Source organism: Triticum urartu, chromosome 7 (assembly GCF_003073215.2).
Source record: "Triticum urartu cultivar G1812 chromosome 7, Tu2.1, whole genome shotgun sequence".
Lineage (NCBI taxonomy): Eukaryota > Viridiplantae > Streptophyta > Magnoliopsida > Poales > Poaceae > Triticum > Triticum urartu.
In genome coordinates, this window is record NC_053028.1 from 30,772,650 (window position 1) to 30,844,738 (window position 72,089).

Sequence of the window (72,089 nt, forward strand, 5' to 3'; positions counted from 1 at the left end):
ACTTGTCAAAGCCCGTCCGTGGAAAGTCAAAAGACTAGATCTCGTGGTCAACCGCTCCATGATTAGGAAGGACGATGGCCCTGGGGGGGTAGCAATGCCACCGGAGCGTCGCACCGGCCCCTCATACACGCGCGGTGGTGTTATGGCATGTCTGCAGAGGCGGCACGTGTCTCGAGGACATGGCCCCCTCATGGACGGCGCCGCCGCCAGCACCTGGAGGGGGGAAACGAAAGCGTTGGGTCTACACGGAGGGGATGTAGATGTGGGTTTGGCCCGGATGTTGCTCCCAGGTGTCCCTCTGTGCTGACCTGACACAACCGGGTGGAGAGGTCCATTGGTCAAAGCCCGTCCACGAAAAGTCAAAGTGCTAGATCTCGTGGTCAACCGCTCCACGGAAAACCAAGCTAAATTTTTGCACTTTCATTCCTTCCGACCTTCTAGTTTGCTTGTTTAACTAACATCCAGGCTATGTTGGCGTCTTGGAGTAACCGCACGGATCCACCACAAATGGGACCCCCACCACCACCTGCGGGAGAACCCCCACACGTGCCCACGTTCGATGAATGGGTGGCACTAGGCAGTGATAGTCTGGTTAGTACATTTGCCTAACTACTGACAAACTAGTTCTCGTTCATTCAACACTATCATATCATATTTACCGTTAGAATCTTCTCTCAAACATGTAGGGGACCGGTGGCTCGACTCCTGCTTCGTCGACCCCAGTCACTCCGATCTTCCAGAGTGATGGTGGTCGCGGTGGCGGTTTTGGCGGAGGTGGTCTTAGCGGTGGTGCTTTTGGCGGAGGTGGTCTTGGTGGTGGTGGTTTTGGCGGAGGTGGTCTTGGTGGTGGTGGTTTTGGCGGAGGTGGTCTTGTTTGATGTCATGATGATTCCGTGCATGTGGCCGTCGTGCCATGCCTTTCATGCTGCTACTTTTATTATGTTCCATGTCTTGCACTAGTTTTATGTTCATGAACTTTCGCCGGTGATGATCTTTAGATGATGATGATGAACTTGAGTATGTTTAGATGATGATGATGAACTTGAGTATGTTTAGATGATAAATTGTCATATTTCTGCATAATTCTATATTATTCTGCTTTGAAATGCTGTCAAATGAATTGAAAAGAGAAAACAGAGAAAAAAAACTATGCCTTCGGCAAAGCCGTCGGCATATATAAGCCCAGGACATACCAGGACGCGCCACGTGGCAGAGATATGCCGACGGCAAAGCTGTTGGCATAGTTTTCTGTCCATGCCGATGGCTTTGCCGTAGGCATATCTCTGCCGCCAGGAGAAACCAGGGGCCGACACGTGGCAGAACTATGCCTACGGCAAAGCCGTCAGCATAGATTCTGTCTATGCCTACGGCTTTGCCGTAGGCATAGACCTGCCACCAGGATGCACCACGGGATGCCACGTGGCACTGATATGCCGATGGCATAGATTTCTATCTATGCCGACGGCCAAGCCATCGGTATACCTCTGCCACGTGGCATTCCACGATTCGCCCGCGCTTTTGACGGCGCCGTCCGTTGACGTCAAACGAAAAACAGTGCCGACGGCTATACTATGCCGACGGCTGACGCCGGGCCGTCGGCATAGGCCCCTATGCAGACGGCTATACTACGCCGACGGTCTGACAAGACTACGCTGACGTGATCTACGCTGACGGGTCTATGCCGACGGCAGCCATAGGCATAGATCTATGCCGACTGCATAGGACCTTTGCCGACGGCCCTGGACCGTAGGCATAGTCCGCGAGTCTGGTAGTGAGTGGAGGGCGGACCTGAAATTTCACGTAGTAATTCTCCATCCGCAGTTGTTCATTTGCCGTCGCCATTGCCAGCCGGCACTATCATCGCTCGTCGCCTCCGTCCAGCCCGCCACGTGCCAGCGCCCCCGTACTGGCCTAGCTAGCTATCGGCAGCGGCGAGATGCCATGCCTTTCATGTTATTGTCAAGCCTACATAATTTGGAGCGGGTCGCCGACGGAGACGAGGGCGTCACCCCGGCCGCATGCCCGGCCCCGTCCTGGCCTTGCCTGCCATGGTCCGTGGCTAGATCACCGGGTTTATGGTATTCCCATCGAGCCTCTGGAATCTGGAGCAGAGTCGCTGACATGGAGACAACGCCGTCGCTCCGGCCGCATAAGCATGACCCCGACCTTGTCCAGTCGGTCCCATGAATGAACTTGCAGACACTAGAATACGAGGCCATATCATGGCAAGTACTCTACTCCGTTGAACTCTCCACCAACTAGCTAATTACATTGCTATATGCTACAATTGCTAGTTCATGCCGCCGTCGGAGGAATTTCTGGCAGTGTTGAGTATTTGAGTTGACGGTGCGTTGGGAGAAGTGCAGGCGGTGTCGGGATGCCAGAGCTCCTGAGAGCGCCAGCCTGCAGGCAGCTTCGGGATGGCCAAGAACATGGGGCGGGACCTGGCCGTCATTGGGGACGGAGGGCTACAGCGGCGTCTATCGTCTGCGATTTGTCTAATACTGTAATTAATTAGAGGAAACATAATTACCAATATGTCCTTAAGCCAAAATCTGGCCGCCTCATACTGGACCATTGGATTAATTTAATACTACCTGTTATGTTGAGTAGTATAACTAGCAGAAATGCCCGTATGTTGCAACCAAAAAAAAAACCATACTTCCTGAACCCAATAGCTCAAGACCCTTCTTCCTCCTCCTCCTCCCACGACTGAAAAGATGTGTTGTGCGAAAGCATAACCGCGGAAGGTATTCGTAAGTGTACTGTAGGTGTGTGCAATTTAAATCACAGAAATATCTACATGGTCGCGAGTATCTCTTCATGTATTTGTTGACATTGTTTAGTGATCCCCAAAATATCGCACTATAATAAAAATAGTAAAGTCTTATAGTACAACATTCTAGCTTCACTATGGAGGCAACAAAGATTTCCATGAACCAGTGTTGGCTAGGTTTAGGACTGGGTAGCATAGCACTATTTGTGTCCAATGATATTAGAAGTATTTTTTGCGGGGCAATGATATTAGAAGCATTTTTTGCGGAGCAATGATATTAGAAGCACTGTACAAAGATCCTCCATGTGTCACACACAACAGGGAGTCCGATTGCTTGTGCTTTGGTGACCAAAATTATTTTTATTAGGAGCATTGGAATAGTTTGTGACGGGCACTAGCGTGTCAAGCAGAAAAATAAGAGCAAAGATTTGTTTTGTTCTCAGAAAAATATTGTACATGACCAATATAAAATGAGTCCTGTTTATTGTAATTTAGACATAGTATTTCTTGTGCGCATGTTAAACAATTCCAACATAATTTGCTTTTGAGTATAATTTGACGTCAACAATTTAGATATAAAAAAGTAGTTCAACTTGCCTGATGTCGTTGCTACTATTAGTATTCCATGCACGGAGACGTTTGTGCCATTATATCCCATTTGGAGACCCTCTCTTTCCTTTTTTAGTTTTCTGTTTCCTTCCTTACCTTATTATGGGGGACAGCTTCCACTTTCCATTTTTTTCTCTGTCTAGAGATGAAATCCCCGCCCTCTTTCGTTCCTTATTCTGCCATACGACATGAAATCTCCCTTCTCTTTCCACATGAAATCCCCCGCCATATTTCCTTCTTTATTTTTGTCCTGTCAAGAGACATGAAATCCCTCATCTTTCCTTCTTTATTTTTCTCTCTTTCCTTCCTTGTTATGGAAGGACTTATTTCCTTCTTTAATGGTTCCTGAGATGGCTCCTTGGTACCGAGAAAACTCTTAGATGTATATCTCTACTCCTAACTAGTAAAATGCCCGTGCGTTGCCACGGGCCTTCTAATTGCACGTAATATACAGAAAAGACAACCTGCAACAATCGAAAAATAATCAAAAATCACTTCACTTGCTATATAACTCGATGATGTACATAGAGAGCAAATCTAAATAATTAGCTTCGGCATTGGGGAGGCTTACCCCCTATCAAATTCGAAGTAAAAAATGGGAGGCTTGCCCACTTTTGGCTCCATCACTGCATAGGGGAGGGGTCCCTTAGATACAGATTCCCATGACTCTGTCATTTGGCATACTTCAAGAATAATGGAGGTCAGGGCGGACGACAGATGGACTCCGTTGTTCTAGCAATCATTTGGGCCCTTGGAAGTGGTGGATTGGGACCTCCTCGAGTATGAGCTAGCCGGAGTGAGGTTAACTTACAAAATTTCTTGGAAGTTGGAACCATCTGGCCAATTCTCCATTGCATTCCTATACAAACTAATTTTCAAGACGGATAGACAAAGTGAGGTGATGGATATCTAGAAGATGAAGATTCCTTCCGAAAACAGTTCTTTGGCAAGTTGCCAGATCCGAAGTCTTAGTGATAATCAAGTGATCAAACGGGAAGGCCCAGAAGATAGCAAGTGTACTTGGTGCAACCAATATGAAACTTGAGACCATGTCCTATTTAGATGCATCATTGCAAAGTTTATTTAGAGTGTCATTAGGGAGACCACGGGTTGTACCTGAAACCCACGGGTTTTCCTGATTTACACCATCTCTTATGAGCAGGGTCGGCTCTATGTCTCGGAAGGCTCTAGAGAGAACTCGGCGACACGGCCCTCTAAATCGTAAGACCATATATATGTGTATGTGTGTGCATGATACATAACCAAATATAGAACTTTATTTCCATAATATTAAGAGTAAATTTTCAACAATACATCTTTAGTTTGAGATGACTATAATAATTTCTGGACACTTGAACAATGCCATATTACGACTGAAAGACTAAGAAGATAGCAAAATGAAACTGACACGATTACCTCAAATAAGAACCTTTATCTGATTGAATTTTCAGATCGCTTATTTTTCTCCTTTTTAAGCACCCGACAAATGCTCCTTGGAAAACATTGTAAGGCAGGCTAATGCCTTAAAATTATGACGAAAAGAGGAGCCAAAAAATAGAAACTTATACATCAAACCCTAATCATGTACAATAAAAACTGGGATGGATGAATACGTACTCGCGGTCTCGCGTATGCCGGATGGAGGATGGCCGAGTCACCGACACGGTGGCATAGGAACGGCAGATGGCCCACAGGAACGTCAACGACAATGAACAAGAATACCGAGCGTCCGACCCGAGCGACGGTTGAGTGTTGCAAACAGACAAAGACGAAAAGAAGGGATCAATATTGAATTTATTGGTTCGGGCGTGTTCACGTGCGGCCGTGCCTGGCATGCTTCACTTTTTTTAGTCATTGGTGTGCTTCACGTATTGCTAGAAATCAGGTCGGGCCCATATCGTTCTTTTTCTCCTATAGTTTGGATTGGTTTTGAAGCGATTGCTTGGGCCTCATGAACAACCCGCAACAAAGCTTTAATAGAGGGACGATCTATAAAATACTTGGCTGACCTAGTGTACAAAATTATGATTTTGTTTCAACTCTGGAAACTGCTTGGAACGACGGCTGGACCGACCTCATCTTGGTCGCCTGATCAACATCCTCGTGAATAAGTGTTGGAGCCTTCACGACACATCACGATGAAATGACATTGGCTAGTGGAGCCATCCTCGTGGTGAAGTGGCGTCAGAGCCACCTTCGATTCTTATATCATGCTTGCTTAGCTATGCTCTATGACCGCTTAGTAGTTATTGTTCGAGAAATGCTTCTTAGTAGTTGTTAGCCTCCATATCCTGCGCTCTGTCGCTATGATGGTCCTATGGGCCACGTAATAATTTAGACTTTTTTGTAGAAAATGTAATAATTTTAGACTTAGTGTTGGCTATCTCTTTGTGTAATAACTGTAAGGCCTCTGTCTAAGATCAGGCAAGCGTCTTTTACGTGAAAATTAGCTTTAATTTGTACTTTGTAGGTCTATTCGTTAAAAACCATTTTTAGACCCACATAACATCCCTTATCAAATAAGCTGCTCATTTCTCATTTTCTTAAAGAAAAAAAAAGCCTAAGATGATAAGGTCGTGTGCTTGTTAGTTGTTTTTTTCATCTACATAGAAAAAGGCCTTGTGCCCTTGTTCTCACCGCACTGTAGCCAGCGGCTTGTTCCTCACTCCCTCAGCAGCTTGTTCATCTGGCTCTTTCACCACAGCACAGCCGCCGCTTCCCCTCCTCTCCGCGGTGATGGCGTCGCTCGCCCCCTCCTATCCCCCCACCATCTCTCCTCCACGGCACAGCGAAGATCGTCCCCTCCTCTACCCGATACCTCCCCTTCCCTCTAAGGCGTCGCCGTCCACCCTCTCCCGCCACGGCATCGCCAGCATCCTTCTCTCCCCGACAACCGCTCACGTGGCTGCGTCGGGACCGAGCCCGCGCGCACGCCCGTCTGGCATTCTGGGCAGCCAGATCCGCCCGGGAGGTGCAGAAGGGGTCTACAGTCTCCGTACGGGCTGACTGCGCTGACCACATAGCTAATCCGTCCAGATGTAGTTTTTTTTAAAAAAGGGATCCGTCCAGATGTAAGTGGGACGACCTCGGGCACATCGGTGTGACGCGGCGAGGAGGAGGGACGACACCCCTCGTCGTCGGGCCCGGACTTCTACCCCAGCCGAGCCGCGCCGTCGATCCGCACCCATGACGAGGCCATCCGAGGCCAATTCCTCGTGCCAAGGAGTTCACACCGTCACGCCGAGGGCGACCACCACAGAGACGCGACCTGCTGCTCATTATAGAGCCGCCACCTTCTCTGAGTAGTGAGTACAGCAGCCACCGGAGGATTAACGCCACTGATTCGAAGGCTTGCCCTGCCTGTTCCACCCACCGTACTCGTCTGCTGCTGCTGGCCTGCTGCTAGCACAACTGCCCTTCGTCTCGATTAGTTTTATGGATAATATTTCAGTCCTAGTGAAGCAATGGATACAATATGCTTATGCTCTCCAAGGATTGATATATTAGAAACTGGAGCTAATTATTTTGTGTGGCTCAACATGTCTAACATTAGTATTCTTTTGTCACATTGTGTACCCGGTATATCAAATGTTGATCACACGAGCAGTTGACTGAAAGTGTTTCTACAAAGGATATAATCGAGTGATTTAGTGCTCAGATGTGATGTAAACTACACCTAAAACAACCTTATCAGGGTCCCTATAGTATTTGATTGTTTGTTTTCAAAGGAATTGATTTTTTTTCCAATGTCTTGCAAAATTGCGCTCCAACATACTCTTCAGAGCTAACAAAATGCTTCTTTTTTGGTTAAAATCAGCAGCCCCTGTGTGTACAGTACTCTTGCAAAGCATAGGGATGGGCGATTGCCCCTGGTGTCTCTCCACCCAGATGTCACATGCAGTTGTAAGTTGCCAATTTTCCCCTGATTTAATATCACATTATTGTTGATGCAGTGCAATATTGATATTTCATTCATAGCTGAATGGTCGTGGGAAAAAAATAGCATCGTACTGTTTGTTCTATTTTCGACCGTGTATTGACAAATAAAATGTCCATTTAGTTTTCATCTTTAGTAGCCAAAAATAACCCATTGGCAGCCAGTGTCCACCAATTAGTCCGCACAGGTGTTTTCCATTACAAAAATAACTCGGAATGAAAGCCAAAAGGAACACAAATAAGCTCAACCTTTTGTAACCCTTGCTGTTTACAAGATTGTAATAAAGCCAATCATCAAGAGTGCTTTTTTGGTCATCTGTGTCACAGAAATAATTTGCAACCTCTATTGTACAAGAGAAGACAAGCTTGACAAGTTTAGCTTGCAGTATCCAACCTGATTAGTGCAATGAAAGCTCCTCCTTTCCCAATCCGTATATTCTTGTCAGACACCTCAATCAGATCAGTTAGTGAAGTCCTGACCTAGCCTACATAAATGAATGGCGGTGCCACCACAACATCTACAACATATAGCATCCAAGTTAGTAAAAACAAGTAGGAAACGAAATCTGAAATCGACTACATAATCATGTGTACAGGGTGGAACCCATTAGCCTTGCAAGTGCTTCCTAGGGTAATTTGAAATTCTCCTTTCTTGACAGTAGTCTTAAACTCAGGTAAAGAGTTACAAATTAGTGCGTGCACCCTACTTATACTCGTGTCTTCCATACTGAAAATTTACTGCCTAATATACATAGTTGTCACCGGTGGATTTCCTCTTTGAAAGAAATGCCGAATTCTATTAAATAAAAAAATTCAGTATACCGAGCTTTGTTGGAAACCACATCTCAGAGCATTAGCCAAACCTAAACAGTCTTTATCCAAACTCACTTAAGACACCTTGGTGACTGTAAACTGTGTATCTCCAAGTCCAGAGATAAAGTAAACTTTTCATCCAAGACACGAAATTCTGCTGTGTCGATGCTGACAAAGGATTAACCTACATAACTTAGAGGAAGTTCTTTTCTATAAAACAAATCTACTTCATCTACCATCCCTCTCCTGATAGTAGCAAAGTCAACAGCAGTATATCTGCAATAATGTGCCATGTGAAAAAAAGTTGGTTTAGAAGAATTCTTATCTAAACATATCCTAACCATACCCATGTGGTCATGTACAAATGTTAGTTTCAAAAAAGAAATGCTTCGAATGGTAGTTTTCTGAACACACACACATGCTCAAGAATAAAAGAGTTCTTCAATTTCTTGACACACAGACTGCTGTGAAATGGAAAGGGAAATAACAGCAGTTGGAAAAAAGTTGCTCCATCTGTTCCAAAATACTTGAAGTTATAGGTTTGTCCTATGTCAAACTGATGTAAGTTTGACCAACACTATAGAAAAATATACGAACATCTACGGCGTCAAATATATACAGAGGGCGTACAATAGTTGAATAGTGCAAGGATGGAGGTTGTACAACAATAGCTAAGTCAGTCTAGAAGATTGCGAAAGAACATTGTTTCAAAACGATATTCAGAGACAAACACACGTGCTGCCAACAAAAAATTGGCCACAAAATAAGTTAGGTTGCCTAAGATATAGAAGGATAGACCCATATCTTGTTAGGGACACAAATATCTTCTTAGGGACACGACCACCTTACACACACCTAAGGCAGTAGGTAGATGCCACGCAAAAAACAAGGCAGTAGGTAGATCACAGTGAGCACACATATTCAGAACTTAAGTATATCTCTAGGTTTGAAACGCAAGATCTCAAAGAAGAGCTAAGCTGATGTTCAAGTATCCAGCACCAGTAATAACACAGAAAAGTAATCATGATATGCTTATGTGCCGTCCTGCTCTCTGAGCCAATCCGAGTTGATGGGGTGGAAAGGGAACTTGAAGATCACAACCTGAACGAAATAACCAAAAAAAAGAACAGGTGAATAAACCCAACATATAACAGGATTGAACACATGAATTACTTACACTGTTTGTGGCAAGTTACAACTGAATTCTACAAAGCATGATTAACAAGTAACTGACAAATATAGACTGGACACATGAGAACTTCAGTAACATAACATGGTTATTCATTAGAGATATGCATCTGGGCGAGGCATTGCGATGCATTCAGCGCATGGGGTCTTCCGCTTAGTTGCGAGGTTTGCGTTTCGCTGAGCCCGCAATGCCTTCCTCTCATCCGGTGGTATGCTCTACCTGTGTGCTCTTCGACGGGCGTTCATCTCTTGCCTCTGCTCAACTGGTATATTTTTACTCGTTGCCCTTCTATGGGCGTTCATCTCTTGCCTCTCCTTAGTAGTCAGATTTTGTCTGGCAGCCCTTTGGCTCGCATTCCTATCTTATTAGTTTTATTTTGTCTAGATGCTCTTCGACGTGCATTCATTTATTCTCTTTGCTCAGGTGTTAGGCTATCTTGCCTTGCTTTATCACGGTTCCGTCATTGTTGATTTTTGTCTTCTTTAACGCTTGCATTGGAAGCAATATCTCTAGCACCACTCGGTGTTCCTTGAGGTGTTGTAGGCTTTTCTGCATGGCCAGTGTGTAATTTGTTAAATCCAAGGCCCACATTTGAAGCAGTATACCCAGCACATGGTTAGACTTAATATATCTAGATCTACAGATGACCATACTTCAATGGTAAAAACACCATGTGAAAGGGTAAATACCATTTGATGTTCCCACATGCTCCCCTGGCTCCAATGCTACCATGGTACTGGCTGTGGGAAGCATCATAGCTAATTGGATGGTTGGTTCACATATGAACATTCCACATGACTGTTCCACATTACCAGATGGTCAGCTTCAATCATCAATTAAGGCATTATGTCTACACAACTTATTAGGGAATAAACATCTCTATTTCCCTTATCCTTCGACATCTTATAAGCAAATGTTGCATGGAAAATGATTAAGTTCAGCACCGTGGTTCATAAACAAAGTACAAAATGGTGTGAAGATGTTATGAGGAAGAATTCAGACAAAAAGGGCAAAATAAAATATTTTAGTAGTAAATGGTGTGAACCTACTTCAACACCATGGTTCATAAACAAAGACAAATAAATAATAAGTACCTACATACGCAGTTTCTCCTCCATGCACACATTATTGTCTTCTCTAGACATGAATGGCTAAATTTTGATGAATTTCTACAAGTTTGCTTGGTAAGCATTGTACATGCAGTTTCTCCTCCATGCACACATTATTGCCTTATTGCTCAAGTTGAATGTTCCTGGAGACCACCAGTGGTCGCTATGCATGTGATTATTGTGTTTCATTCTTGAAGTTGATTCAAATTAAGACGTGGCATAGTATTACTTCATAAAGCAATTTTGTGTAATTACAACCTATCTAGACTATAAATTGCAGAAACTATGAAAATCATTTTTAATAGTAGTTTGCCATGCATCGTCTTTTGCGAACTAATGCATATATCAGGACATTGAAGATCCACAAGAAAGACAGCGTGACATCGGAGAAACAGATGGTTTGTCAAAAGATGAACTCACCTCCGGTTGATGAAGCCAGGCTGACTGGTTGATGATAAACTCATGTGACATCGATGCGAGGATAGACCGTGATGGGCGTGGTTGATAATATGCTCGTGATTGCTACTACAGGTGACCTCGTGTGATCTCCAGCGTGATTTCCCAGCGATCTGTTGTCTGTGTTTACGGTGAGTACTTGAGGCAGGGGTGTTCGTGAATGACCAAACCCGTATCAGAATCGTACGACTTAAATAGGCACTCCTACCAAATATGGTAGAGATGTTTGAAGGCGTTATCAATCTTGTCGGGCTTTCCATATCTTGTGCCTGATGTTTAGTATGTAATAATTAGGCTAATTATTGTTAGGATTCTATGTTTTTTTCCATGTATATCACGACCGCAGACTGCTCCTTGGAGTATAGATGCGCGGATTTTTCCTTAAATTCTGTTATTTGTTTCCTTCAAATTCGTTATTTTATTTCCTATTAAATCAAATTGCATTGCTGGGAGGAATCAATTGATTTAGGTAAATTAGGAAAGTTAGATTTGTGATCTTTTATACGTTAGGAAAATGTTGGTTTACATGAAAAGAGTGTAGAGGAAAATAAACCCGTAGAAAAGGGGTCGGAGGGGAGACGAAAAAAAACCAGACGAAAGTGGTGGGACAAAAATAAACCGTACTATTCAACCAACTCGTCCATTAGGAATAGAGATATCTCAGTTGGTAGGTCGCGTTCCGGGTTTAATTTTCGTCCCACCTCACCCGGTCTTTTTTGGTACCTGCTCCCACCTCCTGCTCAGCCGCTATGAACCAAGAAAAACCCTCAGGGCCGAGTCCCACATCCGCCCCCACGCGCCTAACCTCCCTTCGCACCCATCTGACACAAACAAACCGGTGAAAATTAACCAGCGAAGAAAACCCGGCGAAAATTAACCAGCGAAAAAAATTCGCAAACCAATCCCCCGCACGTACGAGCGAGGTCTCGTGCCCTCTACCGATGGCTTTGCCGTAGGCATATATCTGCCGCCAGGAGAAACCAGGGGCCGACACGTGGCAGAACTATGCCTACGGCAAAGCCGTCGGCATAGATTCCGTGCCGTAGGCATAGACCTGCCACCAGGAGGCACCACGGGATGCCACGTGGCACTGATATGCCGACGGCTAGGCCGTCGGCATAGATTTCTATATATGCGGACGGCCAAGCCGTCGGCATACCTCAGCCACGTGGCATTCCATGATTCGCCCGCGCTTTTGACGGCGCCGTCCGTTGGCGTCAGACGAAAAACAGTGCCGACGGCTATACTATGCCGACGGCTGACGCCGGGCCGTCGGCATAGGCCCCTATGCCGACGGCTATACTACGCCGACGGTCTGACAAGACTACGCTGACGTGATCTACGCCGACGGGTCTATGCCGACGGCAGCCGTAGGCATAGTCCGCGAGTCCGGTAGTGAGTGGAGGGCGGACCTGAAATTTCACGTAGTAATTCTCCATCCGCAGTTGTTCATTTGCCGTCGCCATTGCCAGCCGGCACTATCATCGCTCGTCGCCTCCGTCCAGCCCGCCACGTGCCAGCGCCCCCATACTGGCCTAGCTAGCTATCGGCAGCAGCGAGATGCCATGCCTTTCGTGCTATTGTTGAGCCTACAGAATTTGGAGCGGGTCACCGACGGAGACGACGAAGGCGAGGGCGTCACCCCAGCCGCATGCCCGGCCCCGTCCTGGCCTTGCCTGCCATGGCCCGTGGCTAGATCACCGGGTTTATGGTGTTCCCATCGAGCCTCTGGAATCTGGAGCAGAGTCGCTGACATGGAGACAACGCCGTCGCTCCGGCCGTATAAGCATGACCCCGACCTTGTCCAGTCGGTCCCATGAATGAACTTGCAGACACTAGAATACGAGGCCATATCATGGCAAGTACTCTACTCGGTTGAACTCTCCACCAACTAGCTAATTACGTTGCTATATGCTACAATTGCTAGTTCATGCCGCTGTCGGAGGAATTTCTGGCAGCGTTGAGTATTTGAGTTGACGGTGCGTTGGGAGAAGTGCAGGCGGTGTCGGGATGGCAGAGCTCCTGAGAGCGCCAGCCTGCAGGCAGCTTCGGGATGGCCAAGAACATGGGGCGGGACCTGGCCGTCATTGGGGACAGAGGGCTACAGCGGCGTCTATCGTCTGCGATTTGTCTAATACTGTAGTTAATTAGAGGAAACATAATTACCAATATGTCCTTAAGCCAAAATCTGGCCGCCTCATACTGACCATTGGATTAATTTAATACTACCTGTTATGTTGAGTAGTATAACTAGCAGAAATGCCCGTATGTTGCAACGGAAAAAAAACCATACTTCCTGAACCAAATAGCTCAAGACCCTTCTTCATCCTCCTCCTCCCACGACTGAAAAGATGTGTTGTGCAAAAACATAACCGTGAAAGGTATTCGTAAGTGTACTGTAGGTGTGTGCAATTTAAATCACAGAAATATCTACATGGTCGCGAGTATCTCTTCATGTATTTGTTGACGTTGCTTAGTGATCCCCAAAATATCGCACTATAATAAAAATAGTAAAGTCTTATAGTACAACATTCTAGCTTCACTATGGAGGCAACAAAGATTTCCGTGAACCAGCTGTGTTGGCTATTTTTAGGACTGGGTAGCATAGCACTATTTGTGTCCAATGATATTAGAAGTATTTTTTGCGGGGCAATGATATTAAAAGCATTTTTTACGGGGCAATGATATTAGAAGCACTATACAAAGATCCTCCATCAGTGGCTAATATATATAACAAAGTAAAGTGTGAAGTTTGTGTCGCACACAACAGGGAGTCCGATTGCTTGTGCTTTGGTGACCAAAATTACTTTTATTAGGAGCATTGGAATAGTTTGTGACGGGCGCTAACGTGTCAAGCAGAAAAATAAGAGCAAAGATTTGTTTTGTTCTCAGAAAAATATTGTGCATGACCAATATAAAATGAGTCCTGTTTATTGTAATTTAGACATAGCATTTTTTGTGCGCATGTTAAACAATTCCAACATAATTTGCTTTTGAGTATAATTTGACGTCAACAATTTAGATATAAAAAAGTAGTTCAACTTTCCTGATGCCGTTGCTACTATTGGTATTCCATGCACCGAGACGTTTGTGCCATTATATCCCATTTGGAGACCCTCTCTTTCCTTTTTTAGTTTTCTGTATTTTCTTTCCTTACCTTATTATGGGGGACAGCTTCCACTTTCCATTTTTTTTCTCTGTCTAGAGATGAAATCCCCGCCCTCTTTCTTTCCTTATTCTGCCATACGACATGAAATCTCCCTTCTCTTTCCACATGAAATCCCCCGCCATCTTTCCTTCTTTATTTTTGTCCTGTCAAGAGACATGAAATCCCTCATCTTTCCTTCTTTATTTTTCTCTCTTTCCTTCCTTATTATGGAAGGACTTATTTCCTTCTTTAATGGTTCCAGAGAAGGCTCCTTGGTACCGAGAAAACTCTTAGATGTATATCTCTACTCCTAATATCTCAGTTGGTAGGTCGCGTTCCGGGTTTAATTTTCGTTCCACCTCACCCGGTCTTTTTTGGTACCTGTTCCCACCTCCTGCTCAGCCGCGATGAACCAAGAAAAACCCTCAGGGCCGAGTCCAACATCCGCCCCCACGCGCCTAACCTCCCTTCGCACCCATCTGACACGAACAAACCGGCAAAAATTAACCAGCGTAGAAAACCCGGTGAAAATTAACCAGCGAAAAAGTCGCAAACCAATCCCCCGCACGTACGAGCGAGGTCTCGTGCCCTCTACCGATGGCTTTGCCGTAGGCATATATCTGCCGCCAGGAGAAACCAGGGGCCGACACGTGGCAGAACTATGCCTACGGCAAAGCCGTCGGCATAGATTCCGTCTATGCTTACGGCTTTGCCGTAGGCATAGACCTACCACCAGGAGGCACCACGGGATGCCACGTAGCACTGATATGCCGACGGCTAGGCCGTCGGCATAGATTTCTATCTAGCCGTCGGCATACCTCTGCCACGTGGCATTCCACGATTCGCCCGCGCTTTTGACGGCGCCGTCCGTTGATGTCAGACGAAAAACAGTGCCGACGGCTATACTATGCCGACGGCTGACGCCGGGCCGTCGGCATAGGCCTCTATGCCGACGGCTATACTACACCGACGGTCTGACAAGACTACGCTGACGTGATCTACGCCGACGGGTCTATGCCGACGGCAGCCGTAGGCATAGTCCGCGAGTCCGGTAGTGAGTGGAGAGCGGACCTGAAATTTCACGTAGTAATTCTCCATCCGCAGTTGTTCATTTGCCGTCGCCATTGCCAGCCGGCACTATCATCGCTCGTCGCCTCCGTCCAGCCCGCCATGTGCCAGCGCCCCCGTACTGGCCTAGCTAGCTATCGGCAGCGGCGAGATGCCATGCCTTTCGTGTTACTGTCGAGCCTACAGAATTTGGAGCGGGTCGCCGACGGAGACGACGAAGGCGAGGGCGTCACCCCGGCCGCATGCCCGGCCCCGTCCTAGCCTTGCCTGCCATGGTCCGTGGCTAGATCACCGGGTTTATGGTGTTCCCATCGAGTCTCTGGAATCTGGAGCAGAGTCGCTGACATGGAGACAACGCCGTCACTCCGGCCGCATAAGCATCACCCCGACCTTGTCCAGTCGGTCCCATGAATGAACTTGCAGACACTAGAATACGAGGCCATTTCATGGCAAGTACTCTACTCCGTTGAACTCTCCACCAACTAGCTAATTACGTTGCTATATGCTACAATTGCTAGTTCATGCCACCGTCGGAGGAATTTCTGGCAGCGTTGAGTATTTGAGTTGATGGTGCGTTGGGAGAAGTGCAAGCGGTGTCGGGATGGCAGAGCTCCTGAGAGCGCCAGCCTGCAGGCAGATTTGGGATGGCCAAGAACATGGGGCGGGACTGTGACGCCCGGATAGTTACACTACAGTAACCCTCTGCTAGTGATGCCACGTCACCTCGATTACTGTTGCTAATCTCGTGTTAGTTCAAAAACGATTCAAATTCAAATTTAAAATAAAGACAAACAACAAAAGTTTTCGAACTTTAAAACAAAAATGTTCGAGTTGTGCCAAATAATGCAAAGGTAATTGTGGTGAAGAAACCCCACTTTTATAAAATCTTTAAAATACTCTAAAATGAATAAAACTGTAGCAAAACAAATAATAAAATGCCTTTATAATTAATAATATGATAAACTATTCTATTTAGGGACTAAACTCTTTATGGTAGTGGGTTTAGTGGTATTACTAATTTAGGGGTCATTTTTGTACTTTACAAAACTAAAATAAAGGAGGAACAAAATAAAACAGAAAAGAAATAAAATACATATAAAAAAGAAAACTAAAATACAAAAAAATGGGCCTCGTGGCCAACTGGACCTCGGCCCAGCTAGCCCAGCTGGGCCTCGAGCCAGCCAGTCGGCCCACCCCGCGCCTCTGGCCTATATGGCCCTATTCCCCCCACCCACCGAGGGAAACCCTATCCACTCCCACTCCTCCCCCCACGACGCCACACCCGCTCCCCTCCCGATCCAATCGGGGCGAGCCCCCCCTCACTCCCCTCGCTCCCGCACGGCGCCCCAACCCCGTCGCCGACGCTCACCGTCCAGGACGCCGCCCGGGACCCACGCCACCTCGTCCGCGTCGTGCTCGCCGCCCGGAGCCACCCCGCCGTCGCTGCCGTCCTCTTCATCACCGCACCCCGCCACCGCCCGTCGCCTCGTCCTCCTCGTCTCCTCCTCGCCGACGCGTCCTCGTCCTCCTCCCCAAAGGCTCCACCGAGCCTCGCCGCCCCCCTGCTCAGCAACGCTGGTGAGGACCCCGGTCCTCCTCCCCGTGCCCTCACTCCGGCGCTCGCCCGCGCCACCACACCATCTGCTCCGCGCGTCGCTATGCCCGGCCATGACCGCGCCCCGCGCCTCCCACTCGCACCGCCGCTTGCTGCCGGGAGCCGCTGAACTACGCGTCGCGCTCGCCGCCCTTGCTCCCGCTCCGCCGCAGCGCTGCCTGCCGCTGCTCCGGCCGGCGAGCCTCGCTGTGGCTGGCCTGGGACAGTGCCCAGTCGGGCTAGCGCCCGCGCCTGGGGCCAGCACCGTGCACCCGCATCGTTCGGGCGATGCCCGAAACCCGCATGCCCAACACCCGCAAGCCTCCCCCAGAGCCAATGACAGGTGGGCCTAGTCCCAGAACGTTATTTACAAAAAAAAGAGGTTTAAATAATAAATAAATATAATAAATAAATAAATAAATAGATTAGTAATTAATTAATTAATTAATAAGTTAATTAATCCTGCTTAACTAATCTAACTAAAATGAATTAACCTAATCACTTAGTCTAACCAACAGGTTTAGTTAGTCTGAGACGATGACAAATGGGGCCCACGCGCCAGTTTGACCAAGTCAACTGACTGTTGACTGCTGACATCACCCTGATGTCATGCTGACATCATAATGGCATTTCCTAATTAAATTAATTCTGATAATTCTAAAAATGAATTAAAACTTTGAAAATTAATATAAAATAAACCGTAGCTCGGATGAAAAAACTTTGTACATGAAGTTGCTCAGAACGACGAGACGAATCGGATACGCAACCCGTTCGTCCGCACACATCCCTAGCATAGCGAACACACAACTTTCCCCCTCCGCTTCATCTGTCCGAAAACGCGAAACACCGGGGATACTTTTCCGGATGTTTCCCCTTCACCGGTACCACTCATACCGCGTTAGGGCACACCTAGCATCACGCTTTGTCATGTCATGCATCGTCATGCATTTTGCATTATATTTATTGTTTCTTCCCCCTCTTCTCTCGCTAGACACCGAGACCGACGCCGCTGCTACCCAGTACGACTACGGTGTTGACGACCCCTCTCTCTTGCCAGAGCAACCAGGCAAGCCCCCCCTTGATCACCAGATATCGCCTACTCTTCTCTATACTGCTTGCATTAGAGTAGTGTAGCATGTTACTGCTTTCCGTTAATCCTATCTGATGCATAGCCTGTCCTTGCTACTACTGTTGTTACCTTTACCTGCAATCCTAATGCTTAGTATAGGATGCTAGTGTTCCATCAGTGGCCCTACACTCTTGTCCGTCTGCCATGCTATACTACTGGGCCGTGATCACTTCGGCAGGTGATCACGGGCATATACTATATACTTTACACTGTTACATTACCTGTGGTACTGTTCGGAGTTGGGGGCTGAAGGGGCAGGTGGCTCCATCCCGGTAGAGGTGGGCCTGGGTTCCCGACGGCCCCCGACTGTTACTTTGAGGCGGAGCGACAGCAGGTTGAGACCACCTAGGAGAAGAGGTGGGCCTGGCCCTGGTCGGCGTTCGCATACTTAACACGTTTAACGAGATCTTGGTATTTGATCTGAGTGCTACTGCTATACGCACTAACCACTACGGGGACAGTTATGGGACTCGAGTACGTCGTATAGCCGAAGCCTTCGTGACTCAACGCGTTGGCGCTGGATTGGACTGCAACGCCTACTAGCAGGCTGCTCACCGCCGCGTACGCACGTGCAGGTGGCTAAGGGCGATGGGCACCCCTGGCGCTAGGATTTAGACGGCGTGCTGACCTCTCTGTTGTGCCTAGGTGCTGCACGTGTTGATCTTCCGAGGCCGGGCATGACCCAGGAAAGTGTGTCTCCAAAGGGGATCGAGTGTGTTGGGATGTGGTGCACCCCTACAGGGAAGTTAATCTATTCGAATAGCGTGATCTTCGGTAACAGGACGACTTGGAGTTGTACCTTGACCTTATGACAACTAGAACCGGATACTTAATAAAACACACCCTTCCAAGTGCCAGATACAACCGGTGATCGCTCTCTCACAGGGCGACGAGGGGAGGATCATCGGTTAGGATTATGCTATGCGATGGACTTGGAGGACTTCAGTCTACTCTCTTCTACATGCTGCAAGACGGAGGCTGCCAGAAGCGTAGTCTTCGAAAGGACTAGCTATCCCCCTCTTATTCCGGCTTTCTGCAGTTCAGTCCACATATGATAGCCTTATTCCATTGATACCAATGCATACATATGTAGTGTAGCTCCTTGCTTGCGAGTACTTTGGATGAGTACTCACGGTTGCTTTCTCCTCTTTTCCCCCTATCCCTTCTACCTGGTTGTCGCAACCAGATGTTGGAGCCCAGGATCCAGACGCCACTCGTCGACGACTCCTACTACACCGGAGGTGCCTACTACTACGTGCATGCCCGCTGACGACGACCAGGAGTAGTTAGGAGGATCCCAGGCAGGAGGCCTGCGCCTCTTTCGATCTGTATCCCAGTTTGTGCTAGCCTTCTTAAGGCAAACTTGTTTAACTTATGTCTGTACTCAGATATTGTTGCTTCCGCTGACTCGTCTATGATCGAGCTCTTGTATTCGAGCCCTCGAGGCCCCTGGCTTGTAATATGATGCTTGTATGACTTATTTTATTTGTAGAGTTGTGTTGTGATATCTTCCCGTGAGTCCCTGATCTTGATCGTACATGTTTGCGTGTATGATTAGTGTATGGTCAAATCGGGGGCGTCACAAGTTGGTATCAGAGCCGACTGCCTGTAGGAATCCCCCTTCCATACTCCTTGGCCGAAGTCGAGTCTAGACATTGCAAAACTTTTACTAACATGGCTGTGTGCCTTACGGGCCCACGTCGCCATCCGGGTGGTATTAGGATCTTTTATTCCTCGTCTATACTCTGGGATTCTGACTCTCTCCTACTCGGGTTAAATGATTTTGCTAAAATCTAACTCTAGGTTCTCGTTACCACTTCCTGCCGAAGAGCCCCTTCATTACAGATGATCGACTGCTTCAACAGAAGATTCTGACAATACCCTCCGATGTTCTCCCGAAACCGTATGCCATTGCTTTTGCAATTCCCTACCACCGAAATATCCCTATGGATAAGTATTTAGACCTGACGTGCTTACTTTTATTCCCAGTCGATCTTGTTATTATAAGATACCCCAAGAATACTTTGTGCCTACTGCCTTGTAGTTCTTTGCCACATGCATACCACTACGGATAATTACTCGCATTTATCGAGTATCCGCTCATCCCCAGATATTCATGCAGTTCACAAAATTCTTCGAATTACCATTCGGTCTTCCGAAAATCCTGAGCAACCTATTGCTCCTTAAATTCTTGCTTGCTTGCATTATGGTTAATCCCATAAGTATAGTAATCTTATTGGCAACCTTTGTCAATATCATTTTGATTCCATTGACTCAATATGTTGCGAATTCTCGCAATCCTCACTCAGATCATAGAATTCATCCTTCCAGCTCAGATGTCATTTAAAACGTGAGCTGGTCCTCGGCCAATCAGATTGCCATCGATTGTACCCCTAAGTCTATTCAACTTGTCCGCCCTTGATCAGAGCGTTTGCTCCTGATCCCTTGATTTGAAAATCATAATTCCTTTGTTATTTAAACGTTGAATTATTCAGATGTTATGTAAAAAGATGCATTTGCATTCTTTCTTCCTCTGATTGGGTATCGATACTCACATCAGCTCCATTGTGGATCACCATATCCACTGTTGGATTATTATCCGACAATGTCCTTCATAATTAATCACCTTGTGAGTTCTTTCTTCGATACATAGTGCCTTTGGTAATTTGTATCCTCTCCTTTTGCCAACCATGCTCTGCTTTCGAGCTGGTAATATTTACTCTCAAAGCTTGTGGTATATGTTTCCATGATACCCTGACGGGTTGAACCTATGCCTTCCTTAATTTGTGTGACCTCGAAATTTACGCGGGTTATACCCTGCTGACGCTTCGTCAGATAACTTTTCAACACTACAACTTCGAAAAGGGGAGGTAAATGTAAGGTTATGCATTGAAGAAGTGGGAGTAGACCTTGAACTTTGTGTTCATGCCCATGGACACGATGTAGATCTTATGGTTAAAGCTTCTCTTAAATTAATTACTCACTTGGTACAAGTTCATATTATATCTAGGATCTGGCCTTTTGCAATCGTGGTTTCGACCATGTTCTCTTTTAGGTACCGTTTCTCGTGCAAGTTTAAGCACTTGTCTTCTGCAGAGCAATACCCCAGTCCAACCTCTACTTTGATCTGTCGTCGAGTATTACCCCCTGGTCTCTCGAGGATACCACGGGATACATAACTTCTTATGACTGCTTCATCAAGCAATATTCTTGCCGATTCCATTTTTCCAACGGGTTCTCAGTTGTTAGAACCCCTCAAGGACACCGACAACTGAATTGAGTCCGCACTATGATTCAACAACTCTTGGTAACCTTCATTACTTACGAGTCTGAACTCGATCACGTCATTCCGAGCCTACTCGGCTATATCATTATCGTGCCAAATTTTAACTGTGCTACCTGGTCCTTCTTTCCGGAGCACAATTTCGACGATGGGCTAAGCTTACGTCGATCTTCCTTGTCTTATTGTTTCACCTCAAACAACAAACTTGATTTCAAGTTTGTGTCGCACCCATGGTTCCAATAACCTTTCGCTTCATCATTCGTTTGACTTGATGTCATCGCCGACCGATTACATCTCCATGAAACCTCTCGACATAAATTGTCATGATCATCATCAACATTTCGAGCTCCTCAAGGATATCAATTGAATTCCTGATGAGAAATACCATCCTTGCCCTCGATGATTTGTGTTATCATCGACCACTCGATTGCCTTTCGTTCAACACAAACTTGTTCGTGTTTTGTGTTATACCTTGAGATCCTTGCTATCCAGCATTTGTTCTCCTTTACCTTGGAGTATTGCCATCTTTTATGTCAACAATGTTGTGAGAATTTCACCACCTCTTAAGAATTCTTGGTATCGTGATACTTCTCACCATCATCATTCTTTCTTGGTCCTCGTGTTGATTCCAACCGGGGTACCAACAAGTGAACGGTGTTGTTTGGATTCTGCACTTCTAGCAACCCTATTTCTTTGAAGTTAATGGTCGGCCGTTCGTTCTTAGACTATTGATTATTGAAAGCAACGCAACCCATATTTTGGGCGCACCTTTCAACCAATGTTTAATTGTGTATGTTTTCCGTGAGCATACTTCCTTATATCATTTGATCTAACAAATGTTATCTCCTTGTTCACTTAATTGTGGAAATCCATCTTTTGTTAATCTGATGAATTGTCGTTGATTCCATAAGCCACCTCCTCATTCTATCCTTGATTTAATAATGAACTCATGATTCGGAACTTGCTTCCACAGTTCAATTCCCGAGAATCTTACAATGTCGTCTTGTCAATTTGTCTTGCACCTTTTCTTCTCAGGCATCTTGAGTCTGAGGTTTCCTAACACCGATCAGATCTGAATCTCGGTCAGATATGATGGTTGGAACATACTTTCAAGAGTTATAACATTGATCCTCATATGACCTGGTAAGGTGATGTCATGCCAGCACACCTGGCCGGAGGACCTACTGTTATAGTTTTCTTATTAGCAAGGTTATCCATTCTTCCATGAGGAAATTGCAAGACTTATTCTATAAGTTGTTCCTGATGAATCCTTGGTGTATCCAAAGTACGACCTTTGCTTGAAGACTATGTCAATGCTATCTCGAAGCATGTCTATGGTACTCCGATTTTCAACAAGGACATTTAAAGCCCAATGCTAAATGTTTCCTGCTCAATTCTCCAAACACCGTTGTATGGGTAATGCCATGAAATCTCTCTCCCTTACCTAAAGAGTTTTCTACATTATATCATGTCATGGATATCATGCTCTGCTTATCCTTGGAAAGGATATACCCCTGAAATATGTGTTTTAACACATTTTCCTTTCCATTGTTTTCTTTAACCTTTCTTGCGACCAATATGATCTAAGCAGTAACAATTCCCTGCTTATGTAAACACCTCGGTGTACAATTCTGTCAGTGAGACCCTGTTTCTACTGTTGATGTCTTTCCGGTAACCGCCGATGGACGAGAACTTTGCCTACTGATCCGCCTCGTTCAACGAGCAGGAAAATGGTTCTCCTCGTCCCTCGCCCTTGGTACCGACGTTGTTGCCAACATAACTGACAGGCTAAGCTCTGACCTACTTCGCAATCATGACCGTGTAAGATGTCACCGCTCTTTCTACTTTTAACACATGGTGGGCCCATAACCCACAGTTCCACAGGATCGAAACCTGACTCTCCTATACACCCTCTGTTCCCCAAAGCTATTCCTCGCGTGTGGCCTCATATGTAATTCACGAGCCACCTTCCGATGAGATCATCAATTCCGGTATCAGACGCAATAATTATTCTCGTTGCTCTGGGCCCCCCTTTCACACTTTGTTTAGGCATCGTACCATTGTCTATCTGCTTGAAAATTCTTATGGTACCTTCTTACTTTGCTCTCGATATGTCTCATTTGTTCAACTCGGGAGATACTCATGTGTTCATTCTTGGGATACCCCCAGATGATTTTACCTTATAACATACTATCGTTGTAGAGCTGCCCCTTACCTATTCGTAAGTACGATGGAGTTCCTCGAAGAAAGGACGACAACTTCATCATGATGCATTGGAATAAAGAATTGAAGACATCAACGAAAGGGATTAACTTCTTCAAGAAGAGCAGCCAAGACCGAGAAGATCTCTTGAAATATCGTAACCAGACCTTTCTCATTACTCTACCTCTTCAATCTCGGGACGAGATTTCTTGTAGTGGAGGAGAATTGTGACGCCCGGATAGTTACACTACAGTAACCCTCTGCTAGTGATGCCACGTCACCTCGATTACAGTTGCTAATCTCGTGTTAGTTCAAAAACGATTCAAATTCAAATTTAAAATAAAGAAAAACAACAAAAGTTTTTGAACTTTAAAACAAAAATGTTCGAGTTGTGCCAAATAATGCAAAGGTAATTGTGGTGAAGAAACCCCACTTTTATAAAATCTTTAAATACTCTAAAATGAATAAAACTGTAGCAAAACAAATAATAAAATGCCTTTATAATTAATAATATGATAAACTATTCTATTTAGGGACTAAACTCTTTATGGTAGTGGGTTTAGTGGTATTACTAATGTAGGGGTCATTTTTGTACTTTACAAAACTAAATTAAAGGAGGAACAAAATAAAACAGAAAAGAAATAAAATACATATAAAAAAAGAAAACTAAAATACAAAAAAATGGGCCTCGTGGCCAACTGGACCTCGGCCCAGCTAGCCCAGCTGGGCCTCGAGCCAGCCAGTCGGCCCACCCCGCTCCTCTGGCCTATATGGCCCTACTCCCCCCCACCCACCGAGGGAAACCCTATCACTCCCAGTCCTCCCCCACAACGCCACACCCGCTCCCCTCCCGATCCAATCGGGGCGAGCACCCCCCTCACTCCCCTCGCTCCCGCACGGCGCCCCAACCCCGTCGCCGACGCTCACTGTCCAGGACGCCGCCCGGGACCGACGCCACCTCGTCCGCGTCGTGCTCGCCGCCCGGAGCCACCCCGCCGTCGCTGCCGTCCTCTTCATCACCGCACCCCGCCACCGCCCGTCGCCTCGTCCTCCTCGTCTCCTCCTCGCCGACGACGCGTCCTCGTCCTCCTCCCCAAAGGCTCCACCGAGCCTCACCGCCCCTGCTCAGCAACGCTAGTGAGGACCCCGGTCCTCCTCCCCGTGCCCTCACTCCGGCGCTCGCCCGCGCCACCACACCATCTGCTCCGCGCGTCGCTATGCCCGGCCATGACCGCGCCCCGCGCCTCCCACTCGCACCGCCGCTTGCTGCCGAGAGCCGCTGAACTACGCGTCGCGCTCGCCGCCCTTGCTCCCGCTCCGCCGCAGCGCTGCCTGCCGCTGCTCCGGCCGGCGAGCCTCGCTGTGGCTGGCCTTGGACAGTGCCCAGTCGGGCTAGCGCCCGCGCCTGGGGCCAGCACCGTGCACCCGCATCGTTCGGGCGATGCCCAAAACCCGCATGCCCAACACCCGCAAGCCTCCCCCAGAGCCAATGACAGGTGGGCCTAGCCCAGAACGTTATTTACAAAAAAAAGAGGTTTAAAATAAATAATAAATAAATATAATAAATAAATAAATAAATAGATTAGTAATTAATTAATTAATTAATAAGTTAATTAAGTTAATTAATCCTGCTTAACTAATCTAACTAAAATGAATTAACCTAATCACTTAGTCTAACCAACAGGTTTAGTTAGTCTGAGACGATGACAAATGGGGCCCACGCGCCAGTTTGACCAAGTCAACTGACTGTTGACTGCTGACATCACCCTGATGTCATGCTGACATCATAATGGCATTTCCTAATTAAATTAATTCTGATAATTCTAAAAATGAATTAAACTTTGAAATTAATATAAAATAAACCGTAGCTCGGATGAAAAAACTTTGTACATGAAAGTTGCTCAGAACGACGAGACGAATCCGGATGCGCAACCCGTTCGTCCGCCATGCATCCCTAGCATAGCGAACACGCAACTTTCCCCCTCCGGTTCATCTTTCCGAAAACGCGAAACACCGGGGATACTTTCCCGGATGTTATCCCCCTTCACCGGTATCACCTAATACCGCGTTAGGGCACACCTAGCACCACGCTTTGTCATGTCATGCATCGTCATGCATTTGTTTGCATTATATTTGTTGTTTCTTCCCCCTCTTCTCTCGCTAGACACCGAGACCGACGCCGCTGCTACCCAGTACGACTACGGTGTTGACGACCCCTCTCTTCTTGCCAGAGCAACCAGGCAAGCCCCCCCCCTTTGATCACCAGATATCGCCTACTCTTTTCTCTATACTGCTTGCATTAGAGTAGTGTAGCATGTTACTGCTTTCCGTTATTCCTATCCTGATGCATAGCCTATCCTTGCTACTACTGTTGTTACCATTACCTGCTATCCTACTGCTTAGTATAGGATGCTAGTGTTCCATCAGTGGCCCTACACTCTTGTCCGTCTGCCATGCTATACTAAAGGGCCGTGATCACTTCGGGAGGTGACCACGTGCATATACAATATACTTTACACAGTTACCTTACCTGTGATACTGTTCGGAGATGCGGGCTGAAGGGGCAGGTGGCTCCATCCTGGTAGAGGTGGGCCTGGGTTCCCGACGGCCCCCGAATTTTGAGGCGGAGCGACAGGGCAGGTTGAGACCACTTAGGAGAGAGGTGGGCCTGGTCCTGGTCGGCGTTCGCAGATACTTAACACGTTTAACGAGATCTTGGTATTTGATCTGAGTCTGGCTACTGGCCGATACGCACTAACCATCTACGCGGGGACAGTTATGGGCACTCGACGTCGTGGTATCAGCCGAAGCCTTCGTGACGTCAGCAACGGAGCGGCGCGCGCTGGATTGGACTGGAACGCCTACTAGGCTAGGTCTGCTTCCGACCGCCCACGCAACGTGCAGGTGTGCTAAGGGCGATGGGCCCAGACCCCTGGGCGCTTAGGTTCAGACCGGCGTGCTGACCTCTCTGTTGGTCTAGGTGGGGCTGCGACGTGTTGATCTTCCGAGGCCGGGCATGACCCAGGAAAGTGTGTCCGGCCAAATGGGATCGAGCGTGTTGGGTTATGTGGTGCACCCCTGCAGGGAAGTTAATCTATTCGAATAGCCGTGATCTTCGGTAACAGGACGACTTGGAGTTGTACCTTGACCTTATGACAACTAGAACCGGATACTTAATAAAACACACCCTTCCAAGTGCCAGATACAACCGGTGATCGCTCTCTCACAGGGCGACGAGGGGAGGATCATCGGTTAGGATTATGCTATGCGATGCTACTTGGAGGACTTCAGTCCACTCTCTTCTACATGCTGCAAGACGGAGGCTGCCAGAAGCGTAGTCTTCGAAAGGACTAGCTATCCCCCCTTATCCCGGCTTTCTGCAGTTCAGTCCACATATGAATAGCCTTATTCCAGTTGATACCAATGCATACATATGTAGTATAGCTCCTTGCTTGCGAGTACTTTGGATGAGTACTCACGGTTGCTTTCTCCCTCTTTTCCCCTATCCCTTCTACCTGGTTGTCGCAACCAGATGTTGGAGCCCAGGAGCCAGACGCCACCTTCGACGACGACTCCTACTACACCGGAGGTGCCTACTACTACGTGATGCCCGCTGACGACGACCAGGAGTAGTTAGGAGGATCCCAGGCAGGAGGCCTGCGCCTCTTTCGATCTGTATCCCAGTTTGTGCTAGCCTTCTTAAGGCAAACTTGTTTAACTTATGTCTGTACTCAGATATTGTTGCTTCCGCTGACTCGTCTATGATCGAGCTCTTGTATTCGAGCCCTCGAGGCCCCTGGCTTGTAATATGATGCTTGTATGACTTATTATATTTGTAGAGTTGTGTTGTGATATCTTCCCGTGAGTCCCTGATCTTGATCGTACACGTTTGCGTGTATGATTAGTGTACGGTCAAATCGGGGGCGTCACAGGGACCTGGCCGTCATTGGGGACGGAGGGCTACAGCGGCGTCTATCGTCTGCGATTTGTCTAATACTGTAATTAATTAGAGGAAACATAATTACCAATATGTCCTTAAGCCAAAATCTGGCCGCCTTATATTGACCATTGGATTAATTTAATACTACCTGTTATGTTGAGTAGTATAACTAGCAGAACCAAATAGCTCAAGACCCTTCTTCATCCTCCTCCTCCCACAACTGAAAAGATCTGTTGTGCAAGAACATAACCGTGAAAGGTATTCGTAAGTGTACTGTAGGTGTGTGCAATTTAAATCACAGAAATATCTACATGGTCGCGAGTATCTCTTCATGTATTTGTTGACGTTGCTTAGTGATCCCCAAAATATCGCACTATAATAAAAATAGTAAAGTCTTATAGTACAACATTCTAGCTTCACTATGGAGGCAACAAAGATTTCCATGAACCAGTGTTGGCTAGGTTTAGGACTGGGTAGCATAGCACTATTTGTGTCCAAGGATATAAGAAGTATTTTTTGCGGGGCAATGATATTAGAAGCATTTTTTGCGGGGCAATGATGTTAGAAGCACTGTACAAAGATCCTCCATCAGTGGCTAATATATATAACAAAGTAAAGTGTGAAGTTTGTGTCGCACACAACAGGGAGTCCGATTGCTTGTGCTTTGGTGACCAAAATTATTTTTATTAGGAGCATTGGTATAGTTTGTGACGGGCGCTAACGTGTCAAGCAGAAAAATAAGAGCAAATATTTGTTTTGTTCTCAGAAAAATATTGTACATGACAAATATAAAATGAGTCCTGTTTATTGTAATTTATACATAGTATTTTTTGTGCGCATGTTAAACAATTCCAACATAATTTGCTTTTGAGTATAATTTGACGTCAACAATTTAGATATAAAAAAGTAGTTCAACTTGCCAGGTGCTACTATTGGTATTCCATGCACGGAGACGTTTGTGCCATTATATCCCATTTGGAGACCCTCTCTTTCCTTTTTAAGTTTTCTGTATTTTCTTTCCTTACCTTATTATGGGGGACAGCTTCCACTTTCCATTTTTTTTCTCTGTCTAGAGATGAAGTCCCCGCCCTCTTTCGTTCCTTATTCTGCCATACGACATGAAATCTCCCTTCTCTTTCCACATGAAATCCCCCGCCATCTTTCCTTCTTTATTTTTGTCCTGTCGAGAGACATGAAATCCCTCATCTTTCCTTCTTTATTTTTCTCTCTTTCCTTCCTTATTATGGAAGGACTTATTTCCTTCTTTAATGGTTCCTGAGATGGCTCCTTGGTACCGAGAAAACTCTTAGATGTATATCTCTACTCCTAATATCTCAGTTGGTAGGTCGCGTTCCGGGTTTAATTTTCGTCCCACCTCACCCGGTCTTCTTTGGTACCTGCTCCCACCTCCTGCTCAGCCGCGATGAACCAAGAAAAACCCTCAGGGCCGAGTCCCACATCCGCCCCACGCGCCTAACCTCCCTTCGCACCCATCTGACACGAACAAACCGGCAAAAATTAACCACTGAAGAAAACCCGGCGAAAATTAACCAGCGAAAAAAATCGCAAACCAATCCCCCGCACGTACGAGCGAGGTCTCGTGCCCTCTACCGATGGCTTTGCCGTAGGCATATATCTGCCGCCAGGAGAAACCAGGGGCCGACACGTGGCAGAACTATGCCTACGGCAAAGCCGTCGGCATAGATTCCGTCTGTGCTTACGGCTTTGCCGTAGGCATAGACATGCCACCAGGAGGCACCACGGGATGCCACGTAGCACTGATATGCCAACGGCTAGGCCGTCGGCATAGATTTCTATCTATGCCGATGGCCAAGCCATCGGCATACCTCTGCCACGTGGCATTCCACGATTCGCCCGCGCTTTTGACGGCGCCGTTCATTGATGTCAGATGAAAAACAATGCCGACGGCTGACGCCGGGCCGTCGGCATAGGCCCCTATGACGACGGCTATACTACGCCGACGGTCTGACAAGACTACGCTGACGTGATCTACGCCGACGGGTCTATGCCGACGGCAACCGTAGGCATAGTCCGCGAGTCCGGTAGTGAGTGGAGGGCGGACCTGAAATTTCACGTAGTAATTCTCCATCCGCAGTTGTTCATTTTTCGTCGCCATTGCCAGCCGGCACTATCATCGCTCGTCGCCTCGGTCCAGCCCGCCATGTGCCAGCGCCCCCATACTGGCCTAGCTAGCTATCGGCAGCGGCGAGATGCCATGCCTTTCTTGTTACTGTCGAGCCTACAGAATTTGGAGCGGGTCGCCGACGGAGACGACGAAGGCGAGGGCGGCACCCCGGCCGCATGCCCGGCCCCGTCCTGCCCTTGCCTGCCATGGTCCGTGGCTAGATCACCGGGTTTATGGTGTTCCCATCGAGTCTCTGGAATCTGGAGCAGAGTCGCTGACATGGAGACAACGCCATCACTCCGGCCGCATAAGCATCACCCCGACCTTGTCCAGTCGGTCCCATGAATGAACTTGAAGACACTAGAATACGAGGCCATTTCATGGCAAGTACTCTACTCCGCTGAACTCTCCACCAACTAGCTAATTACGTTGCTATATGCTACAATTGCTAGTTCATGCCACCGTCGGAGGAATTTCTGGCAGCGTTGAGTATTTGAGTTGATGGTGCGTTGGGAGAAGTGCAGGCGGTCTCGGGATGGCAGAGCTCCTGAGAGCGCCAGCCTGCAGGCAGCTTTGGGATGGCCAAGAACATGGGGCGGGACCTGGCCGTCATTGGGGACGGAGGGCTACAACGGCGTCTATCATCTGCGATTTGTCTAATACTGTAATTAATTAGAGGAAACATAATTACCAATATGTCCTTAAGCCAAAATCTGGCCGCCTCATACTGACCATTGGATTAATTTATTACTACCTGTTATGTTGAGTAGTATAACTAGCAGAAATGCCCGTATGTTGCAACGGAAAAAAAAACCAGACTTCCTCAACCAAATAGCTCAAGACCCTTCTTCATCCTCCTCCTCCCACGACTGAAAAGATGTGTTGTGCAAAAACATAACCATGAAAGGTATTCGTAAGTGTACTGTAGGTGTGTGCAATTTAAATCACAGAAATATCTACATGGTCGCGAGTATCTCTTCATGTATTTGTTGACGTTGCTTAGTGATCCCCAAAATATCGCACTATAATAAAAATAGTAAAGTCTTATAGTACAACATTCTAGCTTCACTATGGAGGCAACAAAGATTTCCATGAACCAGTGTTGGCTAGGTTTAGGACTGGGTAGCATAGCACTATTTGTGTCCAATGATATTAGAAGTATTTTTTGCGGGGCAATGATATTAGAAGCATTTTTTGCGGGGCAATGATGTTAGAAGCACTGTACAAAGATCCTCCATCAGTGGCTAATATATATAACAAAGTAAAGTGTGAAGTTTGTGTCGCACACAACAGGGAGTCCGATTGCTTGTGCTTCGGTGACCAAAATTATTTTTATTAGGAGCATTGGAATAGTTTGTGACGGGTGCTAGCGTGTCAAGCAGAAAAATAAGAGCCAAGATTTGTTTTGTTCTCAGAAAAATATTGTACATGACCAATATAAAATGAGTCCTGTTTATTGTAATTTAGACATAGTATTTTTTGTGCGCATGTTAAACAATTCCAACATAATTTGCTTTTGAGTATAATTTGACGTCAACAATTTAGATATAAAAAAGTAGTTCAACTTGCCTGATGCCAGTGCTACTATTGGTATTCCATGCACGGAGACGTTTGTGCCATTATATCCCATTTGAGACCCTCTCTTTCCTTTTTTAGTTTTCTATATTTTCCTTCCTTACCTTATCATGGGGGACAGCTTCCACTTTCCATTTTTTTTGTCTGTCTAGAGATGAAATCCCCGCCCTCTTTCGTTCCTTATTCTGCCATATGACATGAAATCTCCCTTCTCTTTCCACATGAAATCCCCCGCCATCTTTCCTTCTTTATTTGTGTCCTGTCGAGAGACATGAAATCCCTCATCTTTCCTTCTTTATTTTTCTCTCTTTCCTTCCTTATTATGGAAGGACTTATTTCCTTCTTTAATGGTTCCTGAGATGGCTCCTTGGTACCGAGAAAACTCTTAAATGTATATCTCTACTCCTAATATCTCAGTTGGTAGGTCGCGTTCCGGGTTTAATTTCCGTCCCACCTCACCCGGTCTTTTTTGGTACCTGCTCCCACCTCCTGCTCAGCCGCGATGAACCAAGAAAAACCCTCAGGGCCGAGTCCCACATCCGCCCCCACGCGCCTAACCTCCCTTCACACCCATATGACACGAACAAACTGGCGAAAATTAACCAGCGAAGAAAACCCGGCGAAAATTAACCAGCGAAAAAAATTCGCAAACCAATCCCCCGCACGTACGAGCGAGGTCTCGTGCCGTCGAGCGAGAAACAGACGCCCGAGTCTGTGCCCTCATTCGCCCGCCGCCGCTCTTCATCCCTTCACCGCCGCCGCTCCATCCCTTCGCCGCCGCCCTGGCACTAATCCGCCGCTGGTCTCCACTGATCCGGTGCATGTCCAGTTGAGGACCCTCCGCTGAACGCTTCCAGGATCCGGCGCCGATCCCTTTCAGGACCCGTCGCCGAAGACGTCCAGGATCCGGCTATCCCTTTCACCAGCCGCCGCCGGAGGCGTCCAGGATCCCGCGCCAGAGACACTCACGTCCAGGTATCACATTTCAAACAGCCATATCATGAACTGATAAGAAATTAGGTATAATGTTACAGCCATCACATTTCATACACCCACCGCCAGTTCCATACTGCAAAGTAATACCAGTTCCATATGCATAACATCACACTGCACCTTCTATGTAGAATATGAAGATCTTGCAAGCTATCAGCCTACCAAAACTGCAAAGTAAAACAGCAGCACGTAAGGTTCAGAATAAGTAAAACAGCTAATCTTTTTGCATTTTTCAACCATAACCGAAATAACAAATTGACCAAATATAATAAGTGAAGCAAATGTACAGAGAGAATAGCATAATTTCGTGAAGCAATGGTTTAGCTATAGTGTCAACCAGGAAAGCAAATAGATGCACTATGCATTTTGGATCAATGAGACATTTGGAACCATGCGATGGCTGCACCTTCTATGTAGAAGCAATTAGGATAACCTGAAGATCTCGAAAGCTTCCAGCCTAGCAAAACATATCTTTGACAAAACTGCAAACCATAAGGTTCAGCACGTGCTGTTCAGAACAAGTTCACACGGAAACACAATAAATAGGACACTAATCTTTTTACATTTTTCAACCATAACCGAATTATCAAACTGAGACAACAAAATAAGTGAAGCAAATGTACAGAGAGAATACCAGGATTTTGTGAAAAGATGGTTTAGCTATAGTGCCAACCAGGAAAGTTTTTCGCCGAACAATAAGATGCACTATGCATTTTGGATCAATGGTTTATAATAAAGCAATTGCGCTTAGTTCAAGGTAGATCCAAAAAGATACACTAAACCAGAAAAGTAACCTGTTCCATGATAGTTAAAATGAAACCAGAAAAGTAACATGTTCCATTATAGTTAAAATTAAAACCGGAGCATGCAAATTATATGGCTTTCACAGATCCGAAGAAAAGGTTTAGTTAAAATGAAGGGAGCAAAGGATTACCAGAATTATAATGGAAGATGGATGCATGATAAACATTTAAACAACAGTTTGTAGGACAAAATAAGTAATAATCCAGTGAGTGCGTGCATTGATGACACATACAAAACATCTAATCTAAGGTTGATTGCGTTAATTACCTATATTTTTATTGGCTGCAAAAGTTACAACTTACTAATCTAAGGTTGTAATGCATGCAGTTTACTGCCTGTGCATTGTCGAAGACACAAACCAAGAACATCGTATGAGAAAGAGAGGACCAAACAAGTGAAACATTGCATTACAGATTTCAGAACTGCAGAAAACAAGATGAATTTGTTTATAATAGTCTCATCATCTTATGTCTGTGGGAGCATAGATGGAGCTATATGCCTTGACCAATTTCTTAATAACACAATTTTCCCGAGTATTATAGCATCACGGTTAACAAAAGTGATGTCTGCACTCGGCTCTAGAACAAACAGATTTCATAATAGGTGTTCTACTGAGCAAGGAAACTGATTTCAGAAACCAGAATTTCCATGTTGACAATATATGTGGTCAGGCATCAAAACAGTTTGAAAGTTAGTGCATTCTTTATCCTTAATCATGCCGACCGGTCTATTTTCTTGTTCCTAGATTTCCTAGCTAAATGTGTATAGTTCCTTTCTGTCAGCTAAACGTCAATATGTTGGATGATGTTGTGGAGAGGGCCACCGAGAGGGGGTTTGCATTTCCAAAGTCAAAGGTCGCCATCGCCTTGACCTGCCTGGACCTCCTGACCTTTCACAACGCTCAAACAGGAAACACATGTTGGAGGAGGAGACCACAGGCTAATTGTAAGCATCAACTATTTGTTAGCTATCAATCTTGTCCTTGAGCATCTATACCTTATTTCCTAAACCATTATGTATGAGCTTTGCAGGATGATTTGGATCAGTGGATCAGAGGATGACATGAACAAGTATTTCCATTCGATCATACCCAAAATGATAACGTATACCCTCACTTAACATGCATGTGCTAGTGTGGAGTGCCTGCAAAATTAATAGCTCAAGTCTTTCAACATGCAGATGTGGAGAGGCTTCTCCTAGCGTCATTGCAACTGTGATGTGCATTTCCTTGCTTTCGGCTCTGATCAAGTTTGTAGCGTCTGGGAATGTGCATATGAAAATCCACACGTAATAGTATTGTAATGCGATTTGGCTGCTATATTTTTTTCACACTGGTTTCTAAAGATGTTCAAGTTATCTCATATAATATATCGAATTATAATGGATAAGTTAATTGTACATACTGATTTGAAGATCCTTTTGCTGTCATACACATATTACTGCAGGACCATAGCGGACCATTGCAATGCGGCAAATCAAATCTCAATACTCGGCACTCTTCTATGTGGATCAGTAAGTTGTTTATCTACTTTCACTTTTAAATTGCTTGTTGAACACACTTGATTCACTTTGTGCCTGTCATTTTAATCTTGCTAAGTGCATACAGAAAAAATTCTACTTGCCCCTTGTCATGCACAAAATCGAATAAACATTGCAAATTACTTTACGCGAATCTGATCCTGTAGTTAAATATTATTTGGTCTAAGAAATGAGATGAAGTTTGTCCCTAGAATATATAATGGACTGAAAACAAAACCCAAAATGTGGCAATTCAAACACCCAAAATAAATTACTTGCATACCTTAATGTGCCTGTCATTTTTGAAGTTTATGCGTTTACCAGCTTGGTGAATGAATCACTTGAGCTCATGGTACTTGTCTCACTTCTCACTCCAACTGACTTCTTACTCCTGAAAGCAAACATAATTGAAGGTCAAATAGTATACACAGGAATAAACACACCATTCATCTACTTTATATTTCCTAGATTCAGTGTAGTACAAAGGTATAACTGAAAAAAGTAAATGTGCCGAGTCAAGAAAAAATGCAGATAAAGAGAATAGTAAAAGATAGAGCTCGCCTAAGAAGGAAGACTGCTTATGAATGTGAGTTGTGACAGAATAAAAGCAGGTTGGTATGCAGGGGTGATTTATTACAGGTGAATAACCACATGATGAAGAATATATTTTAGTAGAGATGAAGAATGCCTACATCTGTAGTATCAGTCCTTTATTTTATCCATTTTAGTAGGGATCTCTACTCCTAATGTCTCCTTTGGTAGTCTCCGCGGTTAGTTTTTGTCCCACCTATCATGGTTTTTTTTCGTCCCTCATCCCACCTCACTGTTAGCCGCGTCAAACCAAAAAAAACATGTCCCGATGCCCCCATGCAGTACAGGGCCGCATGAGGGAGTCCTGGATTACGGGGTGTCCGGATGGCTGGACTATACCTTCAGGAGGACTCCTGGACTATGAAGATACAAGATTGAAAACTTCGTCCCATGTCCGGGAGGGACTTTCCCTGGCGTGGAAGGCAAGCTTGGCGATACGGATATGTAGATCTCCTACTATTGTAACCGACTTTGTGTAACCCTAACCCTTTCCGGTGTCTATATAAACTAGAGGGTTTTAGTCCGTAGGACAACATGCAGAACAACAATCATACCATAGGCTAGCTTCTAGGGTTTAGCCTCTCTGATCTCGTGGTAGATCTACCCTTGTACTACCCATATCATCAATATTAATCAAGCAGGACGTAGGGTTTTACCTCCATCAAGAGGGCCCGAACCTGGGTAAAACTTCCTGTCCCCTGCCTCCTGTTACCATCCGGCCTAGACGCATAGTTCGGGACCCCCTACCCGAGATCCGCCGGTTTTGACACCGACATTGGTGCTTTCATTGAGAGTTCCTCTGTGTCGTCGCCATCAGGAAGGATGCCCCGCCCCGTCTTTAAAGACGGCACCGTTGCTAAGGGAGCTTTGGCTGTCGGCCAAACCCTCTGGCTAGGTGGTTTTCTTATGACCGCCTGTTCGGCTTCTGCACCGACGATGACCTCTCGAGCCATCGAAAACAATCTTCATGTCAGCTCGGAACTCGCCGAGCAATTAGATCCAATGGAGCTCTCCTCCATAAACGAGCTCTTGGATCGCATCGCCGCCCTGGGAGTCGCTACGGATTACGACCAGATTGAGCCTAAGCCCGATCTGAGAGAGATTAACTCTCCCCAAGTCACCCATCACGTTGCCGTGGTAGAGGGACAGTGCGGCGACCCCTCATCTATCTTAAGGACTAGCTACGTCCGGATTCCCGATCCCTCCAAGCCGGATACCCGCGGAGGGGAGGATATCACTCAAGACCTGAACTTAGAGTCAGGCGACGGACTAGATTCATTGGACAACATCCAGGAATTCAAATTTTCGAGTTGGAAATTCCTCGGTGACGGAGTCCTGGATTAGGGGGTGTTCGGGTAGCCAGACTATACCTTCAGCCGGACTCCAGGATTATGAAGATACAAGATTGAAGACTTCGTCCCGTGTCCGGATGGGACTTTCCTTGGCGTGGAAGGCAAGCTTGGCGATGCGGATATTCAAGATCTCCTACCATTGTAACCGACTCTGTGTAACCCTAACCCTATCCAGTGTCTATATAAACCGGAGGGTTGTAGTCCGTAGGACATCAACTCCAGATACAACAATCATACCATAGGGTAGCTTCTAGGGTTTAGCCTCCTTGATCTCGTGGTAGATCTAGTCTTGTACTACCCGTATCATCAATATTAATCAAGCAGGAGTAGGGTATTACCTCCATCGAGAGGGCCCGAACCTGGGTAAAAATATCGTGTCCCTTGTCTCCTGTTACCATCCGGCCTAGACGCACAGTTTGGGACCCCCTACCCAAGATCCGCCGGTTTTGACACCGACATTGGTGCTTTCATTGAGAGTTCCTCTGTGTCGTCGCCTTTAGGCCCGATGGCTCCTTTGATCATCAACAACGATGCGGTCCAGGGTGAGACTTTTCTCCCCGGACAGATCTTCGTCTTCGGTGGCTTCGCACTACGGGCCAATTCGCTTGGCCACCTGGAGCAGATCAAAGCTACGCCCCTGGCCATCAAGTTAGGTTTGGAAGCCTAAATTACATGGTAGACATCCGTGGAGATTTGATCTTCGACGGATTCGAGCCACAACCAAGCGCGCCGCACTGTCTCGCGGGGCATGATCTAGCTCTGTCACCGAACAGTATCCCGGAGGCCGCAAACGCACCAGCTCTGGCCCTTAATTCGGAGCCAGTTGTGTCAATTGAGGATGAGCGGTTGCACGTCACCTCGGGGGCTGCGATTTCAAAGGAGATCGAGCCGAACGCCGGCCCCACACTCTGCGTGACTCACGACTCCGAGGATCCGGACTCCTCTCCGGACTCCGAACCCCCCGCGCCCCTGCCGATCGAATCCGATTGGGCGCCAATAATGGAGTTCACCGCCGTCGACATCTTTCAGCACTCGCCTTTTGGCGATATCCTGAATTCTCTCAAGTCTCTCTCTTTATCAGGAGAGCCCTGGCCGAACTGCGGTCAGCGAGGATGGGATACGGACGATGAAGAAATTCAAAGCCCACCCACCACCCACTTGGTAGCCACTGTCGACAATTTAAACGACGTGCTCAACTTCGACTCCGGAGACATCGACAGCATGGATGACGATGCAGGAGATATCGATGAACCAACACCCATAGGGCATTGGACAGCCACCTCATCTCACGATGTGTACATGGTGGATACCCCTAAAGGAAGCGACAACAAGGAAAAAGGGGATGGAACGGGAGATCGACCCCCCGAAAAGCAATCAAAGCGTCAGCGTAAATGCCGACCCAAGCCCCGCCTCGATAAAAACCCAGCCATAGAGCAGGACGAGCCGGTAGACGACGAGCAGGCCTTAGAGCAACCGTCCGAATAGGGCAACACGGATAGAGAAACCGAACATCCCTCCTCCGGCGAAAACGGCATTCCGGACGACCTCACGCCGGATAAACCCATGGAGCAGAAGAATCTCCATGAGAGGCTCGTTGCAACTGCACGCAGCCTGAAAAAGCAGAAGCGGAAGCTAAAAACAGCGGAAGATGCACTCCGGATCAGATGGAGCAAAGTAATCAATACCGCAGATAAATACGGCGACGGTAGCCGCACTAAAAGCTATCCGAAAAGAAAGCTACTGCCTGAATTCGACGAAGAGGCCCTAGAGCCCTCGCATTCAAAAAATAAGAAAGCCACACGGTCGGATAGACGACCCCATAAAGCGACAAGCGGCGCCGCACTTAAATCGGCATGCGACCCACCTAAGGATCCGCATCATGGCCCAGTTAGGTCCATTTATGGGCCAAGAAAGCAAGCTCTCGTAAGCAACGCAATGAAGCCATCATCAGAATCTAGCACACCCAAATACAGGGGCGCCGCACACCCCCTATGTTTCACCGATGAGGTCCTGGACTATGAATTTCCAGAGGGATTCAAACCCGTAAACATAGAGGCATATGATGGAACAACAGACCCTGGAGTCTGGATCGAGGATTATATCCTCCACATACACATGGCTAGAGGAGATGATCTCCACGCCATAAAATATTTACCCCTTAAGCTTAAAGGGCCAGCCCGGCATTGGCTTAAAAGCCTTCCTGAAAACACAATTGGAAGTTGGGAAGAGCTCGAGGATGCTTTCCGAGCAAATTTTCAAGGGACCTATGTCCGCCCTCCAGATACAGACGATCTTAGTCACATAACTCAACAGCCCGGAGAATCAGCTCGGCAGTTCTGGAATAGATTCCTCACTAAAAAGAATCAGATAGTCAACTATCCGGACGCCGAAGCCTTAGCAGCTTTCAGGCATAACGTCCGAGACGAATGGCTCGCCAGACACCTCGGCCAAGAAAAGCCAAGAACAATGGCCGCACTAACAAGCCTCATGACCCACTTTTGTGCAGGAGAGGACAGCTGGTTGGCAAGGAGTAGCCCCAGCAACCCAAGTACATCCGAAACTAGGGATGGAAACGGAAAACCGCGACGCCACAAGGACCGTCGCCGGACTAAGTAAAAAAGTCCGAAGAGCACGGCAGTCAATGCCGGATTCAAAGGCTCACGACAAAATTAGACAAAACCACCCCTCCAGGATAACAGGGACGATCCATCCAACTTAAATAAAATCTTGGACAGGATATGTCAGACACACAGTACTCCCGGGAAGCCCGCTAACCATACCCACAGAGATTGTTGGGTTTTCAAACAATCCGGCAGACTCAATGCCGAACACAAGGGGCTCGACACACCAAGCGAAGACGAGGACGAACCCCAAAAGCAGAGCACCAGGAAACAATAGAACTTCCCACAAGAAGTAAAAATAGTGAACCTACTTCACATAACAAAACTGCGGCGCCCATAAAGGTACGCACCACACGACCTATCCCCAAAGGGTCCCGCCACTGGTTGTCAAAACCAATCATCTTCGATCAGCTAGATTATTCTAGAAATATCAAGAATGCAGGCTGGACTGCCTTGATACTCGATCCAATAATTGGCAGACTCCGGTTTTCAAATGTCCTTATGGACGGCGGCAGTGGACTAAACCTGATATATCAGGATACAATCCATCACATGGGGATAAACCCAGCAAGAATCCGCCGCAGCAAAACCTCCTTTCAAGGGGTAACGCCTGGTCCGGACACCCATTGTATGGGTTTTCTCCGGCTCGAAGTTATATTCGGCTCTGCCGATAACTTCTGCCGCGAAAAGCTGACCTTCCGTATCGTCCCGTTCTCAAGTCGCTATCAAGCACTACTGGGACGCGAAGCTTTCACTCGCTTTAACGCAATATCGCATTATGCATCTCTCACACTTAAGATGCCCGGTCCACGAGGCATCATCTCTTTGAAGGGGAAGCACTAAAGTGCACCTCCCCAAGCGGAGGACTGTGCGGCCGCTTTGACAGCCCCATAGTAAAATGGCCTCACCGGCCAAAAAACTTCGAAATAGGTCATTAAAGACCACGAACGCGGACAGACGAGTTCGGTACAACATCATCATTGATGCAGGCTTAGTGGCCACATACCCCCGCACTAGGGGCTCCATGCATATACAATAAGAGACAATAAAGCTCAATTTTATATATTTTACTTTATACTTTGTTTATTTTAAACTTTTTTTCGGCACGACCCGTTTTCAACTCAGTTCCTCTCTTTTACAGATGAACGTCGTGCGGCGCCCGTCCAGGATACGGCACAACAGAGACACAGGCGCAGACGTGCAGTAGGGACCAGTCCTAAAGGATTCTTTTTAGATTAAGACCCTGCGTAAACCTTTTTTACTGTCTCTTGTTGCTACACATCCCCTGGTTTTTCTGATATAACCAAGGAGGAGGCTGGCGTCTTGGCATGTGGCCACGTCAGAATTTTTGCACGTACCTGGACACTAGGGGCTTTTTTAATAAAGAGCGTTGTTTCGCCCGCACTCATAAAGACCGAACACCTTAGGGAGTGTTCAGCGTGGTGAGTTTTGGCATTATATGCATCAGCTCCGAATCATGTCTTTGGTCAAATATTGGGTTGCCCGGCTCCTGAGTTGGGCTACCTTACGTTCCGCTCTATCGGCTAAGGTAGCACCAGGAGAACTACTGCGATTGTGCCCCGGTTCGGCCGGGCGAGCACCTCAGTAGAGAAGGCCGAAAACTGACTGTCATCATGTAGCGTGAGACTGGTCAGCCACTCGATGACCTATCGGAATCTATCGGATTCCTCCGCTTTAACGAAGGGCCGCTTCCCGGTCAGGTACATACGCGCCCCGAACTCGGGCGAGCGCAGTCGCCACCAAGGGGCTACCTAAATAGTCTCACTGTCAAGCTCCTATGGCTAAGTGAAAGTGTTAAAGCATTATAGTCCGGTTGTCTGGCCCGCTGCGCTATCACCTCCTTTGTAGGACCAAGACGTTGGGTTAAGTGTGAAAATGCGTCTTCTGCGAGCACCCCCGCACTATGTGCGTGGGGGCTGAAGCCAACGACTGCCATCTTTCAGATTTTGTATATATATATATATCTTAAAACGGCCGCACAGGAGGTGTTCCCAATACTTGAAGGCACAAGTATAAAAAGGCCACTAGAGTTTATCAAAATATTACTTTATAATTACATATGCTATCATAACATAGCATCTTTCGAGCACTGCGTCTCTATTACACGAGCGCCTTCAAGGACTTCCTGAAAATAGTGCTCGGAGGGTACTCGGCTTTTGTCCGAATCTCGGGACGCAACAACGGTGGTCTCCATCTCTGCCCAGTATGTCTTGACACGGGCAAGAGCCATCCTTGCGCCCTCTATGCATGCTGACCTCTTCATTGCATTAATACGCGGCACCGCGTCAAGGAATTGCTGCACCAAGCTGAAATAACTCTTCGGCTACAATCTCCCCGGCCACAGATGACCCATGACGTACTTCATGGCGAGTCCGGACAACCTATTCAGTTCGGCCCATTGAGCCAAACGATCGTCCACTGCCAGTGGACGCTCTGGATTGTGAAACTGCGACCAGAAAAGCTTTTCCACTTCGCGATCTTTCTGATCTCGAAAGTGTTCGGTCGCATCAGCAACACTCGCTGCCAAATCCAAATAGGCATCCTCTACACTCCACATCAGGTCCAACAGAGCAAACTTCGGATCGCAAAATTTCCTTCGCGGCATAAAGCGCTTTCCAGCCGCAATCTGTTCGGCCTGACGCAGCTCCTCCTTCGCAGCTCTCATCGCAGAGCACACGTCCTTGGCATTGGCAACGGCCTTCTCTAAGTCCGTCTATTTCGCCTGGTCTTCTTTCTCAAGAAGTCTGCAACGGTCTGCAGCACTCTTTAACTTTTCGGCCATCTCGGCCATCTCTTCCTTGCTTCGGCAATGAGCAGCCTGTTCGGCTCTCAGCTCTTCAAGGGCTTTCTTGGCAGCCGCATCACTTTCTCTGGCTTGTTCTTTAGCTTGGGCAAGTTCTGCCCTAAGACTCTCCACGGCGGCCGCACCATCTGCGTCAAGCACACACATCGTAAGACACTGGCATAAAATTCTTCTTACCTGATGCCGCCCGAGGAATTACATACCTTGAGCCTCATCAAGCCGCTTGTTGACAAGCGCAATGTCCGCATCTGCCACGTCCAGTTGCCGCTTTAGTTCGACAAATCATCAGTTCGGCTCGATTCCGGACACCCTGCCGCCTACATTCAAAGGCGACATCTTAGACCTGGGATTATGATCCTCCGCGTGCTGTCATTTCTTGACGACGCGCAGAGTCTCATGGGCTACTATCTACACAGGGCGCATCTTATTCATGCGCAACTGACAAAAGTGTACATTATCTAATGTACCTCAAAACCCGTCAGTAAACTTTTGACGGCCTCATGCAATCCGCTCTCTGCGGATGAGATCCTTTCAATCACCATGCCCATCAATGCACAGTGCTCCTCCGAGATAGAAGCTCGCCCCAGCAGAATCTTTAGCTCCTCCGGCCGAGCACCAGACGGTGCCGGACTTGTCCCACGACCTCTTTCGAAGGGCGGACGCGGAGAACCTCGGGGGGGGGGGGGGGGGGGGGGGGCACATAGCTATCTTCCGCCCCTGCCGGATTCGGAGAAACCCTCCGCGACGACACCTCAGGGTCGCCCGCCTCGCTAGGCGGCACAGTAGGGGGAGGCGTCCCGCTCTCCATCATCTCCGGAAGGAGATCCTCCGGAGACGAGCTCTGCTGAGAAGGGCTGAGGTCTGAGCTACAAGGTAAAAATTCGGTTAATCTTCTCAGATATAAATCAAGGATTTCCCTCATCCCTCAAAACGAAAATCTTTCTCCACTTACGGCTCGCTGGAGGGCTGATCCCCTTGAGGGCGTAGTTCGGCCGAGGAACTCCCCGGCGTCGGACCCTCTGACGAGGATTTTTTCCCCCGCTTCAAGGCCATGGTTTCCGGGTCGTCAGAGGCGGCTCTCTACTTCCCCTTAGGAGAGGAATTGTCAGTTCCTCCCTTCGGAGCAGCCTCCTTCGAGGAGGCCATAGTTTCCTTGTCCTCCCCCTTGCTTCCCTCCAAAGGCATTATCTCCAGCATCCTGACCAGCACGGGATCCGGCCTGGTTTCGGGAAGGGGAGCTGGACACCTGATCAGGTTTGCCTTCGCTATCCACTCTTGTTTAAAAAATGGCTCTTTTAGGGGCAAGTTTATGACAATTATACGGATAGAAGGTCCGGGCACAAGGTTGCTTACTTGAGTATCCGGGCGATTGCAGCTTAGGCCTGCGTCCTCGGTCAAATCCGGACACATCTGTTGTGATCCGAAAAACAGTTTATACATCTCCGCAGGCGTTGCGCCCATGAAATTCTGGAGAGCTCGTGGTCCCTCTGGATTAAACTCCCACAGGCGAAGGGAGCGACGTTTGCCAGGCAATATTCGGTGAATCAGCATGACCTGCGTCACCTTGACCAGGCTGAGGTCTCCTTCCAAGAGATCCTTAATGCGGCCCTGTAACATGGGCACGTCTTTGGGCAAACCCCAATCTAACCCTCTGTTGACCCATGACGCTAGCCGTGGTGGGGGACCCGAGCGAAAGGCAGGGGGCGCCACCCACTTGGTACTCCGGGGAGCGGTGATATAAAACCACTCTCGTTGCCACAAGCCTAGCTCCTCTTGAAAAGAGCCCTCGGGCCATGGAGCATCAGCATTTTTGCTTATAACAGGACCTCCACACTCTGCGTGCCGTCCCTTGATCATCTTCGGCTCCACTTTGAAGGTCTTGAGCCATAATCCAAAGTGAGGGGTAACACGGAGGAACGCTTCACACACGACAATAAACAAGGAGATATGGAGGATGGACTCCGGTGCTAAGTCATGGAATTCCAGCCCGTAATAAAAACAGCAGTCCCCTCACAAAGGGATCCATTGGGAAGCCCAACCCCCGAAGGAAGTAAGACATGAACACCACGCTCTCACCGGGCTGGGGACTGGGAATGACCTGCCCTTGAGCAGGCAACCTATGCGAAATTTCGCCGGTCAGGAACTTAGCCTCCCTCAAATTAAGTACGTCCTCCTCCGTGACGGAGGAGGGCGTCCATCGGCCTTGAAGGTCAGAACCGGACATCATCGAAGGTCCGAAGTGCCTGGAATCTGGAGCCTAGGGTGTTGGAACTCGAGGCGACGGGCGAAATCGCTTGAGATTGAAAAAAGGAGTAAGGCCTTGGTCTCTTTATAAGAGGTTGAATACCAAGAGCCCTCCCCGCAACCGTTCGGGACTCGTCTTTACTCGAGGAAACGTGCTAACGGGCACGGTTGGGTTACCCACGTTCGTATTGATGAGAATCCCGTAAAAGGGGTACACGATCTCTGCTTTGACAAGACATGCCAAGGAAACCGCCTCGCAAAACGTGCTGAGGTGGTAAAGTAAAAACGATTCGAGTAAAGGACTTGGCCGTAGTGTGATGACGCACTGCGGAATACATCAGCAGATTTGATTTGTGTTAATATTATTCTCTCTATGGCAATATGTGGAAACTTATTTTGCAGAGCTGGACACTACAATTGGTGTTTACAATCTTCTATGAAGGACTTGTAGGAGGAACCCACCTTGCAATGCCGAAGACAATCTGCGCGTCGGACTCGTCATCATTGAAGCCTGGTTCAGGGGCTACTGAGGGAGTCCTGGATTAGGGGGTGTTCGGGTAGCCGGACTATACCTTCAGCCGGACTCCAGGACTATGAAGATACAAGATTGAAGACTTCGTCCCGTGTCCGGATGGGACTTTCCTTGGTGTGGAAGGCAAGCTTGGCGATGCGGATATTCAAGATCTCCTACCATTGTAACCGACTCTGTGTAACCCTAACCCTATCCGGTGTCTATATAAAGCGGAGGGTTGTAGTCCGTAGGACATCAACTCCATATACAACAATCATACCATAGGCTAGCTTCTAGGGTTTAGACTCCTTGATCTCGTGGTAGATCTACTCTTGTACTACCCATATCATCAATATTAATCAAGCAGGAGTAGGGTATTACCTCCATCGAGAGGGCCCGAACCTGGGTAAAAACATCGTGTCCCTTGTCTCCTGTTACCATCCGGCCTAGACGCACAGTTCGGGACCCCCTACCCGAGATCCGCTGGTTTTGACACCGACACTCGGCCTCTGAGCCTCAGATGGGGTGAGGCTTCGGATTTAATTCCACCCACCCACCCGAACATTAGCGATCTATCCCAAATTAGGCAGGAGCCCGAAGAAATAGTACATCATTACTGGGCCAGATTCCTCCTGGTTATGAACAGGATGAAGGATTGCCGCAAGGAAGAAGCAATTTCATTCTTCTGTAATAATTGCACGGACAAGGGAATCCTCAACACCATAAGTCGCCGTGATATTACACGCTTCGCTGACTTGGCGTCCATAGTACGAAAGTACTGTGCGATGGAAAGCGCCTGGAAAACCGAAATAAAATTTTGGGACAATCCGGCCCTGAATACAAACCCAGTCCGAAATAAAAGGGTGCATCATCGCCAGACACCCGGGTCAAACACCAAAACGCAAAAACCCTCCACAGGGCATGGAACCGTATTGGAAGGATGGCTTAATGGACCCTATAAAATTCACAGTACAGAGGACGCCACACCAACTCACAGCCTTAGAGCATGTTGGATACTCCGGTAGGTGGCCAAAATTGGCGAAGATCTCCTAATTCCGGAGGCCACAGAAAGCCAGAGACACCAATACGGTATTAACAGTCTTCGAGACTTTCGCATCAAATAACATGCGAAAAAGGACACTCCGCAGCCTTGCCGAAATCTACCAAGTGGCAACAATAAACCCATGGAGTGACACGGCTATTACCTTTAACGCTAGTGATGAACCTAAATTCCGAACAGCCCGAGTACCAGCCGCATTGGTCCTCAGTCCAATAGTGGACGGCTTTCGTCTTACCAAGGTACTCATGGACGGCGGCAGCGGATTGAACCTCATTTATGAGGAAACCCTTCAAAAATGGAAATAGACTGGAACCGCATTGAGCGAAGCAGCACAACCTTTAGAGGAATAATCCCCAGTCGGGAAGTGCGCTGTACAGGAAAAATCACACTAGATGTGGTGTTCGGCACGCCGGATAATTACAGGTCCGAAGAGGTCACGTTCCATGTGGCTCCGTTCAGCAGCGATTATCACGCTCTGCTAGGGCGGGAAGCGTTTACAATCTTCCAAGCAATACCCCATTACGGGTACATGAAGCTCAAGATGCCCGGGCCCAACGGGATCATCACTATCGCTAGTGATCCGGACATAGCACTCCGCGCCGAAAACAAGACAGCCGCACTAGCCCTCGAGGCACTATCCGAAGCCCTAGCGGCTGAGGAACTGACTGCGCTGCGCTCCATGGTGAATAGAGACGATGTGGTACTCGACAAAAGATCCAAGTCCACCTCCTTTGACATGCAAGTCGTGATTCCTATTACAAGAACATGATCATCTCATACATCACATATATCATTCATCACATCCTTTGGCCATATCACATCACATAGCATACCCTGCAAAAACAAGTTAGACGTCCTCTAATTGTTGTTTGCATGTTTTACGTGGCTGCTATGGGTTTCTAGCAAGAACGTTTCTTACCTACGCAAAGACCACAACGTGATATGCCAATTGCTATTTACCCTTCATAAGGACCCTGTTCATCGAATCCAATCCGACTAAAGTGGGAGAGACAGACACCCGCCAGCCACCTTATGCAACTAGTGCATGTTTGTCGGTGGAACCGGTCTCACGTAAGCGTACGTGTAAGGTTGGTCCGGGCCGCTTCATCCCACAATGCCGCCGAATGAAGATTGGACTAGTAACGGTAAGCATATTAAACAAAATCAATGCCCGCAACTACTTTGTGTTCTACTCGTGCATAGAATCTACACAATAGACGTAGCTCATGATGCCACTGTTGGGGAACGTAGCAGAAATTCAAAATTTTCCTACGTGTCACCAAGATCTATCTATGGAGAAACCAGCAACGTGGGGAAGGAGAGTGCATCTACATACCCTTGTAGATCGCTAAGCGGAAGCGATCAAGAGAACGGGGTTGATGGAGTCGTACTCGTCGTGATCCAAATCACCGATGATCCTAGTGCCGAACGGACGGCACCTCCGTGTTCAACAGACGTACAGCCCGGTGACGTCTCCCATGCCTTGATCCAGCAAGGAGAGAGGGAGAGGTTGAGGAATACTCCATCCAGCAGCAGGACAACGGCGTGGTGGTGGTGGAGGAGCATGGTACTCCAGCAGGGCTTCGCCAAGCACCGCAAGAGACGAGGAGGAGAGAGATGTGTCACGGGAGGGAGAGGGAGGCGCCAGGGCTTAGGTGCGGCTGCCCTCCCTTCCCCCCACTATATATAGGGCCAAGGGAGAGGGGGGGCGCAGCCTTGGCCCTTCCTCCAAGGAAGGGTGCGGCTAGGGAGGAGTCCCTCCTCCCCAAGGCACCTAGGAGGTGCCTTCCCCTTTGAGGACTCTTCCTTTCCTTATCTCTTGGCGCATGGGCCTCTTGGGGATGGTACCCTTGGCCCATATAGGCCAAGGCGCACACCCCCACATCCCATGTGGCGCCCCGGGGCAGGTGGCCCCACCCGGTGGACCCCCGGGACCCTTCCGGTGGTCCCGGTACAATACCGGTGACCCCGAAACTTGTCCCGATGGCCGAAATAGCACTTCCTATATATAATTCTTTACCTCCAGACCATTCCGGAACTCCTCGTGACGTCCGGGATCTCATCCGGGACTCCGAACAACATTCGGGTTACCGCATACTAATATCTCTATAACCCTAGCGTCACCGAACCTTAAGTGTGTAGACCCTTCGGGTTCGGGAGACATGCAGACATGACCGAGATGACTCTCCGGTCAATAACCAACAGCGGGATCTGGATACCCATGTTGGATCCCACATGTTCCACGATGATCTCATCGGATGAACCACGATGTCAAGAACTTAATCAATCCCGTATATAATTCCCTTTGTCTATCGGTACGATACTTGCCCGAGATTCGATCGTCGGTATCCCGATACCTTGTTCAATCTCGTTACCGGCAAGTCTCTTTACTCGTTCCGTAACACACCATCCCGTGATCAACTCCTTGGTCACATTGTGCACATTATGATGATGTCCTACCGAGTGGGCCCAGAGATACCTCTCCGTTTACACGGAACAAATCCCAGTCTCGATTCGTGCCAACCCAACAGACACTTTTGGAGATACCTGTAGTGTACCTTTATAGCCACCCATTTACGTTGTGACGTTTGGCACACCCAAAGTATTCCTACGGTATCCGGGAGTTGCAAAATCTCATGGTCTAAAGAAATGATACTTGACATTAGAAAAGCTTTAGCATACGAACTACACGATCTAGTGCTATGCTTAGGATTGGGTCTTGTCCATCACATCATTCTCCTAATGATGTGATCCCGTCATCAACGACATCCAATGTCCATGGTCAGGAAACCGTAACCATCTATTGATCAACGAGCCAGTCAACTAGAGGCTTACTAGGGACATGGTGTTGTCTATGTATCCACACATGTATCTGAGTTTCCTATCAATACAATTCTAGCATGGATAATAAACGATTATCATGAACAAGGAAATATAATAATAACCAATTTATTATTGCCTCTAGGGCATATTTCCAACAGTCTCCCACTTGCACTAGAGTCAATAATCCAGTTCACATCGATATGTGATTAACACCCAAGGTCACATCCCCATGTGACTAACACCCAAAGAGTTCTGGGTTTGATCATGTTATGCTTGTGAGAGAGGTTATAGTCAACGGGTCTGAACCTTTCAGATCCGTGTGTGCTTTACAAATCTCTATGTCATCTCCTAGATGCAGCTACCACGTTCTATTTCGAGCTATTCCAAATAACTGTTCTACTTGGAGCTATTCTAAATTCTTGCTCCATTATACGTATCCGGTATCTCTACTCAGAGCTATCCGGATAGGTGTTAAGCTTGCATCGACGTAACCCTTTACGACGAACTCTTTTACCACCTCCATAATCGAGAAAATTCCTTAGTCCACTAGTTACTAAGGATAACTTTGACCACTGTCCTGTGATCCATTCTTGGATCACTCTTGTACCCCTTGACTGACTCATGGCAAGGCACACTTCAGGTGCGTTACACAGCATAGCATACTGTAGAGCCTACGTCTTAAGCATAGGGGACGACCTTCGTCCTTTCTCTCTATTCTGCCGTGGTCGAGCTTTAAGTCTTATCTTCATACCTTACAACTCAGGCAAGAACTCCTTCTTTGACTGATCTCATCTTGAACACCTTCAAGATCATGTCAAGGTATGTGCTCATTTGAAAGTACCATTAAGCATTTTGATCTATCCTTATACATCTTGATGCTCAATGTTCAAGTAGCTTAATCCAAGCTTTCCATTGAAAAACACTTTCCAAATAACCCTATATGCTTTCCAGAAATTCTACGTCATTTCTGATCATCAATATGTCAACAACATATACTCATCAGAAATTCTATAGTGCTCCCACTCACTTCTTTGGAAATACAAGTTTCTCATAAACTTTGTATAAACCCAAAATCTTTGATCATCTCATCAAAGCATACATTCCAACTCCGAGATGCTTACTCCAGTCCTTAGAAGGATTGCTGGAGCTTTGCATACTTATTAGCATCTTTCAGGATTGACAAAACCTTCCGGTTGTATCACATACAACCTTTCCTCAAGAAAATTGTCGAGGAAACAGTGTTTTGACATCCTATCTGCAAGATTTCATAAATAATGTAGTAATCGCTAATATAATTCCAACAGACTCTTAGCATCGCTACGAGTGAGAAAGTCTCATCGCAGTCAACTCCTTGAACTTGTCGGAAAACATCTTAACGACAAGTCGAGCTTTCTTAATGGTGATACTTACCATCATTGTCCGTCTTCCTTTTAAAATCCATATGTACCTAACAGCCTTACGACCATCAAGTAGTTCTTCCAAAGTCTACACTTTGTTTTCATACATGGATCCTCTCTCGGATTTTATGGCCTCGAGCCATTTATCGGAATTCGGGCCCACCATCGCTTCTCCATAGCTCGTAGGTTCATTGTTGTCTAGCAACATGACTTCAAGACAGGATTACGTACCACTCTGAAGTAGTACGCATCCTTGTCATCCCACGAGGTTTGGTAGTGACTTGATCCGAAGTTTCATGATCACTATCATAAGCTTCCACTTCAGTTGGTGTAGGTGCCACGGGAACAACTTCCTGTGCCCTGCTACACACTAGTTGAAGTGAAGGTTCAATAACCTCATCAAGTCTCCACCATCCTCCCACTCAATTCTTTCGAGAGAAACTTTTCCTCGAGAAAGGACCCGATTCTAGAAACAATCCCTTATTGCTTTCGGATCTGAGACAGGAGGTATACCCAACTGTTTTGGGTGTCCTATGAAGATGCATTTATCCGCTTTGGGTTCGAGCTTATCAGCCTGAAACTTTTTTCACATAAGCGTCGCAGCCCCAAACTTTTAAGAAATGACAGCTTAGGTTTCTCTAAACCATAGTTCATACGGTGTCATCTCATTGGAATTTCATGGTGCCCTATTTAAAGTGAATGCGGTTGTCTCTAATGCCTAACCCATAAACTATCGTGGTAATTCGATAAGAGACATCATGGTATGCATCATATCCAATAGGGTGCAGTTATGATGTTCGGACACACCATCACACTATGGTGTTCTAGGCTGTATTAGTTGTGAAACAATTTCCACAATGTCTTAATTCCGTGCCAAACTTGTAATTCAGATATTCATCTGTATGATCATATCATAGATATTTTATCCTCCTGTCATGACGATCTTTCAACTTCACCCTGAAATTACTTGAATCTTTCAATAATTCAGACTCGTGATTCATCAAGTAAATATACTCAACATCTACTCAAATCATCTGTGAAGTAAGAACATAATGATATCCACTACACGCCTCAGCACTCATTGGACTGCACACATCAAAATGTATTACTTCCAGCAAGTTGCTTTCTGGTTCCATTTTACTGAAAACAAGGCTTTCAGTCATCTTGCCCATGTGGTATGATTTGCATGTCTCAAGTGATTCAAAATCAAGTGAGTCCAAATGGTCCATTTGCATGGAGTTTCTTTATGCATATACACCAATAGACATGGTTCGCATGTCTCAAACTTTTCAAAAATGAGTGAGTCCAAAGATCCATCAACATGGAGCTTCTTCATGCGTTTTATACCGATATGACTTAAGTGGCAGTGCCACAAGTAGGTGGTACTATCATTACTATCTTATATCTTTTGGCATGAACATGTGTATCACTACGATCGAGATTCAATAAACCATTCATTTTAGGTGCAAGACCATTGAAGGTATTATTCAAATAAACAGAGTAACCATTATTCTCCTTAAATGAATAACCGTATTGCGATAGACATAATCCAATCACGTCTATGCTCAACGCAAACACCAAATAACAATTATTTAGGTTTAACACCAATCTCGATGGTAGAGGGAGCGTGCGATGCTTGATCATATCAACATTGGAAACACTTCCAACACATATCGTCAGCTCACCTTTAGCTAGTCTCCGTTTATTCCGTAGCTTTTATTTCGAGTTACTAACACTTAGCAACCGAACCGGTATCTAATACCCTGGTGCTACTAGGAGTACTAGTAAAGTACACATCAACACAATGTATATCCAATATACTTCTATCGACCTTGCCAGCCTTCTCATCTACCAAGTATCTAGGGTAATTCTGCTCCAGTGGCTGTTCCCCTTATTACAGAAGCACTCAGTCTCAGGTTTGGGTTCAACCTTGGGTTTCTCCACTAGAGCAGCAGCTGATTTGCCGTTTCATGAAGTATCCCTTCTTGCCCTTGCCCTTCTTGAAACTAGTGGTTTCACTAACCATCAACAATTGATGCTCCTTCTTGATTTCTACTTTCGCGGTGTCAAACATCGCGAATATTTCAAGAATCATCATATCTATCCCTGATATGTTATAGTTCATCACGAAGCTCTAGCAGCTTGGTGGCAATGACTTTGGAAAAACATCACTATCTTATCTGGAAGATCAACTCCCACTCGATTCAAGTGATTGTTGTACTCAGACAATCTGAGCACAAGCTCAACGATTGAGCTTTTCTCCCTTAGTTTGCAGGCTAAGAAAATCGTCGGAGGTCTTATACCTCTTGACGTGGGCACGAGCCTGAAATCCCAATTTCAGCCCTCGAAACATCTCATATGTTTCGCGACGTTTTAAAACGTCTTCGGTGCCTCAACTCTAAACCGTTTAACTGAACTATCACGTAGTTATCAAAATGTGTATGTCAGATGTTCGCAACATCCACAGACGACGTTCGAGGTTCAGCACACTGAGCGGTGTATTAAGGACATAAGCCTTCTGTGAAGCAATGAGGACAATCCTCAGTTTACGGACCTAGTCCGCATAATTGCTACTATCAACTTTCAACTAAATTTTCTCTAGGAACATATCTAAACAGTAGAACTGAAGCGCGAGCTACGACATAATTTGCAAAATCCTTTTGACTATGTTCAGGATAATTAAGTTCATCTTATGAACTCCCACTCAGATAGACATCCCTCCAGTCATCTAAGTAATTACATGATCCGAGTCGACTAGGCCGTGTCCGATCATCACGTGAGACGGACTAGTCAACATCGGTGAACATCTTCATGTTGATCGTATCTACCATACGATTCATGCTCGACCTTTCGGTCTCTTGTGTTCCGAGGCCATGTCTGTAGATGCTAGGCTCGTCAAGTCAACCTAAGTGTTTTGCGTGTGTTCCCAGGCCATGTCTGTACATGCTAGGCTCGTCAACACCCGTTGTATTCGAACGTAAGAATCTATACACCCGATCATCACGTGGTGCTTCGAAACCACGAACTTTCACAGCGGTGCATAGTTAGGGGGAACACTTTCTTGAAATTTTAAAGAGGGATCATCTTACTTACTACCGTCGTTCTAAGTAAACAAGATGCAAAAACATGATAAACATCACATGCAATCAAATAGTGACATGATATGGCCAATATCATATTGCTCCTTTTGATCTCCATCTTCGGGGCTCCATGATCATCATCGTCACCGGCATGACACCATGATCTCCATCATCATGATTTCCATCATCGTGTCTTCATGAAGTTGTCTCGCCAACAATTACTTCTACTACTACAGCTAACGGTTAGCAATAAAGTAAAGTAATTACATGACGTTTATGTTGACACGCAGGTCATAAATAAATAAAGACAACTCATATGGCTCCTGCCGGTTGTCATACTCATCGACATGCAAGTCGTGATTCCTATTACAAGAACATGATCATCTCATACATCACATATCTCATTCATCACATCCTTTGGCCATATCACATCACATAGCATACCCTGCAAAAACAAGTTAGACGTCCTCTAATTGTTGTTTGCATGTTTTACGTGGCTGCTATGGGTTTCTAGCAAGAACGTTTCTTACCTACGCAAAGACCACAACGTGATATGCCAATTGCTATTTACCCTTCATAAGGACCCTGTTCATCGAATCCAATCCGACTAAAGTGGGAGAGACAGACACCCGCCAGCCACCTTATGCAACTAGTGCATGTTTGTCGGTGGAACCGGTCTCACGTAAGCGTACGTGTAAGGTTGGTCCGGGCCGCTTCATCCCACAATGCCGCCGAATCAAGATTGGACTAGTAACGGTAAGCATATTGAACAAAATCAACGCCCGCAACTACTTTGTGTTCTACTCATGCATAGAATCTACGCAATAGACCTAGCTCATGATGCCACTGTTGGGTAACGTAGCAGAAATTCAAAATTTTCCTACGTGTCACCAAGATCTATCTATGGAGAAACCAGCAACGAGGGGAAGGAGAGTGCATCTACATACCCTTGTAGATCGCTAAGCGGAAGCGTTCAAGAGAACGGGGTTGATGGAGTCGTACTCGTCGTGATCCAAATCACCGATGATCCTAGTGCCGAACGGACGGCACCTCCGTGTTCAACACACGTACAGCCCGGTGACGTCTCCCATGCCTTGATCCAGCAAGGAGAGAGGGAGAGGTTGAGGAATACTCCATCCAGCAGCAGCACAACGGCGTGGTGGTGGTGGAGGAGCATGGTACTCCAGCAGGGCTTCGCCGAAACTTGTCCCGATGGCCGAAATAGCACTTCCTATATATAATTCTTTACCTCCGGACCATTCCGGAACTCCTCGTGACGTCCGGGATCTCATCTGGGACTCTGAACAACATTCGGGTTACTGCATACTAATATCTCTATAACCCTAGCGTCACCGAACGTTAAGTGTGTAGACCCTTCGTGTTCGGGAGACATGCAGACATGACCAAGATGACTCTCTGGTCAATAACCAACAGCGGGATCTGGATACCCATGTTGGCTCCCACATGTTCCATGATGATCTCATCGGATGAACCACGATGTCAAGGACTTAATCAATCCCGTATACAATTCCCTTTGTCTATCGGTACGATACTTGCCCGAGATTCGATCGTCGGTATCCCGATACCTTGTTCAATCTCGTTACTGGCAAGTCTCGTTACTCGTTCCATAACACACCATCCCGTGATCAACTCCTTGGTCACATTGTGCACATTACGATGATGTCCTACCGAGTGGGCCCAGAGATACCTCTCCGTTTACACGGAGTGAAAAATCCCAGTCTCGATTCATGCCAACCCAACAGACACTTTTGGAGATACCTGTAGTGTACCTTTATAGCCACCCAGTTACGTTGTGATGTTTGGCACACCCAAAGTATTCCTACGGTATCCGGGAGTTGCACAATCTCATGGTCTAAGGAAATGATACTTGACATTAGAAAAGCTTTAGCATACGAACTACACGATCTAGTGCTATGCTTAGGATTGGGTCTTGTCCATCACATCATTCTCCTAATGATGTGATCCCGTCATCAACGACATCCAATGTCCATGGTCAGGAAACCGTAACCATCTATTGATCAACGAGCCAGTCAACTAGAGGCTTACTAGGGACATGGTGTTGTCTATGTATCCACACATGTATCCTATCAATACAATTCTAGCATGGATAATAAACGATTATCATGAACAAGGAAATATAATAATAACCAATTTATTATTGCCTCTAGGGCATATTTCCAACACTCGAGGCACTATCTGAAGCCATAGCGGCTGAGGAACTGACTGCCTTGCGCTCCACGGTGAATAGAGACGATGTGGTACTCGACAAAAGATCCAAGTCCACCTCCTTTAAACCGGCGGACGAAATAGTCAAATTCCAGGTCCATCAAACGGACCCCAATAAAACAGCTTCCATCCGGGCACACTTAAACCCTGATGTAGATGCCGCACTGCGAAAGTTCCTATGAGAGAACTTGGACATTTTCGCCTGGCACCCTTCAGACATGCCAGGAATCCCACGCAGGCTAGCCGAGCACAGCTTAAATATCCTAAAAGAATTCAAACCTGTCAAGCAAGCTCTTCGGCGTTTTTCCAAACCTAAGAGACAGGCCATGGGAGAGGAGCTAGCAAAGCTATTGGAGGCCGGATTCATCAGAGATATAAAACATCCGGACTGGCTAGCAAACCTGGTGATGGTACCAAAGAAGGACAAATCCTGGCGCCTGTGCGTTGATTTTAAAGACCTTAACAAGGCTTGCCCAAAGGATCCCTTCCCCCTCCCCCGCATCAATCAAATTATCGACACTACCTCGGGACACGATTCGTTGTGTTTCCTCGACGCATATTCCGGCTACCATCAAATCAAGATGGCAGAATCAGACCAAGCCGCAACGGCATTTATCACACCATACGGCCCATTCTGCTTCAACACAATGCCCTTCGGGCTCAAAAATGCCGGCGCAACATATCAGCGCATGATTCAGACATGTCTGGCAAACCAGATCGGCAAAACGGTGGAGGCATATGTAGATGATGTGGTCGTCAAAACACTACATGTCGAATCTCTAGTAGACGACTTGAGGCTCACATTCGATAACCTCCGAACATACGACATGAAGCTCAACCCGAAAAATGCGTTTTCGGCGTCCCAGCCGGAAAGCTCTTGGGCTTCATTGTATCCGGTAGAGGAATTGAAGCAAATCCAGCCAAGATCCGAGCTCTGTCACAATTGGATATCCCAAAGGACCTCAAACAAATACAAAAGTTAATCGGATGCGTGGCGGCTCTAAGCCGCTTTATCTCCCGCTTGGGAGAAAAGGCCCTACCCCTTTACCGCCTCCTTCGGCGCACCGAACACTTCGAATGGACGGATGCAGCCACGGCCGGACTCGACGAAATAAAAGCCATATTGGCAACAAACCCAGTCCTGGCCGCGCAAAACATTGGTGAACCAATGCTATTGTACATTACAGCAACACATCAGGTGGTAAGCACAGTGCTCGTCGTCGGACGAGAAACAAACGGACACAAATTCCCCCTTCAAAAGCCGGCCTATTATGTGTCCACTGTCCTCACTCCGTGCAAATCACGGTACCCGCATTATCAAAAGATTGCTTACGTGGTATTCATGGCATCCCGGAAGCTACGACACTACTTTCAAGAGTGTTCAATAACAGTAGCCTCGGAACTACCACTTAACAATATTATAAACAACCGTGACGCAACAGGCCGGATTGCAAAATGGGCCATTGAGCTCCTCCCGTTTGACATAACTTATAAGCCGCGGAGAGCCATCAAGTCGCAAGTTTTGGCCGACTTCGTCACAGAATGGACGGAGCCGAACTCCCTAAAGAGTACGGCACATATTCAAATTGGATCATGCATTTCGACGGCTCCAAGATGTTGGCCGGACTAGGGGCTGGCGTCGTTTTGACGTCCCCCACAGGAGACACAGTTCAATACATACTCCAGATTATGTACAAAGACTCCAACAATGCAGCCGAATATGAGGCCCTTTTACATGGTCTCCGGATGGCAGTATCCATGGGCATTCAATGCCTAGAGGTGCGCGGGGACTCGAACCTCGCAATATCCCAAATAAATGAAGAATTCGATGCCAAGGATCCAAAAATGGCAGCTTACCGCAACGCCGTCCTAAAAATGTCAGCTCGGTTCGAAGGGCTTGAATTTCACCATATAGCCCGGGAAAATAATCAGGCGGCAGATGTCCTGGCACGCATCGGCGCAAAACGCGATGTAGTCCCCCCCAACATCTTCTTGGAAAGGTTGTTCAATCCATCCGTAGTATGGGAAGGGGATCCAAACAATAACAGCCCGGACCCAACCGCACTGCCCGACACCGAACATTCTGACACAATTGGAGGCTCTGCCAATGAAATAACACCTTCAGCCCATGTAATAATGGCCGTCATTGCCCCGTGGACAGAACCATTCCTCGCCTACCATACTAGGCAGGAACTCCCCGAGGACCAAAATGAGGCACGCTGCATAGTGCGGCGATCCAAAGCCTACAGAGTCCACGAGGGAGAGCTTTATAAGAAAAGCACTACTGGAGTCCTTCAAAGGTGCATCTCCAAAGAGGAAAGGCGGAACCTCCTGGCTGAAATTCATGCCGGACTCGGCGGTCATCATGCTGCAGCTCGGTCCCTTGTAAGCAAGGCCTTCCGTACAGGCTTTAATTGGCCGACGGCCCGGGCAGACGCCCAGGACTTAGTCCAACGATGCACCGGTTCCCACCTCTTTGCAAACCAAAGCCATATGCCACCCACCGCCCTCCAAACTATCCCCATTACCCTTCGTGTTCTGGGGGCTTGACATGGTTGGACCCCTTAAAGGTGGAACCCACAAGCAAAAATACTTACTGGTCATGGTGGATAAGTTCACCAAATGGATAGAAGCCAAGCCTGTTAAGACGGCCGAATCCGGACCGGTGATAGACTTTATATCCAGGGTAGTACACCGTTAGGGCGTCCCCCACAGCATCATCACTGATAATGGCACGAACTTTACGGCCGATGAGGTAAAACTCTAGTGCAAAAACATGGGCATCAAGCTCGATTATGCTTCCGTCTATCACCCACAAACTAACGGCTAGGTCGAACGTGCAAATGGTCTTATCATGAGCGGCATCAAACCCAGATTAGTGCGGTCCCTCAAGGAATCTAACACGCACTGGGTAGAGGAGGTCGACTCCGTACTCTGGGGGCTGCGGACCACGCCGAATCGCACCACCGGATACACACCATTCTTTATGGTGTACGTCGCAGAGGCAGTTTTGCCTTGCGACATAATTCATGACTCACCTCGAGTGCGCATGTACGAAGAAAGAGAAGCCGAGCTCGATTGGCAGGACAGTTTGGACGCATTGGAGGAGGAGCGCGACGTGGCAAAAGCCCGTTCCGCATTCTATCAACAGCAGGCTCGAAGATACCAAAGCAGAGAAGTACGAGCCAAAAATTACAACGTTGGTGAATTAGTTCTACGCCTGCCAGACAAGAAAAAGGACAAACTCAAGCCCAAGTGGGAAGGTCCCTTCATAATTGACCAAGTCCTGACTGGTGGAGCGTACCGCCTGCGAGATGCATCGGATAACCGACTCGAGCCGAACCCATGAAACGCAGCCCGTCTCCGAAGAATCTATGCCTAGCGCCGGACTCTGTGTTCGTCTCCTTCCTCTGTCCATTTTTTATATATACTGTCTGTCTTACATTTCTCTCCTTCACCCCTTCCTTTCTCTTATAACCTTTAAAGGCTCATCAAATGACGTGCTATTCGCACTCATTAAACCTGGGGGCTTCTTTTAACAGAAGCTTATTTATACGGGCTTCATGCCCAACACATGTGTTACACTTCCGCATGTACCTTTTATTTCACCATTATATGCATCGATATGACTTAAGTTTTGGCCAAGCTGGGTTGCCTAGCTCATGTGCTTACCCCTACGTTCCCGATTATTCGGCTAGGCGGTAAAGGGAGCACCTCTGCGATTGTTACTGCCGGATCAGCCGGATGTGTACCTCAGACTGGGTGAAGCCGAAAGCTAGCGTTCTTAAGGGAATATTTGGCCGGTGACCTAAAAGATGATATTTTCACTTATTTATTTATGCGTCCCCAGATGCTTTTTCTTGCGTCTTTTTCGCAGAATGGGCATGCACTTTAGGTCATGCCTCCCAGGGAAAGGAACCCCTAACGGAACAATTCTCCCTGGAAGATGTTTCTTACTAACCATGTAATATAACATAACTAGTCGGGCACTTGTCTGTTCACGCACTAATGACCCCTACGCCTGGTCTCCATGCATTCCCCAGTTCTTATATAACCGCATTGGAATTCGGACACACTCCGGACCGTCAGGTCCCGAGGCTGAAGCGAAAAGGTCGGCCATGACAAACGATCTACAATCCGGCTAGAAGGCATTATAAATGTCAATTAAATTATATAGTCATTCTGACTGATTGTATTCCTCTTCAATACCATCCAACAGGCTATCTAATTTACAGTCCTGCTGGGAATACTTCGCGGCCAATTCTACTTGGCCGTATACTAAGCTTACAGGGATCTCCTTATCGTCGGGCCCCACAAGACCGACCTCGGCCATGTGGTTGGGGTCAGCCTTTGTGTACCGGGTCTTCACCATGGCCCTGGCCTCCCTAGCGCCTTGACGGCAGGCCGATACCTTCCACAATCGAAAGCGTCGCCGTGCTCCCTTTAGCTTCTCCGCAAGCTCTACAAGACCTTCGGGCACGGTGATGGATGGCCACAGGGCCTGGGCAACGCCTCGCATCGCCTTCCGAACTCGCTCGAGAAGTTGTGAGAGCTCGGGAAGGTCACCCGTAGAACCGGGCATCTCCTCTGCAGTACAACCTGTTAGCACACCTACAGACATTACTCTGTTACTAGACTTCCCCGCCGAACTTTTTTTCTCCAAAGGTCCGTTCAAGCACTTACTAAATATGCTGCGCCGAAGCCGCTGATTCTCCTTAACGGAGTCTGACAGCTGGGCACGAACATATTTCAGCTCGACGCCCAGCTTGGTGTTGGCATCTTGGAGATCGTTCTTCTCTCGCCTCACCTTTGTCAGCACCTTCTCACCAGCCTTCAGCTGGCATAGGAGGTGTTGCCTTTCCGGATTCAATCCGGCGCCATCTGCAATTTCATTTGTCAGCTTCGCACCCATGCCGTGCTTCGCAAAATACTTATCTTTCGAAGTGTATATTACCATAGGGGGTCTCCTTGGGCTCCCCTGCCGCGGCTAGTGCGGCCTCAAGTTGGGATTTGCACTCTTCCAGCTCCTGGGACAGTAGGGAATTCTTTTCTGTAAGAACCTGCATAACATATGATCCTTAAATCAGTTATTCTAACTGTTTCAAGTCTCGGGGGCTACCGGTATATATATATATATATATATATATATATATATATATATATAATTACCAAAAATTTCTTACCCGTATGTCTTTTACATATTGCTCCATGGCTCTGGCTAGACCATTTTGAGCAGCACGGAGGTACGCATCTCCCGAATTGAAGGCGTCTAATGCCTCTCGGGAGAAACAAGCGTCCGGTGCGCACCTTGTGTTCGCCTCCGCCTCCGGACCAGGCTTTGGAGCCTGGCTGGTGGAAACGATGGATACTAGGTGCTGTGCGACTCGACCCGTGCAGTGCTGTAGCTAACGCGTTAAGTATCCCGCCTGGGGAGTACGTTCGCAAGAATGAAACTCAAAGGAATTGACGGGGGCCTGCACAAGCGGTGGAGCATGTGGTTTAATTCGATGCAAAGCGAAGAACCTTACCAGGGCTTGACATGCCGTGAATCCTCTTGAAAGAGAGGGGTGCCCTCGGGAACACGGACACAGGTGGTGCATGGCTGTCGTCAGGCGCGATTGGCAGCCTCTCTGGATATAGTCCGGCGAGGTCTCTTTGTCCTGAAGAAAGCACGAGTGTTAATATACCTTGAAGGTATAACACCTGGGATGAGGGGGCGCGCCATACCTTTACGCTGACGTCTGAGTCCAGACTGCACATCTTTTCTTCCCACAGGGCCTTGCGGCCCCTCGTTGGCTTGTCGCCGCAAATTCGGCCTCCCGTCTCAAAAACCTCCCCTGCAAAGTTCGGTTGTAATCAGGAAACTGAAAACGCAAGAGGGCGGACCCCTATTCGGGGTACTGGGACTTCAATCTCAGTTACCTGGGAGGCCGGGATTAGCCCTGGGTAATCGGCCGTAATGGCCACCAAGGCGTTGTCCTTGCTCAATTGATGGAACAATCCATCAATCAGCTCCATAGATAAGTCCGGATCCTCTTGAGAGGCCGGGTTGAGGGACCGTCCTGGCTCCTCGGGTTGTGGAGGAGGGCTGTTTATTTCTTTAATAGCTTGGCGCAGTTCCTACGTTGAAGTCGTTAGACTGAATATTTAACAATGGGAATATAAAACGAATGGGCAGGTAAATGTGGCCACTTACCCAGCTTGGGGGATTGTACATAGAAAATCCACCCTTTGGGTCAACGCGGAGAAATTCCTCCTCTAATCCCTTGTACAAAGTGGACAAGGTCTTTGTTAGAGCCGCAGCCAAATCCGGCCCCTTACGGCCGTAGCAGGTGGCGTCATCCTCCCCGTTGAAGTCCCACATGGGGTGGCCTCTATACTGTAGCAGCTGCACCCCTCGCATAATGCATGCGGCCATGACCCCGATCATGGTCAGTCCGGAATGAGCTAACAATCTTATCCGGCCCATTAGGTAACGGACGTCCTTGTCACTTTCCCTCTGAGGGCTCCGTGGACGCCAACTTAGGCGCTTCTCTAGTGGAGCACTGTCGAACTCAGGGAGGCCGGTCCAGATAGGATCCGGCAGCGGGACGTCCTCTATGTAAAACCATTCCGAAGGCCAGTCCTCAGACGCCTTCTTTGGGGTTCCGGATAGATATCCGGTCCCGGCGATGCGCCACACTTCGGCTCCGCCCACTTGATATATTGATCCCTTCTTAGAACGGGGCACGAGGCAGAATAGCTCTTTCCACAGCCCGAAATGAGCCTCAACCACTAGTAGAAAACAGGGCTATGGTCCAGGCCGGCTCAGCCCATTAGTCCCGGTTCAGTCTAGAACCGGGACTAATGTGAGCATTGGTCCCGGTTCGTGCGGCTAAGGCATTAGTCCCGGTTCACTCGGGCCCTTTAGTCCCGGTTTAAGACATGAACCGGGACTAAAGGGTGCGATGACCTTTAGTCCCGGTTCGTGCCTCAAACCGGGACTAAAGATTAGACCTTTAGTCCCGGTTTGAGGCACGCCCTCCGTGGATCGCCTTTTCAGTTTAAAAAAAATAAAAGAAAATAATGGAAATGTCAAAAAAATAAAAGAAAATAAGTTTCTCATGTGATATGTGGTCTAGTTGTTGGGAAAATTTGCAAATGTGAATTTTGACTATATTTGCAAAATCTCTCTGAAATTTGTAAAAATGGGCATAACTTTTGCATACTAACTCGGATGAAAAAGTTTTTTATATGAAAAATCATCTACACAATATTAACATAAACTCTTCCATTCTTCGCCCCGTGGCAGGCTAGGCTTCACTTATGGTAAATCATCATCCAGTAACAACCTAAGATCATTTAGTATTTTTCTAACAGATGAGAATGATGAGTCATTTAAGAAGGAGATAAAAATAAGGGAAGGGGTGTTGGAGTATGTTACAGAGGGGATTGACTGTCAACTTATAAAAGTTACGATGGGGATTGTGTGATTTCTTATGCATGTTTTAGATTAAAAAAAAGTGTAAACTTGTCGTGGGACATGTGAACGTGGGGCAGGGATGGCAGATTTTTCCCATTAAGTCACACAAAATCATATCCAAACCCTATCCATTCGGGTCGGATATCCATGGATATCCATGTCCATGGATAAAATTGCCATCCTTACTCGCGCTTCTGTTTTGATGCGGTTCTTGGGCGGTAGTGGCCCGGTTGGTCCGGTCGTTCCTCGATGACCGGTACCATCGGTGGTCCGAGCGGTTCTTCCGCTCAGAACTTAGCTGCCCAAGACCTCAAGGCCATGCGGTTGTTCCGGCCAGGCACCGCCCAAGTACCGGTCAAGCTCCTATTTTGATGTGGTGGTTGTGCGGTGGCTAGGCGGTTAGTCCGGTTATTTTTCTTAGCCGGTACTACCACCTGTAGGTCCGGTTTTACCACTTGGTCGGGTTCTGTAGATACACCGTGAGTCCCGGTTGTACCGGGACGAGGACCGGTTGTACCACTGCAGTGCAAAAAACGCAGTAACGGCTGAAATTTAGGGTTTCTGTATAAGGGAGCTTCTCCCACCTACCACTCTCACCTTTGACCTCTGTCACTCCACCATTAATGCACTTCAGGCTCTCTTGCCTGATCTCTCTCTCTCTAGCCACTCAAACTTGTTGATTTCCTAGGGATTGAAGGAGGAGACCTAGATCTACACTTCCACCAAAGGATATTTGCTTCCCCCATACTTTCTTGTGTGGATTTTGTTACTCTTGGGTGTTTGAGCACCCTAGACGGTTGAGGTCACGTCAGAGCCATATTCCATTGTGGTGAGGCTTCGTGGTTTCGTTGGGAGCCTCCAATTAAGTGGTGGAGAGAGCCCCAACCTTGTTTGTAAAGGTTCGGTCGCTGCCTTCAAGGGCACCAATAGTGGAATCACGGCATCTCGCATTGTGTGAGGGCGTGAGGAGAGTACGGTGGCCCTAGTGGCTTCTTGGGGAGCATTGTGCCTCCACACCGCTCCAACAGAGACGTACTTCCCTTCAAAAGGAAGGAATTTCAGTAACACATCCTCGTATTCACCAGCTCCACTCTTGGTCTTCTCGTCCCTTTACTTTTGCAAGCTTACTTGTGTTACTTTCCTTGCTTGCTTGTGTGCTTGTATGTGTTCCATCATATAGGTTGCTCACCTAGTTGCACATCTAGACAACCTACTTTGTTGCAAAGTTTAATTTGGTAAAGAAAAGCTAAAAATTGTTAGTTGCCTTTTCGCCCCCCCTCTAGTCAACTATATCGATCCTTTCAATTGGTATCAGAGCCTTGTCTCTTTATTAAGGACTTTATCGTCCGAAGAGTATGGTTGATACCGTAGATGGTGTGGAGGAACACTCCGGTGTGAATCCGATCTCGTCTACGGGCGATGGGGGAACCTCGGTCTCTCGTGAGGAGTTCAATGTGGCCTTGGAGACATTGAAAACCTCCATGACGACCGAGGTTGAAAGCATGTTTACTAAATTCCTTGAAGGGCTTAAACTATCCACCGCATCGTTGAAAGTGGGTAATCCCACCGACAAGGTGACGGATGCTACCTCCGATAAGGGGGAAGCTAGTAGCGAAAAGGCTTCTTCTTCTAGTGGTAAGAATGGCACCGACATCTTTGCTCATGTGGAACCACCACTTGTTTATGGTGGACCGGTTCCTTCCACTCATTTGAATCATGTCGGCCCTCCCCCTAAGATTGTGAAAAATGAGGACTTTGATTCTGGGGTTTACCGCTTTAAACGTCATTTAAATCATGTGAACACTAATCTTTGGAGAATCATTGAAGAAGGTTTCTATCCGCATGATCCAAGCAATTTCACTCCTCGAGAAGCCGCGGATAATCAATTCAATGAGAATGCTCTCTTCATCATTCAAGATGCAATTCCATCCGAAGATCTACCTCATCTTCGGCCCTTCGCCTTGGCCAAAGACGCATGGCTTTGTGTTGTCTCACTCTACCGGGGAAGCGCAAGCATTCAACGCTCCAACTATGAAGTGGTGCAAGATGAGGCCGATGAGTTTGCAATGAAAGAAGATGAAGAACGTCGTGAGCTTTATCAGAGAGTAACCAAACTCGCAGTCTCACTCCGAGATCACGGGAGCAAGGACACGGATGACAATTGGATCAAGCGCAAATTCCTGAAGGCAATGATGCCCTACCACAAGGCCATGTCCTCCGTCATTCGTCAAAGGCCGAACTTCCACACTTTGACCTCAAGCGAAGTGTTGGATGAGCTTGTGGCCATGAACATTTTGGACAAGACCGCCGACAATGCGGTGCTTCGTTCTCAAAGGGCAAAGAAGCCCAACCTTGCATTGAAGGCCAAGCTCTGCGTTGAATAAGAGGAAGAGGAAGAAGAGGAGAGCAACCCCGAAGATACTAAGTATGCATATCATCAACACATGGCACTTGCTTCAAGGCAATTTTGGAGCAAGAAAACTCAAGGCCAAACTTTAACAAAAACAACTCAAGTGGCACAAAGAGCAAGCAACGTTTAAGGACTTGCTACAATTGTGGCAATGTGAGTCATTTTGTTGCGGAGTGCCCGTATGAGAAGAGGGAAGACAATGGTGGCAAGCTCATCCGAAAGGACAAGGCCAAGTCGTTCCCCAACAAGAGCAACTTCACCAAGAAGACTCCCCCCAAGGCATTGGTGGTACAAGAAGAGTACAATGAGGATGATGACGATGATGAAGATGGTAAGTCGGTTGCCATAGCCTCTGTTGCCATTGCGACGACTCCATGGGTGTCTCTCTTCGACTCACCCAATGAGAGCATCACCGCCATGTGCCTCATGGCTAAAGCCACCAACAAGGTAACCTCCAAAATCAAAACTACCATCATTAATCATCCTTCTTCGACGGATAACATTGATAAACATGAGGGAGATAATGTGGAGGTGAATGAGTTTGATGCCTTTATGGGCAAACTTAAGGGTAAATCCAAGAAGCACTTTGTTGCTCTCTTGGAACAACTTGGTGAAGCCAATGACATGATCGAGGCTCACCAAGATACCATCTCTAAGATGGAAGGGCATAGTCGTGACTATGCCGATGAGATCTCGGATCTTTCCAATGCTCTTGAGGAAGAGCGTGGTCTTTGTTTGGCTCTTGAGGAGTCACACAACGTTGATCATGCTAAGTTAAAGAAAGATTTTGATCATGTTCTCATTGTTTCTCGTGTGCTAAAATCTGAGAAGGCCGAACTTGAGGTTGATCTTGCTAGACTCAAAGAGGACTTTCTGTTGGGGAACGTAGCAGAAATTCAAAATTTTCCTACGTGTCACCAAGATCTATCTATGGAGAGACCAGCAACGAGGGGAAGGAGAGTGCATCTACATACCCTTGTAGATCGCTAAGCGGAAGCGTTCAAGAGAACGGGGTTGATGGAGTCGTACTCGTCGTGATCCAAATCACCGAAGATCCTAGTGCCGAACGGACGGCACCTCCGTGTTCAACACACGTACAGCCCGGTGACGTCTCCTACGCCTTGATCCAGCAAGGGGAGAAGGAGAGGTTGGGGAAGACTCCATCCAGCAGCAGCACGACGGCGTGGTGGTGGTGGAGGAGCGTGGTACTCCAGCAGGGCTTCGCCAAGCACCGCAAGAGACGAGGAGGGAGAGGGGTAGGGCTGCAGCAACAGGGAGAGGAACTCATGTGTATTGGGCAGCCCAAACCTCAACTATATATAGGGGAAGGGGAGGGGCTGCGCCCCCACCTAGGGTTCCCTCCCTAGGGGTGGCGGCAGCCCCCTAGATCCCATCTAGGGGCGGCCAAGGGGAGGGGAGAGGGGGAGGCGCACCAGGGTGGGCCTTAGGGCCCATCTGCCCTAGGGTTTGCCCCCTTCCCCTCTTCCTTGCGCCTTGGGCCTTGGTGGGGGGCGCACCAGCCCACCTGGGGCTGGTCCCCTCCCACACTTGGCCCATGCTGCCCTCCGGGGCTTGTGGCCCCACTTGGTGGACCCCCGGGACCCTCCCGGTGGTCCCGGTACGTTACCGATAAAACCCGAAACTTTTCCGGTGACCAAAACAGGACTTCCTATATATAAATCTTTACCTCCGGACCATTCCGGAACTCCTCGTGACGTCCAGGATCTCATCCGGGACTCCGAACAACATTCGGTAACCACATACAAACTTCCTTTATAACCCTAGCGTCATCGAACCTTAAGTGTGTAGACCCTACGGGTTCGGGAGACATGCAGACATGACCGAGATGACTCTCCGGTCAATAACCAATAGCGGGATCTGGATACCCATGTTGGCTCCCACATGTTCCACGATGATCTCATCGGATGAACCACGATGTCAAGGACTTAATCAATCCTGTATACAATTCCCTTTGTCTATCGGTACGATACTTGCCCGAGATTCGATCGTCGGTATCCCGATACCTTGTTCAATCTCGTTACCGGCAAGTCTCTTTACTCGTTCCGTAACACATCATCCCGTGATCAACTCCTTGATCACATTGTGCACATTATGATGATGTCCTACCGAGTGGGCCCAGAGATACCTCTCCGTCACACGGAGTGACAAATCCCAGTCTCGATTCGTGCCAACCCAACAGACACTTTCGGAGATACTCGTAGTGCACCTTTATAGTCACCCAGTTACGTTGTGACGTTTGGCACACCCAAAGTATTCCTACGGTATCCGGGAGTTGCACAATCTCATGGTCTAAGGAAATGATACTTGACATTAGAAAAGCTTTAGCATACGAACTACATGATCTTGTGCTAGGCTTAGGATTGGGTCTTGTCCATCACATCATTCTTCTAATGATGTGATCCTGTTATCAATGACATCCAATGTCCATGGTCAGGAAACCGTAACCATCTATCACTACAGGAATCAGCTATTTTGCCGTCTGCCACGGCGGACGGCAAAGGCATGAACGGCGGACGGCAAAGGCCTTTGCCGTCAGCCGCGGACGGCAAAAGGCTCCGGCAAAGTAGGCTACGGTAAACAGCTACTTTGCCGTCTGCTTCTTGGCGGCTGACGCAAAGGCCCTTTGCCGTCTGCGGCGGACGGCAAAGAGAGCGGACGGCAATAATTGCGCTGTCAGTCCGTTAAGTGGCTAACGGCAGGCCTTTGCCATCCGCCGCTGACGGCAAAATTTCTAGTGTCTTTGCCTTTCGCCGTATGATGTCATCTACACGTCACTACATGGCAGGTTCTTTGCCGTCCGCCACTGATGGAAAAGTGCAGGTTCTTTGCCGTCTGCCACTGATGGCAAAGTCTATGTCGTCTGCCACTGTAGGCAAACTGACCAAATGGGTCAGCTCCCAGGAAGCACAGCTGGATGCCACGTGTCTTCTTTGCCGTCCGCGGCAGACGGCAAAGAGCCTGTTGCCGTCAGTGGCAGACGACAAAGAGCCTGCATATTGGCTCTTTTATCTGTTTTTTATTAAATCCAACAATTTCATCACAAATATATATGACATATATAGATATATTTCAAAACTCCATTGTAGAGCAAACATATAAGATATCCAACACATAACTTCATCATCCAACCATATATATTACATGCATAGTTCCATCATACATAACAAGTTCAACATAGAGGCATCCAACCATATATATTACAATAGTTTCATCCAACGATACATGCATAGTTCAACGATACAAAAGAAACAGAGAAAGGGATAAGGAGCACTCCATCTATGCAAGCTTTCGTCAAGTGAATGAAATCTGCAAAATGAAAAATAAGGAAGTTAGAACAAGAAGAAGACTAGAACAAGAAGAAGACTAGAACAAGAAGACTAGAACAACAAGAGTATGTCATTTATGAGCTAACTTACGTGAAATGGATCATATATGAGCTAACTAAGTTGAAATGGGTCGTTTATGAGCTAGCTAAGGTGAAATGGATCATTTATGAGCTAACTTAGTTGAAATGGGTCGTTTATGAGCTAACTAAGGTCAAATGGATCGTTTTTGAGGTAACTAAGGTGAAATGGATCGTTTTTTAGCTAACTTAGGTGAAATGGATCATTTAGGAGCTAACTTAGTTGAAATGGATCGTTTTTGAGCTAACTTAGGTGAAATGGATCATTTATGAGCTAATTTAGTTGAAATGGATCTTTTTGAGCTAACTTAGGTGAAATGGATCATTTACGAGCTAATTTAGGTGAAATGGATCTTTTTTAGCTAACTTGGTGAAATGGATCGTTTATGAGCTAAATTAGTTGAAGTGGATCGTTTATGAGATAACCTAGGTAAGATGGGTCATTTTGGAGTTAACCTAGGTGAAATGGGTCATTTTAAAGCTAACGTAGGTAAAATGGATCATTTAGGAGCTAATCTAGGTAAAATGGGTCATTTTTGAGCTAACTTGGATGAACTGGATCATTTATAAGCTAACCTAGGTAAAATGGGTCATTTTAGAGCTAACTTAGGTAAAATGGATCGTCTATGAGCTAACTAAGCTAATTATGCAATTTTTGACATAAGTAAGCTAAGTACAGATCGTTTTAGAGCTAACTTAGGTAAAATGGATGGTTTTGGAGGTCAGTAAGCTTATTAAGTCATTTTGGAGGAGAAGAAGCTAAGTCTAGGTCATTATGGTAAGCATTGGAGGAAATAAAGCTAAGTCTAGGTCTTTATGCATGTGTTAAGCAAAACACTAGATAAACTTACCAAGATCCAGGAGGTGTAGGAGCGGGGTGGCTCGTGTCGGTAGCTGAAGAAGGATCATGCGATGCTTGTCTGGAGTTACGCTGCACCAAAGATCATTTCCAATGTCTTGTTAGCATGATGACACTCAAATGTTAAGACTAGCAAGTAATGTCCATTCAAATAAAACTCACCGTGGTCCCAGGAGCAATCACTGGCATCGGCGGAGCGGTCTGACCTGTCTTCTCGCACACAGACTGCATATTTGGTTTTGACGACTCAGTCATACTAGTTAGTAATGAGAAAAACACTACATGAATGTTTTGGCTAATCTGCAGAAGAAACTTACCACAAGGAGCTCGTACATGGCCCTTGCCTGCATGTCATTCCGTGCCCTCTCCTCCTCCATCATCTTTGTCATCCTCTCCTCCAACTCCCGCTGCCTCTCCGCCGCCTCCGCCAGAAGTTTCTCCGTTCTATCTCTCTCACTCTGTATAGCAGCCTGCAACACCACTCACATGACCATTTGTAATCATTGATGGAAGCGCACACAATGTAATGGAGAAAGATAACTGAGTACGTATCACTAACCTTGATGGCGAGTTGCACTGGCCGTTCACGAGGCCTTATCTTAGGAGCGGAGCTCGACTGGCGCCAACCCCTGCAGCATGACAAGGCCAACGCATTAGTTATTTGAAGAAACGTGAATGCAGAAGGTACAAAAATATTAAATGCACTTACGTACCTCTCCCCATCAGGGAAAATCAACCACCTCTGCTCGTGGGTCACCGGCACGGACGGGACCATGTAGCACCACGCTGGTAGACGTTGCCCCCCTCCTCCCCCTCCTCATTAGTCGTCTCCCCGCCATCATCAGCATGGCCACTCGGCTCCCCGCCATGCTCAGGCTGACCCGACCAGGTACCCCATCCAGACGTGTGCTCCTCCGGGGTCTCGTGGGCCCAAGTCTCGTGGGCCGAAGGCCCGTCGACCCGAGGCTCGTGGGCCGAAGACTCGTGGACCGGAGGCTCGTGGACCGGAGTCCGTGCAGCCTCCTCCTCAGACGAGTCCACCCTAGCAGTCACGTGCTCGGGTGAAACAGCTAGGGGCGGTGGCGAGGAAGGCGCCGTAAGAGTCACCCTACCTCCTCTCCCGCGACCACGTGCTCCACCTCCTCTCTTCTTCTTACCTCGTCCCCTGCTGGGCACCGCGGTCGACGAAGAAGGGCCCGGCGGTGTCGCCATACTGTCCAGCAACGCTCGGCGGAGAGGTGTGTGTGGAATGGAAGACCTCGCACCACGCGCCGACGAAGAAGGGGCCTCGGCGCGCTCCCGACCAGCGCCCACCATCTTTCAACACCTGCCATGACAAAGAATAAACGAAATTAGTACAACACAAAAAAAGTACCGACATGAATAATAATATGTATATCACTTAACTGTATCATCATCAAGTACAACATAAAAAAATTGAATACCTGACACTACTAATAATCTCGATCAGTCTCATCAATAAATGCATAATCATCATCATCACTATAATCAATGATGGGCTCATAGGGTTCATTGGCATCAACATGTGCAAGGCCACCTTGACGTAATCGGTCAAGCATTGACAGGTCATCCGCAGCAGTAACCTCTTCTTGTTCCGGCTCTTCTTGTTCCTCCTCTGGGGTGATGTCGGATTCATTGTCGCTGTCTACTTCAATGTTTTGGGGTGAAGTATAGCGGTTCTTGAAACGCTTTTTGTTAAGACGTGTCTCTTGGAAGAATTCTCCTTCATATGTGTCTGGGTTAATGTGAGGTTCATAATCCTCTTCCTTTGGGGGAGAAAGTCTAGCACGTGGCGGCACTTCATAAACGACATCCCAACCTTTTAGATTTGGATTAGTTTGGCAGGCCCACGGTAGATAGAATACTTGGGTCGCCTGTTGAGCCATAATATAGACATCAGGAACATCTAAATGAGTGCTTTGGTTGATTTCAACTAGCCCTATATGTTCATGAGTCCTTCTAGTCTCCTTCGGCTGAAACCAATAACATTTGAAGACTACGACATTCGGTGGGTTTTCACCATAGAACAGAAGTTCATAAATTGCTTCAACTCTCCCATAATACTCGGTACCTCCTTCGCCGATAGCAGATACACAACAATTTGTAGACTTTCGGTCGGCCATAGATAGCTCTTTGCCATAGGTACGAAAGCGATACCCGTTGATGTCGTACTTGTCAAATGAACGGACCTTATAGTCAAAACCATTAGCGACTTGTCTCAATTCGGCGTCCATAGACTCTGAATTAGCCTACAAGTTTAATATGAAAGGATTGTTGCATTATGCACAAATTAGCGAATGAAATGATATTGTCTAATAGAAATTACCGTTTGTTTGAACCAAGAGATGAAATCGGGATAGCCACCTCCTTGCTTTAAGAGAAGCTCATACTCTTCGACGGAATCCTTTTGGATCTCCACTCCATACGAGAATATGGCGACGTATCGACTGTATGACATATCCAGGAATAAGAGTAGTTCAAAGGAAATAGAAGTTGCGAAACAATGTACCGAGAACTTACTCGATGTACGGCCGCACTTCTATCAGGTTGTTGAAGATATACAACGAAATGGTCCGCCATTCTTCGTTATCCAAAGATACTGGATGTGAAACACTAGCTGGTGCGAGATTCCCTTTGAATAGGCTGAGGTTGGATCCACCCTTTTTAGGCTCGTCAGCATTGTACCGAGGCTTCGGATTATGCAAATGATGATTTTTGGCTTCGTAGTGCGCTGTTACGAAGTTTGCCGCCTCCTCTGTGATGAATGCCTCAGCCATCGATGCTTCAATTCTATGTTTATTTTTACATTTTTCTCGAAGCGTCTTCTGCATCCTCTCAGTTGGGTAGCACCAACGATTTTGCACGGGCCCCCCCA

The 72,089-nt window shown here is 47.2% G+C and overlaps 1 long non-coding RNA gene across 1 annotated transcript; it reads right to left on the reverse strand.

The window, feature by feature from the left end:
- Positions 1 to 31,951: 31,951 nt before the first annotated feature.
- Positions 31,952 to 35,165, reverse strand: LOC125524404. The gene is made up of 2 exons (XR_007290736.1): positions 35,076 to 35,165; positions 31,952 to 34,679 (listed from the first exon to the last, which is right to left on the reverse strand). It is a non-coding gene; the product is annotated as an uncharacterized LOC125524404 (long non-coding RNA).
- Between the last annotated feature and the right edge of the window lie 36,924 nt (positions 35,166 to 72,089).